Genomic DNA, 70551 nt, shown 5'->3' on the forward strand with positions numbered 1-70551 from the left:
TGGCTATCTGGAATAGCTTAAGCAACATGAGCACATGGTTAAATAATGTAGCATATCCCTGCAAATACATCTTACTGAGGCTATTTCTTAACCTACATTTACACAGAGCTGGTTACACCAATTCAGAAATGTGCTGTTTCTATCACAACATGGGAAGGAGAACCTGCAACATGATACAGTGAATTTCTGTGTCATGGATTTGATCTTGGTGTTATCAGTAAGTAACTGACCCATATTACTAATAATATTGACCCTGGGATAAAGTAATGGCAACCATTTAAACAATGACATCTGCATGAAAATTAACAAATTCAGTTGACCACCTGTCAAAAACAAAGAAAGACAAATAAATTATTTTTAATCTGTCTAAAACTTGTTTACAACTAAAAATTAAATTGGTATTTATTAGACAAAAAAAATTAACAAACAACACAACAAAAACAACCTAATTTCCCTTTTTTACACCCAAATTTGAGAAGTCAGAAATTAATCAAGCATAACATTTAACCAGTAAAATTAATTTTCCATTCGGGAATTCAAGCAAATGACATTTAGATGACATCTTTAGATGAAATAGGAATTTATTTGGCATCTTAATCAAAAAATAATATTGTGCTTAACTGTTTTTTCAGCTTTTTTTTTTGTAAGAAATTACATTTGAAAATTCACAGAAAACAACAATAATTATATTTTAGCATAGCAATCAGATTTTGATTAAAGAGCGTGTGCATGGACTGGTAGATTAACTTTAACAGAAACACAAAAAACTAATTTAGCAATTACCAATATTGTTTATTTAGTGTTAATTTACAGTAGCTGTGGGATAAGACTTACATTGGTTGGTAAAATTGTTAAGCACTGCGTATATAGCAGCCTTTGATTTGTATCTAATGTAATGTACTCACACGCTTTTTCCCATTTTACTGACCACTTAAAGATGGGAGATGATGAATTTATTTTCATTTTCATATTCCTTTTCCAGATGTTAACTTGTCATACTTTAGTAATACATGAACAACAGATATAGTTACATGTTTTGATATAATATATAACATCCGTTTGTTTTAAGTGTTTTTCTTCTGCGTTGTCTGGAATATAACATGTTATGTTGATAATGCACAATGAAAGGTGCCGCACAGTTAAGTGGCATGATTCATTATTGAAAAATCTCATAAACAGTTTAAAGCGGTTTTCTTATCAGCTTTTGACATTTTCCATTAAACGGTTTTCAAAATTAACTGAACATTTGTATGTTTCTTAGTTTTAGACTAGTTGGGTTAATCTAGTTTTTTCTCCCTCTCATTTGGTCAACTAAGAAATGAATTGCCAGGAACATCCTTACTGTGCAGATGTTTTAGGCAGTGCTAATAAGAATGGTTAATGTTACCAACACCAGTTTTGGCTGAGGTTTGTTTTTCTTCTTGTCATTGAGAAACTGATATTGCGAACCTGAGCCACCCCTAGGCAGAGGTGGGAAATAACAAAGTACAAATACTCCATTACAGTGCTTAAGTAGAAATTTCAGGTATTTAAGTATTAATTTTTCTGAAAACTTTTAACTTTTACTTACATTCTCAAAATGGGCTTGTTACTTTTGCTTTTAAGGCATTTGAGGGAAGTTATTCTTTCGTCACTGTGGGCCATTTAACATCAAACCAATTTGACCGTAGACAGTAACGCAGGAAAGGCAGTCCTGTTCGCCTATTAATCACCACATGATGTCACATGAAAATAGATGAAAGAGCCAAAACAGTGTGCCATAGTCAGAGGTTAAAGTGGGCCAGTGTTTTTATTTTATTTTATTTTTTTTCCCCCACAACATTGGAATGGCTGCAGGTCGTGGTTGCAATACTTCAGCATTTAGCTAGCCCTACACAAGTGGACCACATCAGTCCAGCTCTGAGGTCTTTACACTGGCTGCCTGTCCGTCAGAGGATAGACTTTAAAGTTCTGATGCTGGTCTATAAAGCTCTGAATGGTTTAGGACCAAAATACATCAGTGACCTCCTGACCCAGTATGAACCTTCCAGATCCCTCAGGTCATCTGGATCCGGTCTTTTATCAGTTCCCAGAGTCAGAACCAGACACGGAGAAGCTGCATTCGGCTTTTATGCCCCTTATATCTGGAACAAACTCCCAGAAAGCCTCAGATCAGCTGAAACACTCAGTTTATTTAAATCCAGTTTGAAGACTCACCTATTCTCAGCTGCATTTGAATAAAGCACCAAATCCACACTTTTAAGCTTAAATTTCAAAACTTACATTTAACTACTGATTTTATCTGTTTTGATTTTATATACTGTTTTGTTTGTTTGTTAATTAGTTAGTTTGTTTGCTTGTTTTAATCAATTTTAAATCATGCTTTTTATTTGTTTTGTTTCTAATGTCTCTGTAAAGCACTTTGAATCACCTTGTTGTTGAATTGTGCTATACAAATAAACTTGCCTTGCCTTGCCTTGCCTACACAAGATGAGCGAGCATATAGTGAGTAATATTTTTTAACTTATCGATTGTTTCTGCCTTTTTGCTACAAGCCACATTTTAACTACATTCCCACTGTGCTTTACTCTAAATACTTCACATCACTCCTCACATCCGTGGCCATTTCATCAGTTCAATTCAATTCACCTGTCTTCGACCTGTAGAAGGAAGCCAGAGGAGGCCCACTTAAGGACAGGGGAAACATGTAAACTCCACATGGAAAGGCCACAGCCAGTGTTTGAACTGTTGCTATGATGCCACAGCATTATCCACTTCACCACCATGCCACACTTTATACAGGATGATGTTTATTTGAAAACCAGAGGAACACTTACCAGTCGTATCTGCTTTTAGTTTGCATATCCTTGCGATGATATGTAAGAAATTTAGAAAAATCAATAGATCTGCCAGTTGGATTTAATCTCCCTGACCTCCCCTTCGCTTTTCTACATAAACGTCCCCTTACTTAGAAGAAAAAATATTGGAGACCATTTAAGAAAAAGTTCTAATAATCAAAAGCACTTGACGAAGAAGAAGAATCCTCATGATCCTCTACTTGCCCATTTTAAGGTTTGGTAGAAAAGACTTGATATCTATTAATCTAACTGCTGTATTCACAGATGTTGCCTATAAATCCAGAGTAAGACACCAAAGGAGAGTGAACAATTTTTCATTTTTTCTAATCTGGCAAGGGGAAAAAACAGATTGAGTATGAAAACCTTCCAGCTGCTCAGCTATGAACAGGTTTACTGCTGTCTAAAAGCAGAAGATGCACTTGAGTCATAGGGGTCTTTTCCCATTTGCCCAATGGGAAGCTCGCAGGCAGAAAAAAATCACACCTTAATTTGGTAAACAACTCAATACTTCATAACTGTCAAGATCTTCCCACCTGGTAGTAACAGTGCTGTTTTGTGCTTGTAAATTCAAAATTTCTTTAAAAAGAAAAAAACTTATCAAACTTGGCATTCAATACATGCAGGATTTGGCTCTCCATGCATTTTAAACACATATTTTTTATTATTTTGGGGGGATGTTTTTCGCTGTAAAATGAATTTTTTAAAAGTCAGCACAACTAAACTGAACCCAGCGGATCACCTTTGTGTATGAGATGTAAAGTGACAGCCAAATTTCCCTTTAAAATGTGTTAATGCTTGGGAAATTCTTAATTTGTTAAAGCATCTGATGTAAAAACCAAGACAAGTACTCTAAGCTCCTGAACAAAATGGGTCTATCATAAACCTACTAAAAGAGAGTATAGGGAAACAGCTTTTTTCTTCCCAATGAAAAGACCCAGTGCTTTGTTAAAAGGAGATCATAAAAGCTCAAAGGCACCATGGAGAATTTTAAAAAGCTTTAAGGACTATTTCCTTATCACTGCCAAGAATTTACAGAATTTAATACATTTGTTTTATTCTTACCTGAAATACAATAAACCCTGCACTTGCCCACCCGTGGTTAGTATTATAATTTTACCTCATGGGGAAAAAAAACTGAATGAATGAACTTTCTCTCTAAACAGAATTCAAAGAAGCCATTACAGCTGTGGTCACGCCTGCACTCAACCCCGGTGCTTTGAATTGAGTGTAGTAGAGAACACTAAAACCAAGTAGAGGCAGTAAAATCCTCTAAAGATTTGCTCTGTCAATAAACAAAGAGCGTATTTGGTCTTCTAAACACTGCACTGAAATCCACACTCTAGAACTTTTTTATCAGCTGCAAATATTGAGTGATGCCTGTCTAGAAAAATGTACGAAGAAACACACCCAATTATTACAACTTCACTGTCCTAAATTACGTGCTTGACCCTTTACTACACAATTCCAAACCTCATTTAGCTTTTATTACTACATTGGCTTGTGTCAGCGAATTATCAGTTTTTTTAGTTAAAACATGCCTAACAGAGTCTGACAAGAAATGATCATAATGAATAAATTAACTGAATTCTGTCAACTCAGAAGCAACAAAAGAATGAAAATGTTGCTGTAATGCTTAAAGAAATGAAAACAAAACAAAAAACACCTGGCAGAACATCTCACAACTAATCAGGTTAATTAGCAACATGATTGGATGTAAAAAGAGAAGAGACGGAGAGGGAAGTAAAGATAGGGAGCGGTTCATCGCTCTGTGAAAATGCAAATTGGGTTTTTCTTAATGAAAAATAGAATTTTAGAATTTCAACATCTACTTATCATTACTCATAATTATATAACAACTGACAAGTCCAGTGTTCTTTGAGTCTGCCATCCAGTCTGCTTTTACAAACATTTGTGGAAGAAGGGGTCTTATTTACTGGCATTAATACAAAGTTGAAGCATAGGAACCACAGCAATCAGTGTGAGACAATGTACATTTACAGTGCACGGTCACTTAGTGCTGAGGTGCATAGTTCATAAAGGTCGCTGGCGCTCTGCTGACTCAGTTACTGAAGAGTTCCAAAACTCCTCTTACATTAACATCAGCACAGAAGCTGCGCACCAGGAGCTTCATGGCACGTGTTTCCTGTAGATCTTCTGTGTTGGTGGCCCAGTACTTATATTCTATTGTCCTTATATTGCATTTCACATCATGCTACGCCCACTGAAAAAAATTATAACTGAAAGTATTCTTAGCTACATGCGGTATTCATGTCATTGTATTTGTGGAAAAACATCTGTTTTATTGTTCTTTTCCTACATGAAGTTATGTTGCTGTTTTTGGTAGGAAGTAAAAATGAGATGTTAAAGTAAATGAAAACCCAGTCTCACTATTATGATAGGACCATCAGGTATCCATCTACAAGATTTACTGAGCAAAGCAGTTCCTGTTCATCTGCAGTGTTTTTCACTATAGTCAAACTGAAATTCATTGAGTTGGCAAATTCAGCTCTCGAATCTGTTTACTCATCACGTGGCATTTTGAACTGCGTTTTTTACAGGTCTGATTAAATGAGCTTGAGAATATATTAACTGGAACACAGAGGAACTCAGAGGTGTTAAAAAACCTCTGAGTTGCATGTGATACAAAAAAACATCAATCACCAAAATGAAAAAAACAACTCAAACTGTTATGTCAGCTGTTAGGATACAGTTTGGTCAAAACTGCAGTAAATAACTTTTTTGTTAACTTTCCAGCTCCCCTACAGTGGTTCAAACTCATTTCCTTACAAGTGTCACTCATTTTGACGAGGCCTCCACTGGAACTGAAGAAGCAGATAGGCAATAGAAGCATAATTTAAAAGAGCTGCTATATTTGAGATAGTCATGTCTGCTGTATGGCACTAGGGAAGCCATTAAAAGGGGTCTAATGACTTTATTATTCAGTATTTATTTATTTATTTGTAAAAATTGCTTTATGGAGAAAAGACATTTTTACATATTGGAATGAAAGTTGAGCTTTTCTGTGATAAGAGCTTAATTTTACACATTTTTGGCAGGCGTACACAGCTCAGTACACGCATAAGGCAGGTGTTTTATCAACTAAAACGGATCCCAAACAATAATCAGGCAAAGTGAACTGAAGCCGCTGTTCAGCAATCAATAACCACAACTATAATACTGAGCAACAAAGCAGAACAAGTGGCTGCAGATGCTGCAGACAGCACAGTAGCACGCTGCACAGTTATTAGAGGAGAGCATCATACAGCCAAGCTAACTTTCACTCCAGCTCAGCAATGCAATATACATTATCGGAAAAAAATTACTTACTTTTGTCTGAGAATCCTGCACGCATATTACCAAAAGGAGTCCAGGCTGATCTAAGTGGGCTCCTGTTCATCAGATTTCATATAACCCACCTTCTTTAGAGTATCATTATTTTAAATTGTCCATTATTGTCCATAATGCTTTTCAGCATCGTGAGCACTTGCTTGTGCTTGTAATTTTTTTTCCTGAGAACTATAACTATATAGGTTTGACTCCTAAAGCCTGAAAATTGAATCCATTGGATGAGCAAACATGCAGGGACAAAGCTCGTGTGCGACATCTACCTGCTCCAAAGTTGGTTCTAATGCTCTTATCCTGCTTATAGCTTATTGTAACATGTGTTAAGTTTTTTTTTCCTTCAATAAAAAAAAAAGTTTAAAAAAAAATAACAAACTAAAATGTTGTTAATGCCTCTTTTTTTTTTTTAGCTGCACTATTTATGCCTCTCCTGGCTTCTGCTTGAGATATTTCTGGCACTTAATGGCACAGAGCATTGAGCATCTGTTTTTCACAATGATAATTAGCAAGCTCCAATTCAAAATTTCAAAACCCCAGTAGGGGTTTGACAACAGTTAGGTTACCACTGCGTTGAACACATTTCCAGACATCTCAAATGGTCCCCTGTGGACTTTGTACAAAAACTCCCTGTGATGCATCTTATTTCTAACCAAAGAAAGATGGCAGCCGGAAGTGCCATATCAAGGCTCAGTGACCACATGTCTTGATCTGTCATTTATCAAAATCTGTCTCATTTTCGGGCCCATTTAGCAGTTAATGTGTCAAGTTCTTGTTTGATTAGCTTATGTCTAATTATTGGTCACAAGTCATATTTGCTACATGATTACAGTGAACAAATTCTAACTGTAAAGCCAGGCACAGTTCATCCTCTGCTCTTATAAATGCAACAGACAGAAGTGATGCATGTGGGTGAAATGGAAATATTTTTGAAGCCCTTTTTTTCTCCTTTATAATATGTGGCTGATATGTAAGCTAGATCTCTTGTGATAAATAAAACCATATTGCAGCTACAGGCAGAAGGTCAAATAGTACTCAATTAAGCAAGAAAGTAGATGAACTGAATGAATACATTAACAAAGAGTAATGATGCCTGAACTGTACATAGCTGCTTTTCTTATTCTAGTACTCTATGCAATGATATTAAGAGCAGAGCATGCCAGAACTCAAGTAAATTTGATTTAGTAATACTTTACCAATAGTATTGTAATACTTACAACAGATGTCTAACATACAGTGTATTTAGAGTTATGCTGGACATCAACCAAATGCAGGACAATTAAAGTCTCAATAGCCAATGAAGACGTACAACAGGTGACACACCCCACTGCATTTAAAGCAGTAAAAATGGAAATATAAAAGTTATGGAGCACAGGGAACAGGACAGAGAAACAAGAGCCAAACGGACAAACAAAGTCAAAAGGTGGGGGGAGGGGTTGCAACAAGTAAAACCAAAACTAGAGGAACCATGACAGAGACAGCACCAGCAAATCAAACAGGGACCAGAACAAAACAAATATAAAAGACAGTGACAAATGACTTATTCTTACAATGCATAATTAACGTAAACTTACTTAGAAATGTTATAGAAAATGAAGAAAGGTTCTTTAATAACTTTAGCACAGTAGTGTGGTGTTTATTAGTTTGAATGATTAGCATAAGGCCATATACTTTAGGTTTCTGTCCTCCACAAATGTATTTTCCTGTAAATTAATCTTGTCTGTTCACTGACAGTACATTAACAGGCTGGATATCACTGGGTCCAAAAGGAGCCCGATGTGAGAAATGACTTTGAAAAAAATAAAATAACAACCAGCTATGAGGTCTACACATTTCTTTTATCGCTTGAACTTTTTCTACTGGTCATTGCAGCCACTGTGCGACAGCATAATTAGTCACAGAGCAGGTGTTATGCAATGCAATGTATCATTTATGCAATTATAATTTTTTCTCTACGTTCTATCAATGATGCATGGGCCTTTTCACAGTGATTGTGAAGGCTTATTGTAATTAACCATCTTCTGAGAACAAACAATGCTTATCTATAATTATATTTGCCTTATCTTTGTGTCAATTACAGTTTGTACAAACACATTATGATACACATTACAACTATATTTTGATGCTAAATTAAATAATATGTTAATTTACAAGCTGTTGATTAAAACTTCGGAACGTCCTTAGAACATGCCAGGGTGTTAGTTATGAGCTTCACAGGTTGGAGGCTGGGATGTAGACTGTCAGGTGTCACTTACCCTGCAATCTCATCAATCTGGGTAGTATCTCTCTGGGCTTAGTCGTAGAATGCCCTACACCCCTATTATTCCATCAACAATCTGACAGCGCAAAGGAGAATAAAAATGGCAAGAGACTGAGCAGTAAGAACACAAACAGCTCTAAATTAGAATATTGATGTTTTTCTGCAGCAAAGGCCTCACAAGAGTTCCAATACACGCATGAGAGAAGCAGGAGTGCATTTGGATTTTAAATAAGTAGGAAAGAAAATAATGTGCTGTCAAAGGTTTGCTTCCAGGGAAACAAACATCAAATGTACGCATGTCACTGTGTGACAATGTACCTCCTGAGGGGGAATTGCAAGACTTTTAAGAACTGACACTTTAATAACTCACAAATTACTTACTTGGTTTTGACAAGACGCACTATCTTTGAAAAGGTGGTGCGCCTCAAAATAGACAGGAATGTACTGATTCATGTTCAAGGTTGAGATTCAGCTGGATTCGTTTACTGACCAAAAATAACTCTCGCAACCGCGGTGTTTCTCAGTCACAGAAAGATATTCTTCCTCCCTGGGTGGATAAGGAGGATCATGTCTAGCTGTTTGCATCTTGCAAGAATTCCAAATCAGTTTGATACGCCCTCCCCTGAATTAATGGCGCAGATCACGCCGCATCTCATGGTAGTTGAGTTTTAAATCTATGGGTTTACATACTGCACGCTAAAACAAACACATCAAAAACAACCCCTGGAACCTAAGGTTGCTACAGGTTTTTAGCTGAATAAGCCAAGTCTGTGCCATATCAAGCTCTTTTTTGAGCTTTTGTTAGATTATGACAGGCAGATTATTTGGGAAAGTAATTGTCCCCAGGTGTTATGAACATCCCAAGCTTATTCTCCACCCTCGTGATTTTCAACTGTAGAGATTAGGCTCAGAGGAAAACGGGTCCAAACAGGCACAAACACACTAAGTATGTGTAGCCAATGAGCTTTCTGATTTGCTTGAGCATCCCATCCCTCTGGGCCTCATGATCCAGGGAAAGAAAAGTCCTCTTTTTACCCCAGGACCTGTAATACCTGCATGATGAGTGCCACCGTGCTGCCAGCTGAAAAAAAAAAAAAAACTAACTCAATCCCTCCATCTCAATGCGCCACACACAAATCACACGGTACTGAGGAGCCAGGGGAGAACACACTGAAGCTCTTTACAGCCACCTGCTGTGCTTGCAGTAATACAGCATTTTGAACTAACTGAAATTATCTTTGGTATTTTTTTTTTTTCTTTAATAGCAATTATAAAATAAAATGGCAACTCTTTATTTTGCAGGTCTGTAATTTCCTAATAATCTCTACATAGAATTATTGCATTTATTGGGTAAATAAAGAGCTTGCTTAGCTGTATTTAAAGACAATTAAATGGTATCGCATTGACAACTTACATATTCAAACAATGCATGCTGAATTGTATGCTTGCTTGTAAACAAATTTTTAAAAATTTAGCATCTTTAGCTGATCTGCTCTGCTGGAAACTCATTGTAAATGCTGACTGAAAGGGTGCCAGCATAAGTAATAATTAGCAAGCTGTTAAAAACTGCTTTCCAGGAATGCATATATGAATTTGGTTACAGTTCTTTATAGCTACGCAAATCTATGGGAATATGTTGCACAGATACAAAAAAAGCCCATCTTATTACTGGATTATTTCTGCCATGAATACCTGATTGCAGAGTCTTGCATACTGGTGGAAGATGCACAAACCTCGAGCTGTTCAGGGACTCAAATTGCTGGTGTAGCCCACACTTGTGTATGCATGACAGGTCAAATGTCTTCCATCACTCATTTTATTGTTGAGTTTTTATGGTGACTTAATTAAGTACACAAAGGTCAAAGGCTCTGACTTTGCATTTTGAATGCAGACTTTAATGATGCATTGGAACTGCTGCTTAAATAATAGCAGCCTCATTATTGGATGAGTGCTTGTCATGGATGATTTACATTCTGCATGTCAAATGAGCCATCTCAGGGAGAAAACAACATCACAGTGGCTCAGAGGACGAACTAGGTCCCATCTCCATGGTTTCCCATTAACACTGGGATGGTTGGCTTTTGTGACTACCATTACTTAGTGCACACAACAATTAGCAGTGGGGGTGTCTCTTCTGTGTATTCATTAATACAAAATGCTGTTCACACATAGGAGTGAATGACTCCCCTGCAGGGGTAAGAATTTGGAATTACTCTCAAAATAAGTCATAAATATGTCACTGACCACGTAAGTCTGACCTGCGTGAAATGCTTCAGTCTTTCTGCGTTGCTTTGGTAATTGGAAGTTTAAACACGCAAATGTGTAAACACTTCATTTGCGAGATTTGCGGTGCTCATATGCAAACTCAGGACAGAATTATACATAAATGTGTTTATTTTAGTCAGGTAATATTAATAAAACAGATAGTACGGATTGTGTATGTTCAACTCAACACACATAAAGCAAGATTTTACAGTCTGATGAGAAGACAGGACATTTTTGGTGATTTGTTTTTATGTTTAAACTTCAGTGTTTCTGAGCATTCAACACAGATGCATCACATAGCATTGTATTTTATTTATTACACTATAGCCTTTACGACCCTACTCTTCCCCAGCATGTAGATTTACACACTGTAAGCTTTTCCCTTTTTCAGCACCTTAAGAGTTTTAGTTTAGGACTGATTTCTCTTTGCAGAGCTTTTAGAGCGTACTGATTTTTGTCATGGTAACTGACTTCACGTCAGCCCAGAAAAAAGCTCAAATTCATTCCATCTCCCATCATTCTCCCTGTTAATTAAGATTCACCAGTGCTACTTCATTATGGTAATTTTGTCATTGAACTGCTGGAATGGAAGATTAGTGTGGAGACACCCTACCTCTTTCAAATACACCCAGCAGGAAGTATAGCAACAAGATCAATTTTCTCCCTTCACATCACAATTAGATGCATAGGGAAAAAATGTATAAAACAGATTCAACTTCTGAACTTATGGAAATGCACAAAAGTCAGAGTTTGGGCAAAATAAGTTACATAAACCGCAGGGCTTTATAATTACATTCTGATCACAATGCGGCTGACAGGTTCATGCGAGCCACATGTAATCCTGACTAAACTAATGAAGACTGCCAGCAATGACTGCAGCAATTTAACTGTAAGGGAAACCAACAGCTTAGGATTGAAGCTGAAAGGTTTAGAATCTGAGTATAAGACTTGCACACTTAAAATAAACTTGGGGGAAAAAAAAAATATATATATATATATATATATATATATATATATATATATATATATATATATATATATATATATATATATTACACTGTGCTAAAGAAAGGTATAAAAGAAAATGGAGTGTTTTACTTCACTCCCTGGAAGAAGGACATTTTCAAATTAGTTTCACCGCGTCCAGTGTCTCCACTAGAAGCACCGGGAGCTACACCCACCAGTGAAAGCATACTTGTACATAACTGCAGCAAAGACAGGACTGATACCACGGGATGTTAGTTAGTCTTTAATTGCAGTTAAAAGTAAAAATTAAACTAAAAACTAATGTGAGCACATTATCAAATCCAGTGAGTGACAAGCCTTTGCATCTTTAATAGGACCACGTAGCATATGCACCTAACTGTCATCCCTTATGATCAGCCCTGGGCTATGTAGGCAATTATGATTAATACCACAGACTTCAGCACCTCACTTACAAGAAAGAAACCTTGTCAGTGCGTGTTTCACCTTCTCAGCACGTGACTGATGAACAACTTGATTATAATCATCTCCTTTCACTCTAGGACTCTTCCCCCCTCCCCCCCATCGTTAGATAATTAAGCTGATTTAGTCACACTTGAAAACACAGATGATATGTGAGGATAGCCGTGAACAACACACATCTAAATAAGTCTGTTTAATTTGAGGATAAAGAACTGAGTGTGCAAGAACAGTGAGATTACATATTGCCTCATCAGTGTTGTTTAGTACAATTTGTTAAGACCTGTACAGCAGGAATATAATAAATAAGTACAGTGTGGTGTAGGTTAATACAGCCAAACGGAGTGAAGAATAAGACTCACTTCTCAGTTCAGTTTAGTGAGACTTGCATTAAAAATGTATTTGGAAGTTTCTCTAAGTCAGTGTTTTGTTGTTTTTCATTCCCACCAGGTATCCATTCGCCGTACACGTACTCTTTGTTTATAGTGGTATTCTTTCAGGTGCTTTTTTAAAGCATTTGGAATGGGAAGCATATTAATGCCATCATAGGTGGTGCAGCTGCTAATGACCGCTCGACAGATGTGCTGCAAGCTGAAGGGCTGTGTGCGGTGGATGGGGTTGGACAGGAGGGGCTCGAAGAACATGCAGGAGTTGGGATCCTTGTAGTGCTCTAGCAGTCCTGTAACTGTGGGCGCGTGGAAGACACTGGGGTCATGAACATCAAAGCTAAAGTTGTGATTCCACTGTTCAATACGTGCATGTAGTGAGCGGCCATAGCGGCGGAAGCTAACTGAAAAGAGGTAGTCTTCCTGGGCAGAGTCCCGCAGTAGAAAGGTGCCTTCAGGCTTTCCCTCCAGCAATGTCTCTGCCTCGTAGCGGTCCATGACTCCCCAGTAACATGGGAGGTTTGTGATCTGCAGCAGGTCTGGAACTAAACAGTGAATGTAATCAATCTGAGTGTGAATGCGGTAGCTATCGTGAGATTTGTGATGCTCAGTCTGAGGAAGAATTTCTCCAGAGGTCATGCTGGTCGCAGTTATGTCCGGGTCAACCAACGCGTCGGAGACAGCGTCGCAGGTGTGGACGGAGGCTGATGCAGAGGCTGAGGCTGCAACTTCATCCAGAGTGTCCAAACAGCTCTGTAAGAGGAGTTGGTGTTGCTGCTGTCTTTGGAGAAGAAGCTGCTGTTGCTGATGGACGGAGGTTCTGTCAGTCTCAGCTAAGTCATTCATACCATGAGCCAGCTTTGGGCCGTGCTTGTAGAGAGGGTTAATTTGGGCTGTAACCTCAAATGTGTGGATCTCTGCATTGGGAGGTGGCTCAACCCCTTGTTCAATGCTGATGCGCCTGCGCTCTCGTAATCGGTCATCCACATCCTCCACTGCAGCTGCCATGGCTGAAGTTGGGGCAGTGCACACTACTGTAGAATCTAGCAGGGGAGGCTGGGTAATGGGGGCCGTGTGTTGTTTAATGAGATACCATTTCTGAGCCAGCTCTGATCCTACAGGGAAAGGGCAGTCATCCAACATCAACTCACTGAGATGGATCTTGCGCCTCGAGGAGCCACAGGCACTTGATGATGAAAGAGCCTGCGGCGATGGAGCTGGTGCCGCTGCAGTGTGTGTCTTTATTGGGAAACACTGCCCCATTGCATCTTGGATTTTTTGCCTGAGAGTGCGACTGCTGCTTGACCCTCTCCCCTCACCTTCACTAGATGTGGGTAACTCTGCAGCAGAGCCAGTCGCTCCCAGAGTTGGTCTTGCTGTTACTCGTTCCTGTCCTAGTAATGAGGCAGCTACTTCAAAGCCCTGCCATCTCCAACTATCCCTCAGAAGAGAAGGGGAAGATTGGTCTCTGGTCTCCAGTTCACTCAACAGCTCACCATACTCAAAGCCATCACTGACAGGTCGCTCAGCCGCAGCGTCGTGGGAGGAAAGGCCTTTTTTCTTCCCCTTTCCACCTTTCCTTCCACCGCCTGCATCTCGTCTCTCCTCTGACCGGCTCTGTCTCACCTTGGGACGAGCCCCCCTCTCTCGATCTTTTCCTCGGTTCCCTGACTCCTTTGGTAATGACATGACGGAATATGTGGAGACAGTTTCACCAATCCAGGAAATTTCCAAGGAACAGCTAATTACAGTTATATTTCAGCAAATGATTTCCATCCACATCCTGACATGTCACTCTCACCATCCATGTATAGTGGCCATACAGACTTTACAATGCCTGAAAAACAAAAAAGAAAACTCTGTTCAAAGCTCAGCTTCAACCTTATGGAATATTTATAGATAACATAATGTCAAAATTCTGGTGGCGCACACTTTGTTGCCAGTTTATTTCAAATGCTCATATAAAACTGATGCAATCCAACACAATAGCACTTCTCAGAATTTCACTGTGTTGAAATCTAAGGTTTATTTTTGTTTAAATTGTTTTAGAAAGGTGTTGACCCTAGAGCCGAGACTGACATTTTCATTATTGATTAATCTACAGTTCTTTTTTTTTTCTTTTCTTTTTTTAACTCAGACTTGAATCTTAGGTAGAGAAAAGAGGAGGAAAAAACTATACAGGCCAAATGTTGGTTTATGGTATTGTTAGACTGCACAAGAGAGTCTTTTTAACATTAAGAAATCTTGAGTTTCTATGACATCAGATGAGTACACAGAGTTGTCCGTACTGGGAGTAGAATACATATTACAAAACTTTATTACAAAAGAATATACAAATAACACATAACAACACATGATTTAGGAACTAAAGGAGAAGTACTAACAACAAATTTTGAAGAGCTAAACTGCTTTCTAAGTTTTGTGACCTCTGATTTTTCTGTAAAAATGTTATGTCCAGAGTGAATTTTAGCATATCACAGCTTTCAGCAGAACTGATATCAGAGATCATCTAAATAGAGCCAATGAATCGGTTGGCTGATAATGGTCTGTTGTCGAACAAGCGCAGTCCCTTTGCAGAACATAGTGGAGAAAGAGATGCCTGAAGGTAAACTAGAAATTATGTTGTTATGCAGTTTGTACAGCAACACAAGGCAAAATCCATTGCATTGTTTCCAATAACAGAGTTGCGGCAATTCTTAAGACTTTGAGTGGTCAACAAGGTGAAAAATATCACACAAACCTAAAGTTATTTAATTATTTATTTGTTGCTCACAGCTTCGAGCAAAATTCAAAGTGGGTCCCTTTCTTGCTAGAAATCCAAAGGTAATAATAATATACTTTTTTTTTTTTTTTTTTTTTTAAATTACAGGGCTTGCGATATTAAGATTGTTTTGACATCTGAAGTGGGGCAGAAAAAGTTCACGTTTGTTGGCCAAGGTTGGCAATGCTTTCCAGGGGCTTTGTGAATGTACTTCTGTGGCTGTCCCGCTATGTACAGCATAGACAAGATAAATTAAACAAAGAATGACAAATAAATCATTTTAATAATATTAGTGATTATTTCGGATTGTAATTCATGCTTTCATTTTTACACCCATGTTTAGATTTTCTTATGTTTAATTCAATTAGGCTCCAGCTGTTGCCCCCATGTCTTATGTCCTGTCTTGTTAGAGGAGCTGGCTTTTAGAAACATTTAGATATTAAATTTCACATGAAGGTTGACAAATGGTAAAAACACCCACTTTTTCTTCCCTGCATTAGGCTTCCTTTTATTTGATTAGGTGTCTTGTAAAGCACTTCCTTGAAAAGCACTCTGACACAACTTCTGAAAATGTTTTATGAACAAAGCTTTATACCATTCTTAAACAGCAATAAACTTTTTTTAACGTTAGTGTCTCGGCAACTTATAGAAATGTTAAAACTGTTTCAGTTTTAACAAACCGACCAGGGGCAGCAGTATTATCTGGGATCGAGCTCTGTCCTCACAAATCACACCACCCGCTATTATCGAGACACCGGGGATGATCGACTTAAAAGTAAAGATTTACGAACTTGTAACTCTACAACTGAGCCGACCTCAATCGTCGTTAAATATGTAAATTTACCAGCCAAATTAAGTACTTAATCATTTATGCAGCGTGAAATACACTAAGCAAGAACTAACAAGCTAACATTGTTAGCCGACAGCTGTTCAGTGTTGATACATGCTAAGCACAGCTAGCCATCCGCTAACTCTACTTTTCTGCGGTAGGAAGGTCTTTGCCTTGCCTACAGACATTTACATCGGGCTTATACGGCCACAACACACATGTTGAACATACCTAAGAAGTTGTAATCAAGTTTCCAGACCAAACAGACGTTGTTTCTTCTTATTTAAACTAAAGCCGTTATTAACAGCGAGATGACTAGCTCGCATTAGCTTGATGAACTGCGAGAACCGTGCAACCCGGAAGTAAAAACGTACTCTGCGGTATCAATGCGGCCACTCTTTCAACACAAGAGCATCTTAAAAGCGACTCACGAGTTTCCCGAAGCCTCATATAAAAAATAAAAATAAAAACAGACACAAACACAGACCACAAGTTAATTTGCAAAAGAACTGAACCTCTTTATTTGGACTGTCAATGATCCGACGGATGTTGCATTTCAGACCATTCACATATGAGTGACAGTAAAAAAGTAGAGTGTAAGCATGTGATGCAAAAAGGTTCATAAAACATTAGAAAAAGTTGGGGGAGAGTTTTAGAATTAAATATAACTGGTACAAGATAGATATATGCAGCTGGTGGGCTACATTAATTCAATAATAAAGCCATGCTGGGACATGAACATGGTCTCAGGACCACTTGGTAGACGTCTCCATGCGACACAGGCTCTGTACCTCCGTAGTGGGTGCGTGGCATGTTAAAATACACCAGCCTGAAACTAATACATGCACTTTTCAACTAATATCACGCATCTTGGAATGTAAACATGGAGTAAACATATTCCTTGGCCAGTTATTAGTGTTCAGTTTACTCATAATCACATCATGATTATGTGGCTCAGAAAAGCATTGTCACCCCCCTGCTGCATCATCTTTATAAACACACACGCACACACACGCACACACACTCTTGTAGAAATCTGCCGCACTGTACCTCTGTGTCTATTTGAAGTAACAAGTAGGCTGTCCAAAGCAACAGAGGCCATGAGAAGGATAATCTGAGCCATCTGCAACAACATAGTTGGTATACAGGATAGTGAAGAGTTAAAAATAAAAGAAAGAAGTCTTAAAGCCACCATTGCTAACTCACTAAAGTCCTTTGCGGGCATGAGTGTGATGCTTTTAACAAGTCAGATAATCCCAAGAGCCTGCTCTGAAGAAATCTATGACTAGAATGCTTCTCATGACCATTATTAAAACAAAAGCTGAGGATGCTGGAGCGAGAATTTCAGGCACCACATAAACAGTTTATGAAAACATGACAGCTAAACAGTTTAATCACAAGGTTTGAGAAACAATTCTTTCTCACCACCACATGACAAAAAAAAAAAAAAAAAAAAAAAAAGAGCCGTTAAGTGCCTCATATAGTTATACCTTTGAAAACAAACAAACAAACAAACAAACAAACAAACAAAAAACCCACTACTGCAACTCATATGGAGTCCACGGATTGGGGGGTAGAAGACTTGCTTTTGGGATCTACCCAGCCTGCTCAGGTGTGAGAAGGCTTCAGTTCTTTAATGTGTTAGATTGTGAGACAATGGATTATGCATGACATCACAGAACATGAATCTGGCATCATCCCAGAGAGATGTAAACAGTGACATTTAGGCGATATAAACATACAACATTAGTTGCAAGATTTCTGTTCTCCGGTGACACTGGGCACCATCAACCACCATGCCCTCTATCTACAACAGTGCGGTATTAGTGTGGCAAAACATGCGATTATAGAAAATAAGCATAAGTTATCAATATCAAGGGAGAGTAAAAAATACAATTGAAAAAAAAGATATCTGTAAATAACCATCTTTACTAGACAGACCTCCTATTTTTGATGAAATAATAATTTGAATGGTTATCCCTGTCTTATGTTGCAACCAAAAGTGATCCAAAAGTTAAGACCATATTACACGTACATGCACCTCCGGCTCTGCCACATTCACAGACAGAGGCTGTATAAGACAGTTTTTGATTCAACACTGATACCACATGATAATGTTAGGGTTCTGAGACTGAAACACACTGAGACACAAACAGAAAAAAGATGGACATCGTCAAGCACCTTGAAAAGTATGATTCATCAAATCATCACATTGGCCATTTGAGGAAGAGGGCACTGCGAGGGTGAGGCGCTGTGCTCCATAGCATTTATTATGAGATCAAGCTTCATTTTCCAAAGCCAATTATAAGGGGGCCAGAGGGTTGAGATGGGTTTCATTTAGTTTTCTCGCCTGGCATTAGACTGTAAATTGAAAACACTCTGCGCTCCTTGCTTTTATCAATTCAATATCAAATCAGCTCTCACACAGTACAAACCTCACAGCCCTTACTCACCCCTCTGGGGATTCCTCGGCACAAAATGAGATTCATCATCATTTATGTAGCAGGGCATAAAATAACAGAGACAAATTGCAGCTGGCATAAATTCTTTAAACCGCTGTTCTTTTTTTAAAAAATAGTATACCATTTCACTATAAATGTCTTTCTCAAATTGACAGTCACACAACCCTTCTCTTTGGCTTGGTAGAAGTTTAGAGGAGGAGAGTCACTTCTATTTTGACTACATGTTCAGGGGAAAAACAACCAAGAGAAAGGATAAACCTGTGGTTGAATTACAAGCTGTTCTTCAAGCCTTTTGGTCATCTCTCTCCTTCCTTTGACACAAAAACATGCTCGTTAGAGACGACAAAAAGAACCAAGGAAAGCTGACCAAGTTTCAACCAACAAAAGCCCCAGCTATCACAGGTTAAAGAATGATTACGGTGGCTAGAAAGCATACTGGTGTCTGTATATCAGCACCTGACTACAAGGGGAACCTCAGTAAGTGTGTAATTGAGCCAAATACCATTTAGTGCCTAATATCAAAGTTCATTTATTAAAAGTGCCTTAACTCTGGCTGGAAATCTTCAGAATCTACACATTATATGGTGCAGAGGCTGTTGCTGTCAGTGTGTTTTGGATAGAAAGCCTTATTCCAAGGCAGAAGGAAAAGAAGAGTAACTCATAGGGCGGAACCCCTTTATGAAAGCACCAATCTACTGTTTTTCTCTCACAACGGCAAACTGAGCCTCTGCAGATCATGCCACAGTCCTGCAGGTGACACGGAGCAGTTTGCACAGTTAACCTTTTTTTTCTCTGTCCTGCAATATAATAATCATCTGTATTCCATTTTTAATAAACTTAGTTGTATATAATAACGTACAAAAATATTAGAGAACATATACACAGTTTTTTTGTCATTTTGTAGTGACTGCTTTGCCTGGTTTTCTGAAGCATACGTTTATCTTTGTGCTGGGTGATGAGGAACTGAATAGGCCTCAAATGAAGTGTATTTTTCCTTTCTTCTTTTCATATTGTTGAAGTCCGGTCTGTTCCATCTGAGGGGTAGAACAGAGACACGTTAAGGTACATTACATTTATAATCACAATGTGATAAGCATGGCATCGCTGAAGGGGCATGTCACTGTCCTGCTGCTAAACTTACTGTTAGATACATATATTAGTAACATTAAGAAAATTAAAAACACTAAATCCTATGAAATTTAAATTGGCTTCTGTCTTGCAGTATCACTGATTTAACACATACTATCCAGTATACAGACAATCTGCAGATTTCTATTAAGATTTATGCTGCTTCTGGCCCTCAGGCCCTTTATGCATCCTTGTTTTAAGATATACAAAGCCAAAACAGAACATAACTTTAGCCGCATCAGTTAAAGGAATGAAAATATAAAACTTTCCAAAATTCATCCATCTCATAAATTATTTACAACCACAATACTGGACAATTATACAGAGCTACTGATGTTGAAACACAGGTGCAACCTCCAGAGCTTAAAAATTAAGCCAACATAGAAGTGGCAGTGCAGTTCCTCTAATTGCTACTCGAGTTTCTCTTCCAAATAGAGCACTGCACAGAGCCCCCGTGTTAAAATGTCAAACAGAATTAATAACCATAAAACAATCTGGCTTTGATCCCACTCTAAATGGGGTGAATTCTTTTGTAACTCATCCACTTGAATAACTGAGTCAGGGGTGTGGCCACTCTGACAGACAGGTGTCCTGCCATAGGCAGCTGGAGCTGATCAAGTCTGCTAGGCCTCATCCACTACTGTTCACTGTGTCTATGCTGTTGGAGCCTTTTCAGTGGATTATCTGACTAATGTTATGGCTTCTTTTATTTCAGTTTTGGTGAGTGAAATTCTAGTTTTTTATTAGTCTTACTTGGCACTAATTACCTCAAATGTGTGTCTGAGTTGCACCCATACAGTTTATAGATGCAACATTCTAATCAAGCCTGCTAGCATTAGCTGATAAAGTAAAATTTGACCCTGTGAAGCATGTAAGGTAGCTTGTGACTGAAAAAACAATAGTAAAAACTTCTCTGGGTATATCCATTTTTTACACTGTCTTTCATTTAAAGGGCTCTTTTTCTCCCATTTGACTAGTTCTTGGGTCAGCAACCTTCAATATCAAAAGATCTATTTAAGCTCTTCCTACCAAACAATAAAAGAAAAAAAAGCTGCAGATTAAGAAGGATTACATCTTTTTTTGTTTTATTTTGTTTTTTAAAGCTTGCAGGAGTGACAGTTAAGGGGATCGTGGGCTGTCCACCCCTGCTCTTCTGCTCTAGCTGAAAGCTGTGTACACGTTTGCCAACCAGTGTCCCATTTAAAGTTGCTGACACTTACCCCCTAAGGCATGCTCTGTCATACTGAGGCACAGTGATTCCAGCGTAGGGTTGATCTCCAGGTCAGCACCTGGAACTTGGCATTCTGAGGAAATGAATAAAACTATTAGTACACAGGAATGTTAGGAAATGACATACTGTCACTACACTAAATTTAGAAAACAAACAAACAAAAAAAAACATTTATATATAAAATCTGCATTAACGCAGATTAATCTGCCTGACTCACATTTAGATTACATTATTGAAACACAATGTGCACATGTGGCTACTGTGTGCAAAAGAATAATCATCACAATGTTGCTAATGCTCAGCTCACCTTGGTGCTGTAATCTAAAATTGAAGTGAGTAACACTAATAAAGGGAGTAGTTCTGTTTTCTAAACAAACAACACAAGGCATATCTACAGATAGTCAGTTTCAACCGAATTAAACACTATGAACATTACGAAAAATGGAGGTAACTGGCACAAGAATTTGTATAAATGGTGTAAAAGTCTAAGGTTTAACATCATTTTACTGTATTTTTAAAAGTGTTTAATGAAATGTAATTTATACTTACAAACAGTTGGGGGGGTTTTAACTCAAGAGTGAGATATAGGTCTGCCTTTGCAATCCTCTTTTCTTTCTTACATCAGTTAGCATTTCACTTACTTAAAAAAGCAGACTGTGACTGCAAAGCTTTAGATGTATTCTGATGTAAGTTCTGATGTAAATTTCAATCGGTTTCAAGAGAATAAAGACATGATCGATAGTACAATACTGGTCTGAGAAGCAGAAGTAAAACGGAGCTTGAAAGTTGAACTTCCACAAAGGCATTTAGGTGTTTGGCTGACAGTGATGTCTAGACAGCTTTATAAGGAATCCTCTGGGATACTCAAAGAACATATTATGCTACAATAGTTTTGTTTTGCCTCTGTACTGAGGAACAAAACTTCCAAAAGAATAAAAAGGTTTATATCTGAGAGTCCTACCATCATGCTGTATAATTCTGGCTGCTGTCACACAACCTTTTTACTTGCATACATGTTTTAACACCTTATTTTGCTTTGACTGGTTATGCTAAAGCTAGAAATGAAAAATAAGGTGTATGATGTATGGATGCAGGCATGTTGTTACACTAAATGAAGTGTAGGAAGAGCGTGCAACAAAAACAACATGCCATAAGAGTAAAGTCAGAGGCAGATCACTGTAGATGCCACTATATTGAAAATACAGATTTAAGCATTGAATCACAAACATAACAAGGTCAGCAGTTCAGGAACACTTCTGTTCATAAGCAGTAAGCTGCCTGAAGTGCAGTAAATTAGGAAACATGGTCTGTTGTGCAGGACCAAGCTTTAGTTTGCAATTAAATATTTCCAACATTTATTCAATCGATCGTTTAAAAAATGCAACACAATCTTAAAGCAGATTCAGATTTGGACTCAGTCAATTAGAAATGCTGTATTTTTCAGGTTTTTGTTTCTTTGCGTTATTAAGCATACAAGAATATGAAACTGCGTGAGTGTAGACACTGAAACTATAACCATACTGAGTTCATGTCTGTGGAACTATACATTTCTGGCTTTCACACACTCCTTTATGGAAATATCCGAAGCTGACTCTGCTAAAACACGACAGATCCATTACAGGTAAATTTGCAATGCTCACGTCTGGCATCTGGCACACAAAACAAGGCAACCAAAAGGTTATGTATACTATACAAGGCGACAGATTGTTTTCTGCAACATGCTGCTAAGCCGTCTTGTTAGTTTGTCCTTGGCACAGAGGGAGAGACACTCTCCATTCTGGCATCTGACCAATTCATAGCTTTTTTTTTTGCTTTTTTTTTTTCCGCAGAGGTTGTGTAGCTTGTTCTACTTGCAAAACTCAGACTGAGACCCAGAGCTTTCAAATATTCCAATAGCCATTTCCAGTTAGGCATTTAAAAAAATACTTTCAGAACATGTAGGTAAAACTAGGTGTTATAAAGTGTAAACAGGAATCCCAAGATGTCAAGAAGGTTGTGTTTACATGTTGGCACAGAATGTGGTACATTAAACAAGCACTGTGACAGTTTGTGGGTTAGTGTATATATATATATACCTTGCTGCTGGAACATGAGCATGGTTTGTGGGGAAGTGTGGACAGGGAGCGAGTGGGTCCGCTGTACAGAGCTGCGACTCTGACTTGGCATGCTGTTACTGCCTCCAGGGTTGGCAAACCACAGGCTCTATATATTGGAAAACACAAGTTCTCCTTACACAAACATCACTTATCCAGGAAAACTGGCCAAGTTTCTTAAACCTTCAGCTAGGTTCTCAAATAAAAACACTCAAATTATATAAAACTATGAAACCAGTTTTACTGTCAAATCTGTACTGATTAAACCTCTTTTTGGGAGGAGTTTTTTTGCTTTCAGAACAAAGATGTATTATGACTGTTTTAACGTGCTTCATACTGGCCAATACCTTCACACAAAACTATTCAAATTTACCTACACAGAGTTCATATTAATTGAACTTTGTTCCACTATTTTTTTTCTGGGTCATTTCTACACCACTTAGCTCACTATTTGTCACCAGTGGGGTTTACAGTTTGAGAACAACTGGTTTTAAGTCATTAAATCTTTTAATATTTGATTTTTTCGTAGGCCATCTAATCTGTATAGAAGTTAAAATTAGTAATGCATGTTACAACTTGATGTCATAATATAATTATAACATTTAAAATACTGACTTGTCTACCCTGTCCTGTCAGCGCAGGACTAGTGAGAGTGTGTCGTGGAGAAGCTCCCCCAATACCAGCTGGGAGACACATGCGTCCAGCTGGAAGTCCACGAGGGGTCATCTGGAACTGCCTTTGGCCGCGCCGCCCTACACCTCCACTTACAGAACCTGCTGTGGGGAGGGAGTTGGACCCATAGGTCCAGCTGGAGTAGCAAAACAAACACCAGAGAAACATGCCTTAGAAATTATAAGGATTGTTGAACTATTACAGCCATTTCTTAAGAAATGACAGCAGCAATTTCAATTAGGAAAAGAGGAAACTAAAAAGAAGGGAAAGAAAATCAAGCTAACAGATAACAGAGACGAATCCAGAATCACAATAAACTGATGTGACAGCTCTTCTGCTAAAGAGGAAGATCAAAGGTAAAAGAAGGCCAGCACTCTCACCCTTTCTGACGGTACCCAGGCATGTCCAGCATAGCTTTCCGAGGGAACAGGCGGAGCAGTTTGAGGACCTGCTGCTTCCAGGAGACCAGCCTTTTCTTGTGAGTTTCTGTAAAAGCCTGTCAAAACAAGACAGCAAAAAGGAGTGAAATAATGAACGAAGTATTAGCAGGATTTCTGGAAATGCATTTGGAATCTGTATTTATTTTTCAGTTCGAGAAATAAACGGGCAAGATTTTTTAAAAAGACCTTTTTAAAGGCATATTTGTGTTTTAAGGTTGTCACAAGTTCCATTTACAACTGCATCCATACATATATGAGCAAACAGAGAAAAAGCTTCATCTTCAGTTTCTTACCTCATGTGTCAGACACTTCTCAATTAGCTGAAGGTAACAGCTGATATTTTCTTCATCTGGCCTTGACACCAGCAACTGGGTGCAAACTGAAGGGGGAAAAAAGCCACAGTACCCTTCAGTGTGAGTGATACCTGCTGATCTCTGTTAATGGGGGTTGGTGAAAATGGATTATTCTAAGTATTTTTGTTTTATACAATATCCTGACCTGGGTATGAAATCTAAATTCATAGCTTTTATAAGAAAGTTGTAAGAGAGATTCCAATAAGGACTTGGCCACCAATCTAATTAGCAACCTTCATCTAATCCGTAAAACCTCTACTGTATTCTTACCTTTACCCATAACACGAGTGAACTGTCCAGCAATGTCACCATCTGAGATGGGTGCACCTGAAGAATCTCCATCACAGGGAGGTGGATTGTTGGATTGGAAGCCCTCTGGGGCCGGCTCTTTATCCGTTCCTGTTTTTGTAGAATCTGAAGGTGAGGTGGTGGTGTCTGAAGCAGTCTGTGCTGCAGTGGGTGGACTGTAGGCCTTAATAGGTGTGATGATGATCTGCTGCAGCTCCTGGAGGGCATTACGTAGGTTTCCCCCTTCCAAAATATCCTGACAAGAGATGACGACATCATTGTCATATGATAGCTTAAGTTTTACGGGTGCTGTCGTGAGCGGAAAGATTGATTTCCAAGTTGGAAATCCAGATTTAGACTGTAGCCAAGCAAACGTTTGCTCCACTGAAATGTCTTACAGGAAGACACTGAATTCCTACCAGCCCTCCTCCATGTTTCTATGCCAACAAGCAGACTGGGAATTTCCCAATGGAGCTAAATCACATGACTGTCACCAAGTACATACTCAAGTGCAATTTTGATCAGCGCAATTGAAAATTCATCAAGACAAAGCACCACTGCTATTTTTTTTTTAGCTTGAGAAAAATATTATCCAATTTGAATTACCTTTTCTAAAGACTTGAGCACACTCTGCCTCTCTCGCAGTTTTTGGATACTCAAGGCAATCTTATGTCGTGCTCCTTTAGTGACGTTCTAAAAGGGAGAGAGAGAAAATAGCAAGATGGCATAAGAAGCAGGAAAGTCATTTCTTGAGGGAACACTGGGAAATTTATACAGTTACTAAATAACAGACCTAATCACCATCTGTTTCATTAAAGCCAAGGGGCAGAGGCAAAATCGCACCATTTGTATGTGCGACTGGGTCGATATAACTGTAGGGTGCGTTGTTTAATTTCATGCCTCATTGAGAGCTGATGTATCATCAGGTTTGAGGACAATAATGTTCACAATTGATAAGGAGTGTAGAATAATCAAAGCCTGGCGCCAGCGTATGCAAAAAGGAGGCTTAAAAACCTGTGACTCCAGGTGCTGCTCTGTGAGAATCATCATCTCCTCATAGGTCATCTGGGAGAAAAGTGATGCATATTTATGAAGGCGGAGACTCTTCAACCATGCAGGAACATCTAGAACAAAAAGGGGGGGAAAAAGTTACAAAAAAAGTCACATTATATTTTGGCTTAAAATCACCCCAGCTGTTGGCTGTGCATGGCTTTTACCAGAGCTTGGAGTGCTCTTGGACTGGTTAGGTAAAGAACTCTGACCTTTCATGCCACTACCATCCTCCTGGAAGGTGTTGCGAACAGAGCCTTGTTCTTCTGTCTGCTCACTGCCTGAAGAAGCTACGCTGCTCTGGGGCGAAAGGGGTGCGTGATCTGTCGGAATAAAGTTCTGCCGGCCCACTGCGTCATCCTGGCTAACCCACTCAGACCCACAAGCCTGGGGACTGGAAGAAATAACGGACATGGACTTCTTCTGAGGGCTGGGCTGCATCTGCCCACAAAGGCCTGGAAAGGGAAACATTTCAGATATGAACAACAACAAAAAAAAAAACTATTTGTAAAACATAGTCGATATGCTTATGACTGATAACTCATGCTTTTACTAAACCACTTCTTCTTTATGTTTTCCCAAAAGATGAAAAATGAGAGTTGAATGACAAATATTACCTGTATTATTGCTGTTAATAGGTGAGGACATCCCGCCTGGGAATGACATGTGTCCGTTCTGGCCTGCTGAAGGTGTGCTGGATGAAGGAGACTTGTCGTGCCAAACAAGGCCGGGGTCCAGAGACTCTGCAGAACTGGGCCACTCATCTGAGCCTTGGCGTGGGTGGTAGGGGCTGGATGGAGCACGTGGTGTATACCCACTGGAAAGGTGCTCCTCCAGGTGGTTCAGCCACATGGCGAGAGATGTGCGGTCATCCAGTGTGGTGGCAGGGTGGATGAGGGCATAAGATAGCAGCTGCCTGCTTTCTTCCACAAACAGGCTACTCTCAATAGTGTGACTCAAAACCTTCTGCAGCAGCTTCATGTACTCACATTTGGCCTCACTATTACGTGGTTGCAGCAGAGGCAGATGGGACAACAGCAAGGAGACCACTTTCTCTTTTGGTTCCTGGTGCCATTGGCTGACAATTGCTAACGACAAATAGATTTTTACATGTGATTAACATTTTATTATTTAATATATGCTGTCTTTCATTTTAGAAAAACAATTAATATGGCTGTAATTATAAAGTAATTAATAATAAAGAACACTTAAGCTCTCAGCTACCTGCATTGTTGGCCTCAGCTTCAAGGATGTGGATGTCAGTGCAGTCTGCCAGCCAGTGTTCAAGGCAGATGTGTAGAAAGCGAGCCTGGGTGCGGGATGCCCTTTTCAGGAGGGACAGCAGCGCCACTGTCTGTTCACACTCATTCCAGCCTTTGAACCAATCTGTGAGGATACCTACCTGGTCTCGGAACATCATGGCGCGTCTCCTTGGTAAGGAGAAAAAGAATGTGCCAACAGGGAGCGGGCTACAGGAAAGGCTGCTCGCTCAGACACAGATGGGTTGAGTCCAGCCCCGCACAGCGGGGTTGTATTTTCAACAGTCCTGGGATTCCCCTCAGACTGGACCGAGGGACCCTCACATGGTTCAGATGCAGGAGAAACTTCAGCGAGGGATGTGGCGTGGATTTTTCACAGGATGTCTTTAGGCTGAAAGTGAGTGTCAACTGTAGTGGCTAATCACACAAACAGGAAAATATTTTTTTCATTCCGGCATGTTCTGGATCATCTGCACCCTATTACAAAACAAACACAGAAAGCAAACCACATTGCATACTTAAACTAGACATTCGGTGAACTGTCACATTAATTCTAAAATCGTATACAAGGAAAAACTTCTTAAATGTAACATCACTGCAAGGGAGCAGCCAGAAGTAGCTTATGTTAAAATAAGGCAGTTGAGTAATCTATTGCCTCAACCTTGCAAACAAGGTAACAGTAATGACTCTGTTAGATCATGCCAATGGATCATCAACCTCAGGGAGAGGAAAAAATAACTGACAATGAGGGTCTAATCTTATATCATGATCATTAATCAGAGATTATGGCACAAAGTGCAAATAAAACAGACTACTGCTATATCATAGGCATTATAAAGACCTCTCCCAGGTCTATGCTTCTTAAGTCACAGCATCATTATACAGGCGAGCCATTCACAAAAGATGTGTCAACACAGTTATCAATAAGAGACCGGGTCAGTAAAACGTAGAGCAAAAAAAGTCCGCTATTCAAAGAACATAAGTGAATAATACCTCTTTTTTACAGAAACTAATACTGCTTTCTCTTACAGAGAAAATGAATCTCAGACATGTCATCACTAACGAGCAAGGGTAACTTCAGTTACATGTCAAAACTGCTAACTCCCAGCACTGCAAACGCTATCACCTGTAACAGTATGAGCTATAATGTTAATTTTATGAACAAAGCTGGGTGCTCGGCTGAAAGTTCCGGTTCTCACCTTGCTGTGAGGGTTTCTTAGACTAAAACAGACGAATATTACACCCGGCAACTAAGCATTAAATAGCGGTTAGCTGAGTTAGCTCGGTTGGCCTAGTCTGTGATGAGGGATCGAGATTTGTATTGTTTTTCGTTGACGCTGTTGCTGCCCCTTTTCTCCGCCTCGTACTTCAGTCTTAGCGGTAAAAACGAGAATGTTAAAACGCTATTCTGATCCGCCAGAGGTTTTAGCCAGATATCAAGATTAAGTTACTCAAGTGACGATTTAAACTGAAGAGACTCAAAAGATTTGTTGTTTACCTTTGTCAGTTGTCACTGGTTAGCGGGCTAGGCTAGTAGTAATGCATAGCTAGCTCGACGGTAGCGTTAGCTTCTTAGCTAGCAAGTTTTGCTAAAAGATGCAGCAACGTTAGCTTAGCTGAGAAGCGTAGCTTTCGGTCCCATGCGTGGTACTCCTTAAAGAGGTTCCTGTACAGTGGTGAGCCTCTGTGGCTTTAAACATACTATGTTAAAGAATTTATGTACAAAAATGTTAGTTACAATACAGAAATAAGGAGTGTACGCCTGGAGAAATCTACTTCGATTTTAAGTTGACGTAAGACGTGGGCACAACGTCATACGTCTACACGACGCACGCAATATTAATGTCCGCCCACAATCTTATAAATATGAAGAAGACCCTGGCTGAGGTGGATTATCTATCTGATAGATATATACATTTTCTTACGTTTTCTCTGCGAGGGAAACGTTGCTTATCCCATAACGTCCTGAACAGGTCTCTAGTTGATCACAGAGACAGACAACCTCACACCACACTCGCCCACACCACCCACTCCCCACATTTGTACCAGTTATTAAAGACAGACGAAAAGGTACTTTTTGATGACATAACTTGTGTTTTTATTAATTCAACTTAGTTTTATTCTATATTTAGCTTCTTGTCGTCCAAATCCCACTTGCTGTGGCTCTATGTCCCACCAGTGGGGCCACCACCAGAGTTTAAGAACCATTAAATTAACCTTACGTGCTTGTTCGATGAGCCTTTCTAAGCTCCTGTATTGCACTTATGTGTGTGGTCGCTGAAATCAGTTTTCTCATCAACATAAATGTCAATACCAAATGATTCCCAGCAGAACACTGCATTATTAACAAAATGACTAATGCTATTCTTTCACTTGCCACTGTTTCTAATGTCGTGGCTGAGTAGTGTATGCTATTCTGTCATCTTCTCTCACTGTACTTATACAGATAAAGCCAATGTGAATTTTATTGTTATATCACCTGTATGCAAAGAGACAAAATTGTGAAGCTCAGGTTCCACAGTGTGTACATATACATAGTGCAAAAAAGACCACACATTGTGCTTCGACATAGAGAACAGTCGAAATACAAAATACAAAAATGCCAAAAAGTAGGCAATATTCTGGCAAAATTAAACTAAACTATAAATGTAATATTCAAAGATAACATATGATCATGCTTGAATTAACCCACCATCCTGAGTGTATGGACAGTACTGTGTAAGACATAAATGGCAGGTGCTATACAGTTAAAAATGTGCAATAGACAAGAAACAGCAACTTAACTTAAATATAAAATACAGTAGATATAGACTCCATTATCACATCTGTCCAGTGTCATTTCACTGATGCCTCACAACAGTGTAAAACTTTCTTTCATCTCTTTATCAGAATCATTTTCCATTCTATTTTTTATGTGCTGTCATTGAACCGTTTTTAAAGAAAGCAAACTTTCATCCTTCTGTTCTTACATATTTATAAGGTGTTTTTTTATTTAAAGTTTTTTCCACAAGCTTTTAGCTTTTATTTTTCCTCCTCAGTTTAACCAGTGACTATCTTTTTAGCAGTCCACAGAGAAGACTTTGAGGTCTTTAAGACATGTCAGAGTTTCACGAGGTTCGACAGATCTTTAGATGATGATCCTTTAGATCATCTTAAAAAATGTTTTCAGTTCAATTAAGCTTTATTTATATAGTACCAAATTAGAATAATACAGGCCTTAGAACACCTTATATTACAAGGTAGAAAACCCCCTTCACTATTCTGGGGAAAACCCAACAATCATACAAACCCCTATGAGCAAGCATTTTGCATGGGAGGGAAAGAAACACTCCCTTTTAACTGGTAGAAACTAACCGAATCAGGCTCAGGGAGGAACAGCTATCTGCCACAAGTGGTTGGGAGGTGAGGGGAAAGAGAAAAGAAGAAAGAGAAGAGAAAAGCAAACCAGAGCATAAGGAGATAGGACAGAACATAGACTATAGAAGACAAAATTTTAATGACATGCTGCAGTAATATATAAACACATAATGAGGGAAAAGTGGTGGGTGAAGAAGAAGTGCTCAACACACCACAGTGTATCACAGGAAGTCCTGCAGCAGTAAAAGGCATGGTTCAAGTTCAATTGTACCCGCCCCAACTAATTTATGAGCTTTATCACAAAGGAAAGTTCTGAGTTTAATCTTAAAACTAGAGAGGGTGTATGTCTCCTAAATCCAAGTTGGTAGCTGATCCTGCAATAGAGGGGCTTTCTAACTAAAGGCTCTGCGGCACATTCTACTTTTAAATACCCTAGGAACCACAAGAAAGCCTACAGTCTGAAAAAAGTGAAGTGCTCTGTTATAATTGGAATATAGTTGGTATTTAGGAGAAGATGATTATGGGACATCCAGGTCTTTATGTTTTTAAGACAGGCTTGTAGTTTAACTAATTGGGTCTTCGGTCTTCATGAATAAATATAATGACCTATCATCTTCATATTAATGAAAGTGTATGCGATCTTTTCTTTTTTGGCAATTCTTTCAGTGTGTGCGTGTATGTATGGTGCATATGGTGTCTCTTATTTTTTTGTGTAACCCTTTGTTTCATGTACAGCATGTTTGTCAACTTTGTTGTTTTTAAATGTGCTTTATGAATAAATTTGGACTGCATTTGGAAGGAAAGGGTGTTTAATGTAAAACTAAGGGTCTTATCAAGGATTCTGCAGTTGATTGTTGCATTCTTATCTTTTAGAAAGAAGTTTGTTGGTCACCATAAACACAGTGGCCCAGAGACCTAGCTATTGCTGTGATATTGATGCTAAATATTAGAAGATGTTGCATCTTCCACTTTATAGATCAGAATAAAAATTGTTATTTTTCAGTCCCACAAACGGCATGAATAGCGATAAGAGTTCTCTTGGCTCTTTCTTTTTTTTTTTTTTTTTTTACAAATATAAAGAGATACAGGAGTTTCACTTTATTTGGGTTTGGGTTGTCCAGTTCTCCAGTCTTTCTTCCTTGAAATAAAAAAGCAACCCCAGAATAAAACCAGTAACCTCATACTCAGACGTGGAAGGAGTCCTCCACACGTGCATCCTAATACTGCAATTTATTCTCTTTGATATAAATGAAAAGTCACTCTTCCACCTTCAGCTAGTTTAGAACATAGCAGAAAGCCTTTTCAATGGTTTTAGTAGACTTTATCACATCACCATAATCATGGCATCTCTCCACAGGCTTCCTGTATATTTTAGAATTGATTTCAAATGTTACTAACCGCTGTTAAATTAATGCTGGCCCTAGTTACATAGCGGAAACGTTGACCATATTGCTCAGTTCATACGCTTACATCCTAGGATGTGACCCTTCTGCATATGGTAGCTTTTACTGTCTGGGTATTGTCTATCAGTTGTCTTGCTTATTGTTAACGTTACTTTGCTGTTACGATTTCATTGGCATTTATTATTCCTTACTTCCTTTCCATTATTTTATTAATACCAATTTTGAATCATGAAGAACACAATTGGTACTTATCAGTACAGATAAAAAGGGTCACTGCACCTAATTATTTTTATTTAAAACTAAATGGTCTAGGAAACAGCAAAGTGTGTTTGGCCAGAGGTGCAACATGCCTACAATTTCCACCAGTAGAGAGCAGCATGGCAATAAATTTCTTTCCTATCAGATACACAATTAATTTACACTTCTAATTTGACAATATTCCTGGGCACCGGGGTAGGTTGCTGTGTAAGTGTAATGCAATTTATTCATAAAGAAAGGAAACTGATTTCTTTCAGGCTGCAGATTCTTAAATGCATGGCAGTCGTGCAGAGTGTGAGATCTGACTTAAGCCTTTTAGTTTCAGGCGTGGTGGGAAAAGGCCCTATAAGGCAACACAAAGCATGTGTAAGTGACCAGTGCCTTACAAATTCCAATACTGACCAAAAAATCCAGTATCAACTCTAATATTACAATGTGCTGTCACTTGTGATTTATAGGTTACCCTTCCATAATGTAACCAGAATGTAAAAAAGTAAGAATTTTTTAAAATAAATTATTCTTCCCACACTTTTGACTGCTTAAACATAATAGCTTTCTTTTTTTATTATTATTATGACTTAAATGGTATAAATAAAATACTTCAACTCCTAAACAACATTCTGTTTTGCTATTGTTTAAGGATATGAAGACGTTTTCTACATCTGCAAGTTTCACTTTGATATTCACGTTCACATTATAAAGGGAAGTGAAAGCCGCAGATACTAAGTGACAGTAAAAGACAACACAAAATGATTAACCTGATCATCTTCAGGTTTAAATGGCCTAAAATTATTCAATTTCAACTCCATCTTCTTCTGCTACGGTAAAATGTGTGAGTTTAGTGTGTAAATGTTTTCCATAATTTATCCCCTATGCAATAAAAGACTGAGATACGTTGCTCCGCTTCACCACTGCTGTCATGTTTTCCTGCTGAAAGGAGGAAGCATGACTGAGAGGCGATCTAGCATTGTGTCTGCCCTCCCCTGCCATCTTTAACAGTTTGAAAGTAACTGTCAGTCTATCGCAAACAGTTTAAGCAAGGCGGTGTTACCCTCAGGACTTAAAAGCAGAGAAGGATCCTTTGAGAATGGTAGGTGAAACTGATGCAATTTCTTGAAAGACTTAGCTTTTCAATTGAAGTTCACTGCATTCGATGAACCGTAATACTACGTATTTGTCTGTGCGCATAAAGATATTTGTTCTACTTAACCATTGCGACCATCCCCCTTGCTCTATAAAACAGGAAACTACAATCTTGCATATTGCTGCAACACATTTCCTGCCCTCAAAATGTCAAAGAGTGTCATGGATGTTTAATATACCCATGCAAGGTGGATAGAGCCCTTTACAGATCTAGTAGATGTCCTTCACCCCGTTTTTTTTGTTTCTATTTTTGGTCTGTAGACCAGCCCACTTAACTATTTATCACAGCACTATCTGGAGATATTGAACATTTAATAGAGTGACACAATTTAACTAATGTTTTCATGGCCTGTTTTTACAGTCAAGCTCTTTAGTTGTGTGTGAAGTGGATGAAAGTCTGAAAGATAAACTGAAAAAGTTTCGATTTCGAAAAGAGACCAGCAATGCTGCCATACTAAGTAAGTAACGTTTATCCGTTCCTTACACACGTACTTCACATTTGTAAAACCATTATCAAACATTTTCATCGCATATGAATATCTGCAGACCAACTAATATAAAATAAAATCAAAGCACAAAAGATTTCTCTTTGAAATTTCTTAGTGAAAATAGACATGGCGAAACAGCTCGTTATTCTTGAGGAGGAATATGACGTAAGTCAATTTTTTCTTTCTCTCTTTATTTACTCTCTGTTTGTTTTGATTTAAAAAGTCACTCGCACTCTGTCTTGTCTTCTAGGACATCTCAATGGATGACTTAAGAAATGAACTTCCAGAGCGGCAGCCCAGATATCCTTACATCATATCATGAAAAGCAAAATTATTAATTTAAAAAAAATAGTCTTTTTGCAAAATCAAGTGATCTTCTGTTGGCTGCTCCCCTTCTGGGTCACCGGAGTTGATCATCTGCCTCCATCTCATTCTATCCTATTATCCTCTTCTGTCACACCAACCCTCTGCATGTCCTTTTTCACAACAGCCATGAATCTCCTCTGCGGTCCTCTTTTCCTCCTGCCTGATTGCTCCATATTCAAAATTCTATGTCAGATGTAGCCACTATGCCCCTTCTGCACACGTCCAGTCTCAGGGTTGCCGCTATAATTTTGTCTCAACCTGAGCTGTCCCTCTGATGTCTTCATCTCTAATCCTGTCAATCCAATTAAAGAATATTAACATATTCAGCTTTGCCACCTCCAGCTTTGCCTCCTGTCTTTTTGCCAGTGTCACGGTCTCCAAACCATACATCATAGGAGGTCTCATTGCCATCTTGTAAACCCTTATCAGTCATAAATTATCCCCGATACTTTTTTCCACCCACTCTACCCTGGCTGCACTCTTCTTCACCTCTCTTGTGCACTGGATTGGTTGACCCCAGGTATTTAAACTCATCCACCTTTGCTGCCACTACTTTTCCAGCATCACCTTTACATGTCTCCTTCTTATTCACACATATGTATTCTGTCTTGCTTTTACTGACTTTCATTCCTCTTCTCTCCAATTCATACCTCCACCTCTTCAGACTCCTTTCTGCTTGTTCCCGTGCAGATTCTACTGATACTGTTATATAAACAGAAAAGTTCCTTGACAGAAACGTACATTCATTGTCTACAGCTACAAATATGTCCATGATGATGGCAGAGTGTCTTACCCGCTGTGTTTCATATTCTCCAGTCCTGTGGGTAAGCAGTTACAGTATTTCTAGATTCTTAAAGCATTGTAGCAACAATGGCAAAGTAAACTAATCTAAAATACACTTTTAAATGTTTTTATGGTGATGAAGGTTGAATTAGAATTCTAAAGATATGTTTGGGCGAGTATTAAAATTACCCCCCAAAAAAAATGTCACTTTCATTTTAATAGGGTGCAAGCCAGAGCAGCAGATGATGTATGCAGGAAGCAAGAATCGACTGGTCCAAACTGCAGAGCTCACAAAGGTAATTATCACAAAATTATGAGTTTATAATATACAGTGGTATGTTGAGTAAATACACTAGTATTTAATGTAACAATGTATAATATTTCTACTTTTTATTCAGAGAAATTGAAAATCTGTAAATTTGTAGATTTTAATTGAAAGTCTCAGATTTACTTTTCTCTGAAATCTACTCAGTTGTTTTTAGTTATGTAGTTGACAGACATACTTTTGTTTACTGCCAATTTAGCAGGTTATTCATATTTTAATGTAATGTTTTCTTATAAACATGTCTTTTCTTACATGTTAATTCTCCTGTGTATGAGCTATTGCTCATTTTATAATTTCTTTGCTTTACTCTCTAAGGTGTTTGAAACAAGAAACCCCGATGACTTGACAGAAGAATGGCTGAAGAGCCACCTGTCATTTTTTCGCTGAATGTACATCTTCTGCATCTCCAAAGGTTCCTTTATGAGGCTGTCAGTTTAATGTCCATCTGGTGTGTATGGAATTGTTAATAAACATTTTAACCCAAACAGCTCAGTTCTGCATTTAAATCAGTCATTTTAGGGGTTTTTTTTTTTCCAGATGAACAAATACAATACTATAAGATCAGCTGTACTAATTACAGCACAGGTTAAATTCATGAAAATACTCAAGAGGTTCCCAAATCGGAAAAAGACGCAGAAAAAGAACAAACTCTGGTCAGAGGTTTTTTTTTTTTACAAAATGTCGTCTACAATTTATTACCTGCTTTGAGAGCCCACATGCTTTACACTATTCCCACTCCAAAGGCATTTCAAGAGTGGAAAACTTCTTTTTTTTTTTAACATGATCCTGTAATGACCATCTGGCAAACAATATAGAGGAATGGCGTACAAATAGCAACTAGAGTTAAATCTACAAATAAAAACTGGATTAAACAGAGTTATATCCAGGTGAAAGGTTACCAGCATTTCATAAACAATTTGTAATCAGCAAGAAATTTCAACCCCACATCAGGCCAATATTATACTCAATGACAGTGTAAGAGCGCCAATGTTTGGAGCTCAATATATAGATAAGACAGGTCACCGGCTCACTGGTCTTATTCACTGTCGCTGGCGTCACTGGAATCTGAGCCTCTGTCACTCCCACTCCCACTCTGAGCCCGAGTCTCTGAATGGTCGCTGCTGCGGTCGCTGCCTGCAGGAGAGGCGCTGCGACTCCGGCTGCCTCTTCTGTTCCCTCCTTCATCCTCACTGTCGCTGCCCTCCTCCCCGCTGCTCCTGGCCGAATTCTTTGGCTCATTGTCGTCGCTGTCGTCATCACTGCCAAAGATCTCTTCCTCATCTCGCATTTCTCTGGTCCTCTCCTCGCCGCTCTCGCTACCACTGCCGCTTGCCTTCCGCCTCCTCTTCCCTCTGTCTTCATCCTCGTCCTCATCTTCTCCCCTTTGTTCCTGTTCTTCATCGTCTCTCTCAGATTCACTGCCAGAGTTTTCTGCCTCGCTGCCACTGCCCTTCTTCTCATCACCTGGAGAAAATAGCAGTGCATTGATTTAGCATAGTTACTGACAATCGCTCAAACTCATTTTACATCGAGGGCACATACGGACAAATGAGACTGCACTTTAAAGACATTTCACTACACATTTAATCCCCAAAATATTAATTAGATTTAGATAATAAAGCGCAATAAGTGCTCAGGTAAAAAAAAAAAAGCACTATATAAGAATAGTTCCATTTCCCCAGATATAAGCTAAAGAAGTGCAATTTCAACAGCACATGACAGTTTTCCTACATCATAAATATGTAAAATTACAGAAAATGCTCTGGTAGCTCACCGCCCAGACTGTCACGTATTTCTAAAACAAAGTTTATGTTGCTTAATCCGACAAAAAAAAAAAACATAAAATAAAATCAGAGTCTTTCCCCAGACAATTCTGGGTAGAGGGTAGAAAAGTCAGTAAAAATTATATGTCAACAACTAACCAGAATCTTGCGTCTCTTTGTCCATATCTTCTTCCTCATCTTCTGGCTCATGGTTCTCCAACTGAGCTTTACGTGCCTCCTGAAAAATCACAGTGAAGGCAGTCAGTTATAAATACACAGTAACAGAGGAATGACAAAAATCAAAGTATACAGCCATTCCTAGAAAGCATTTGTAATCTAGTGTAGTCTGTCGAGTGACATGGAAAACGCTGGAAGCAGGGTGCTAAATATATAATAATGCAAACCATCATTGACCCCGTTAGTTTTTTTTGCTTAAAGCAATAAAAGACACCTCCCATACCGGCACTTCTTTTGTATAGCAACTACTTTGTTTATCAAATGTGTTGCAGCAGAACTACTTCTATTAGATCAATCATACAGTTCTAAACTTCTAAATAGTTTTCTTTGTCTTTAAAGACATTGTATCAATCCCAATCTTCTTCCAAGAAAAAAAAAAAAAAAAAAAAAAAAAAAAAAAAAAAAAAATTCAGTAACAACAACATACGTTTCTAGCTTCATCAGCAAACTATAGAATGGAAAGCTAAACTCCTGATTGAAAGCTCTGAAAAACAATGAAATGCACTCACCTGAGCTTCAAGCTCCTTCTCATTCATGTCTCTGTGCTTACACACCAGCACAGCGTTTGTTGTAGACTGTGCTCCAGCCTTGGCTCTTCTCTTGCTCAAGCGCACCCTACAGGCCAGAATAACAGTTGTAAAAGGTCTTGGCCAGCCAGTTATTTGTCATGACGGTTTGTGCAACAACATCAATACCACCAATACCAAAACTTGTGCAACAAACCAACATGTACAATGTTGAAGTAGTTAAAAATATTTTCCATCCAAGTGTCAACATATACAAATCATTTCTAAGGTGTCACCTTGTCTCCAGCTCATTGTAGTAAACACCGTCTCCATCTCTGAAGATAAAGAAGTAGTTCTCTTCATAGCCTTTGCTGGCTTTGTTCTTAACGTTCCAGTTGTATTCCCTTGCTATCTTGTAATCATAGCTGAAACATACCATACAGAATTCCATTATACTTGTGTACAGTACACTTTCACCAAACACACTCAAAAAAAAATAAAATAAAGTAAAATAAATAACACCCAATTAATGTTTATTTAATGCAGTAAATTCCACAGATTCCCATACATGTTTGCGATGCATTATTTTACTTACAGATCCTCAGGCATGTAATCGATCCCCTCTTCAAAGTCTCTCTTGCGCTTTCGGAGCGTTTCCTCATTGGGCAGGAAGTAGGCCACAAACTGATTTCCTTCCTCATCCATCATACCTCTATATTTCACAAACAACAAGTGACATTTAACAAAAACAAAAAAAACAAACAACAAAAAAAACAAAAGCGGTTGAAGAGGAGAACAGAGAAAACACATCTGATCATACCTGATCATGGCCTGAGACATCATTTCCACAGCTGCTGGTCCAGACATGTCTTTAGGTGCAGGATCAGAGTCAAATATGACTTGAGCACATGGATTGATCCACATCTGGGGCAAAGAGAAAATGTATTTATTATTTTTAACTACCAGCGCAACAAAAGTGGATTTCTTTTGTTGTTGTTGCATGCATGTTTCAATCATTAAGGTTCCATAGGTTAATACAAATAAATTCAGTTAAGGACTTAGCTCACCTTAAAGTCAGGGAACACAGGTAGTACCTCCACAGGAGTAACTCTGGGTTTGCTGTAATGCTGTGTAATCTGGAGATAAAGAACAACTCCATTTTAGCTAGTTTGTAGCTTACCAACACAAACACGTATCAAAATAAAAGAACTCAGTTGACAAACAGAACAATTTTTATTTTTTATTTATTTATTTTTTTAAATTGCCAGAACAAGAGTCGCACATCCAATACAAGGTTTAAATTGAACTCATTTCTTTTACATATTATATCATTTTGTTGGTGTAAGAAGAGAAGGATTTGAGCTAGGGCTGCTCAATTAATCGAATTTTAATCTAAATTACAATCTGGGCTTTCAATGATCATTAAAAATGACTGAGCCGATTATTAGCACCTCCCTCGTGCTTTACTCTCGCGTTGCTCTGTGTGGCAAATCAAGCGCACCTCTCTGAGTTTCGAACACTCGTCACAACAATTAAGAGGACCCGAGGGAAGCTCGGAAAGCTCGAAAAGGTAAGCAGAAGTTATTTGGAGAGGAGAGGATAATGGCTGCTGAAGAAAGAATGCAGTTGGTTGAAAAGAGAGGTAAAACGACTTCAGTGGTGTGGAAACATTATGGGTTCACATAGTGTGTCAACTTTGCTACGGTGTCGTAGCTGCACCACAGAGCAACACTACAAATTTATTCAATCGTTTGAAGACCGCTCACAAAGTGACATACGATCAAACAATGAAGGAGCACAGAGAAAAACTCTCGACAACACCTGCTTCATCCTCACAGACCTGCATTCACAATACCCTGTACAACGCGACTAAATATCCCACCAGCTCCCAGAGATCTAAGGAGATAACAAACGTGGTAATGTTTTTCCTCGCCAAAGACCACTGCTCAGTGATAATCAACACTTTTCAGTTATTTTTTGTATTGCAAAATTTGCACTGTTATCAGTATTTGCACACTATTTTATATTATTTTTTGACAATCTTTAAAGCCAATATTCAGTACATTGTTAAATAAATATCGTCAAATAATCGAGATCTCAATTTCAGTGAAAATAATCGTGATTATTATTTTTGCCATAATCAAGCAGCATATTAATATGCTCACTCACAGATTTCTGTGCATCCTCAAACGTCTTCTCAATCGCAGAAATCTGACTGTCTCGGTCCTTGTAGATCTCTTCTTCTGTAAACTGCTGTTTGACAGACACTCCAATCCTAAACGCAAAAACAAAAACGTCTCGATTACATGAACACCTAGAACATGCATCTGTACATGTGTGGGTCTTGTTAATGTTGGTTTATGTTGGTTTATAATGGAGCACTGTAACAAAAAAATAATTTCCCCCAGGGATCAATAAAGTATTCTGATTCTGATGTGTGAAATGTAAAGGTGGAGTTCACCGATCCAACTTACTTGACTTCCACTTTCTCATTGGAAACACCGTATCGGTTAAACTCTGTGGAAATGTATTCCGTTTTCCTCATCCATGGGACAACTTTGGCATGCTGCTGCGACCTTATAGGGAAGGGGAAAATTGCTCAAAATAAAAATATTGCTGAATGCATAACACAAAGCAGCCTATTTAGTAGTCATACCTCTTTGAACTGGATGGAGCCTGGATGTCCTCCTCCAACAGTTTTTCATCAGCGGGATCCAACAGAACTGAAAATGTGAAAGATTAACTTAGTCTGTGCAGACATTTAAATAATTCAGAATGTAAATTAAGAACAGGATCAACCTTGATGGAGACTTACTGTTGGGGTCTATGCGGTACGTGTCTGGGTTGATAAGATCAATGGTGACCCCAAGGTCTGGTTCAGTCAGGAGTTCATGCTTGTGCTGCTTCTCAAGAGAAGTGGCTTTATACTGTACAAACCTGCCAATAAAGAAAACCACAGGTTATATATGGGTGTGTGTTTAAACATGTTTACTTGATGGGAAGTGAATACTTGTATTCACTCCATTCGGTGGAGTGAAAAATGAATACCTGTGCTGATCAAATGGATAAGTGATGAATTTAGGATCAAAGGGTATGTCAGGCAAGGTGTTGCAGTATTTCACTCTGCAGACAACTCCAGACCTGTCAAGAGCACCAAAGTAAAGAATACACCAATGGTAAGCCAGCAATCTTCACATACAGAAGCAGTTTCTGTACCTGACAGAAACTAAGTACATACAAATATGTTTTTAAATCTACTGACCTCTCTGGGACGGTTCTGTGAGAGGATGGCCTGCTGGAAGAAAAAAAAAAACAAAACAAAACAAAAAAACAAACAAACAAACAACAACAGCCATTGGTTAGTAGTAAAGAGTGCACAATGCACAATCCCTTTACTACACAATTTAATTTTATATTAAGAATCCAAATGTCTTCAACTTGGAAAACAGAGAACCTCTCCTTTTGGGCAAAAATAGGGCATTCCTTATGTTGTCTATACATACTTTTCACTGTGGTCTGAAATGTACAGCTTAAACAAATTACAAGCTAACTCTCATTTTATTTGTTTTATTGTATTTTGCAAGATTACAAACGAACGACCAAAAATTCAAAACAAATATTGGCAATGGCAACACTGGAAGGGGTATTTGTGCGTTATCATGTTTAAAAGGAACAAAAGCTACCCTACACATATGGCAAACTTAAAACCACTATTTTTTAGTACTTAATAACTAATCTTTCAGGCGCCTTTTTTCCGCCACATTGTTGTTAGCATTCTTGTAGCCAACATAAAGTCAGCTTTTGAGTTGCCTGAACTTTACATTAGTGCTGCTAAAAAATAATAATAATAAATTGTTGACCGGCACAAACTACTGACACTAAGCTTATGGAAATCCCTACGCTGATTTCTGTAAGCTTCTCGTAAATTAGCCGAACGTTAAGCTTGATTGTTTGTTTGCTAACACTTCCGACTAATGCTACACACATCACAAAAGCACCCTGGGACCCGCTGACCACTTGTTTCTGCATTACACTTAATTCCGTGTCGTAAACTGACACAAAACGTGCAGAAACCACTCAGGTAAGCGAACTTGTAAAGGCACTGTTGAACGTACCTGTGGCCGTCTTCTCGTTGAGATTGTGTCTGAATCGTTGGAGCCATGTTTATGAAAAAACGCTTAAAATTAAAAACAAAACCGTTTGTTTGCACAAATAACCAGCACAAATACGTCCGAAGTCAACAAAAACAATTAACTCCTATCGAGTTCATGGCCTGAGTGCATTTTCATCTTTTATTAGCAGGATGGGATGATGACCCGGTAGTGTATCCACATCTCCAGTTCTTAAGTGGACTTTCTTTATTGTGAGCGCCTCCTAGTGTTCTGGAATTTGAAGTACTTGAACAACCCGTTGTCCTTTTTTTAAATTTTATTTCACAGGAAAAGGGGACATTGGCGATTTTTGAAACAGAGTATTTGGTATGACCACCTTTATTCTTCAACACAACCTAAACTCTGTTAGGCAAGCTTTCCTATAAGTAGTTTTCAGAAATCTGCTTCAGGTTTCTAAGGACATTCAAAGCTCTTTGAATACTGACTGGCTTTTTTTCTGTTCTTTGTTGAAATGATCCAGCACTGCTTGAATAGCATCAAGGTGTATGCTCTGGGGAAGCCAGTCCATGACTAATATTTATTTATTTTTTAAATCTATGTATGCTTTTACTGCAATGTGTTTGGGATCATTGACATGAAAAATTAAGCCTCTGCTGGATGGTATTGCATGGTGGATCAAAATCTGATACTGTAATGATGTCGGTAAGGCACACTACTGACTTAGACTCCATGTTTTACAGCTGATGTAGACATTGACTGTTGTGCCTTTTCTGACTTCCTCCATACACACAGTGATGATTTGGATAAATTACTATATAAGACTTGTTGCCACTGATGTTTCATCCAGTTCTCCTGGAATTTGGCATACCTCAGCCTTTTCTCCCAGTTTACCTTGCTTAATAGATTCAAACAGGTGTAACAGAGACCCCTCCTATGAGACCATTTCTGATGAGGTTGAAGTGAGCATCGACGGTAGATGGATCAACTGCAGCTCCTGTATCAGGTCTTTGCTGGATTCCAACTTCTTAAGCACATGGCTTTCTCTCTCACACACACAGCTCATCTGCTGTAGGTCTCCTACTTCTTGTCCTCACCTTGACCCAATATAAGCTTTCATTTAATAGATCTTTGGGAATCACCTTGTTGGTGCAAAAACAGAACAAAAAACCCAACACTAGTTTTTTTCCAAACTTATCTTTGGCATTTTTCATATATTTGACTAAAGAAATACATTTTCCAATAAAATTGAAATACCCTCAAAAAAAGCTCTTCAGAAAGCTTGTAGAACTATTGTTTAAGACCAGTTTAAAAGTGACAACATTTGGCTCTCCGGGAGAAAAATTTATTGAAACGAAAAAACACCAAATATGCTGTTTGTTTCAGGGGGAAACCATTTAATCAACAGACACTTAAAGATAACACAAAAATGGCTGGCAGACAAATAATCTCACAGGCTAGCTGAGACTAATATGTTTGAAAAGTGGACTTTTCCTTTTATGTACTGGATATATCTATATATATTATAAAAAAAAAAAAAAAAAAAAAGAAAAAAGAAGTTGCTTTATACACTTGCTACCATTCCCCCGATACATTCCTTGATCCCCTTTTACAAATGAATACATTTCCCTTGCCATCTTCTGACCTGGTATAAGATTTATTTTATAAGAGTGGTAAATACAGTTGATCAAAATCAGATCAAGGCTGAAATTTGTAATACTAGATACCTCCTTCAAGCTCAAATAATGCTTTACTGTAGGTGAAACGCTTAGTGTTAAGTGTATAAAAATATTTGATCAAATTATTAATTACCTATTCTACACTCATCACATGTGTTCCATCAAATCCAACATTCAAAAGTAGCTCATTGTTAAAAGCTGTAGCATCAAACATACAAACACCTGATAATTGATTGGAACAAATAATAAAAAGAAAAAAGATAATATAAAAAAAAATTAATAATAATCTGGTAACAGATTTACAGTCATCAGCTTTCTGAAACCATGAATATAAGCTGTAAAAAGCAACAAATGTAGTTGCATAGAATCACATGATCAAAACACTATCTCAACATTATAAAAAAAAAAAAAAAAAAAAAAGTTTAAAATGAAATGGTAGACCAAAAAAAATAAAAAAAATAGCATACTCTTTTCTGAATCAACAGTTCCTTTACATTCATTCTGTTTCACCAAAATTTGAGAGTAAAAATCATAAATGTTGCACACCCCCCTCTGCATCTCAGCTTGGCCCTTCACTCATGCTGTACCTCTCTACCATCTGTTATTGAAAGTGGACTGTGCACAAGGGTGCGCCAGGCAGGACAAAAAAGAAAAAAAAAAAAAAAAAAAAAAAAAAAAAAAGGCTCCTGCCTTTTATTATATTCTTCAGTCACATTACTTCAACAGCTCTCCATTCAGAGTCTTTAGTGGACTTCTTGTTTTCTTTTCTCCATCTCAGGTTTGCGTCTCTGTCTGGGCATCAGCGCTGTGGAAAGGGACAAGAGATCAGATTTGCATACAGGTATAAACAAACAGCTCATATTTAAAAAAAACTCCACACACCACAAACAAAAACCCACAACACACTGAATCAAGACATAATTCATACCGGCTTAACATGTAGATCATCTGTCCAGGATCATCTGCAAACATCCTGCAATGACAAGCGAATGGCTTTAAAATATTTTTCCATCTACTAGTTCAAGGTAAAGGTCAAATTTATTTATATAGCACATTTCAAACAGCCGATGCTGCACAAAGTGCTTAACAATATAAAAATGGTATTAAAAAGCAACAATGTAATACAATAATAACAACAATAAAAACAATAATAGGACAGTAAAATAATTAAAACAATAACTAAACTAATTCAAATAAGACCAAAATGCTTGGGTCATAGTGTGTTAAAAGCCAGGGCATAGAAATGTGTCTTTAGTAAAGATTTAAATTGCTCAAGTGTTTGTGCAGATCTAATATTTAAGGGGAGACTATTCCGAAGTCTGGGACCTGCCACAGAGAAGGATCTATCACCACGGGATTTGAGGTTAGTCCGTGGGATGGACAGCATTAGTTTTGAGCTAGACCTCGTGGTTTTTCCTGGAGCATAGGCAGAGAGGAGCTCAGACAGGTAAGGAGTTCAAAACAGGGCCTGAGGGTTAAGATCAAATAACAGCCATAGTTTAAAATGGTGACATCTTTACTTTCAATCCTTGTGAGTCTACAGTCTCTCTTTTTTCCCACAAACTTTGTCCAAGTTAGTTCAAAGACATTTCAGTGAGCAAAACATCATGAGTCATGTGAAGTCAAACTTGTTTATAATTATGGGTGACAGTACAAATCAATCTGACTTAGTAACAACACACTGACACATACTTAACTGCCCTTGAAAAACTCAAATTTGAAAGAGCATTGAATTTGCTCAGCACAACTGTGCCATCTTGCACACATCTAACTGTTCCCAGATTGGTCTGTTATCGGTGTGTGTTGAATCAAAACATATGCAGCAGAAGAAACTAGCTGGGTTTTATTTGCATAGAAAACTGGGGAATTTCTGAACAAGTGTTTGTTCCAAAGCAATGCATTCAACGTAGTCCTGATAGGTTAGTTGCTCTTGACACGAAGCTCTCATTGTCAGAGACAACTTTTTAAATAAATTAATAGCAGAAGTTGTCTATGGATCCTAGCTAATAAGGAGACAAGAGGATGGCGCAGCCTTAAACCAATTCAATGGGCAAAGCAGTAGAATAAATCAGGTACTTAGATGAAGAATGACTACATTTAATTCAGATATTGTGAGATATGTAGATACAACTTAAATCACTCAAGAAATAAAAATATTTAAAAGACACCATAGAACAATCTCTTACCCATCCCCCCAGTGGTAAAATGCACGGTCTTGGAAGAACATGGACAGGAACAACCACAGGCTTATCAACTCCAGCCAGAAGATAACAAACAGGAGCCATAGCGATGTGAGCAGGATTTCACACAACATCCTGGAGCTCTGTGAGGACGACACATGAGTCATAAATAAGTGATGTCTTCAGTTTTATGAAGGTAGTGGGCACCATGTTGTTGCTAAATAACAATCAAATTATGTCTGTAGCACATACAACATGCAGTCCAAAAGTCTTGATCCTCTCCTCAAGGTATTAGATTTTCTACTCAGGCTTTTTGGTAACTTTTTAAAGTTGTCTTGAGCAATAGTTCCTCCGCCTTTCTGAAGGTCTTTCCATGTTTTCGTTTGGACAGTGGCTGCTTTTTCACCAGTTTTTAAATTTGGTCATTGTACCTGACCATTTTCATAGGAATGTTTCTCTGTTAACCACTTAAGGCTGACCAAGAAATAATTCAAGCACCCAAGTTACAGGATTAATTAGTGTTTTATCAACGCACAAGTGACACCTTGGCAAAGAAGTGATTTTAAACTGTATCTTTAGGCACTTTGTTATTAGTAGCGTGCAACTAAATACACAATTTGCTTCCATTTCTGTAGTTGATTCTATGGAAAATGCCAAACAATACAATTTGAAGGTCTTTCAACTTTTTCCTCTGGAAACTGGTTGCTTTTCAACCAGTTTCTGTGAATGTATAGGAGAGGGGGGGGGGGGGGGGGAACAAAACAAAAACACAGAGTCATGATTGGCCTTTCCAGAGCTCAGGCCTCAACATTACTGAAGCAGGGGCACCTCCACAATTTTTTCATAAGGGTGGCCAAATGTGGGCCACTAAAATATTTGGGGCGGCACACCAAAAACAGATAAAGTTGAGGAACATACAAAGTGAGACAATACAAATGACACACAAAAGTAAAAAAATGTATATGCAGGAATAAAGGACAATTTATCTTTTTCAACTCATTCTAGGGCGTCTTCCTACCTCGTGCTCACCTTTATTTTATTTATTTCATTACCAGCATAGGACAGTCTTGCCAGTGGAAGAGGGCCACTGGGGGTCCAGCAAATAATAATAATAATATTGACCTTCAGGTTCATTAATATTGTATAGCCTGTGTGTTTTGCCCTATACATTTAATTTCCGTGCATGTTTCACGTTTAATTAATTGGTTGTGGAAAAGATTTGAGTCAATGTTTGAGAGTCATTGACAACAACAAGAACAGAAACTCATTAACTGATAAATACCTGGTGCCGCTAATCTTTCATCTTTTAGAAAACATACGTTTAAAAAAAATCATTAATTATGAACAATGAAATGAAAGCTAGTTTTGCCAAACTCATCGACATTGACCGCACAAAACCTGTGCAGTCATATTTTATTTAATGTCCACGATTATCGTTCAGCGTGACAAAGACACAGTGAGAGTAGCTAGCTAGCGTGGCATCTAATGTCAAGCTATAAACAGTCCCGCTAGCCATCTACCTAGACACTTTCGAGCATTGAGAGTGCATGGGTGCTTGAGCTAACCATTGTATTTGACTTTTCCCTTAACGATAACGTTAGAGTAATGAGCTGTTTGCGCGAGTTTCGGTGCAGAAATCGAGTTATGTTAGCTACAAGAGAGGAGAAAACTAGAGCCACTGGCTTTTAGCTAACGTTTCATTTGCCGCACACACACACATACTGTTAACAAGAAAGCGGTATCTAAATAGGGGAATTCGTGTTTTAGGCCTCTTACCTTACTCAAGGAAAAGACTCTTGAGACAGCATTCCTTCTTTTCTAGGCTAAGGAAACATTTACCATACTTTTGTTTACAATGCTCGTCACATTACGCGTCAAGCGCAGTTCCGCTTTCAGAACCAATTACAACATCGGTTCATTTATATTGCGAAGCCGTGGTCCGCGGTCGCTGATAGGTCCTGTCAGGCCTCCAAATTAAACTACGTACCGTATTTTTCTCACAATACATATTCTATTCTGGATAATGTAATTCAATTATAAAATTATCAATACCAGTAGCTTCTATATGTAGAAACAATGTTTTGTTAATTTGGGGGGAAAACGACATATTCTGCTGTACTGTAATTTTCGGTTTATATTTTTCATACATAAAACAGAATCATAAAATATTCCCGAAATTATTTTCTTCTACCAATTTAAAATGTACTTTAATTAAATTTAAAGGTTTTGCCAATTAATTTAACAATAGATTAAAAACAAAAACAACAACTGACCAGCCACTTTATTAGTTACACCTGTTCAACTGCTCAAGGTAAATTTCTAATCAACCAATCACACAGTAACTACTCAGACGTGTTAACTTGGTCAAGCTTGCCTAAAGGTCAAACCGAGGATCAGAACAAGAAAGGAAGGTGATTTTGAACACTGTGAGGTGGCAGACAGGCTGGTCTGTTTCAGAAATTGATGGTCTCCTGGGATTTTGCCACACAACCATGTCTAGGGTTCACAAAGAACGGTCTAGGAAAGAGTTCATATTCAGTGAGGGACAAAATTTGGTACAAACAACATGACATTGTGTATCCATCCTGCCTTGTATCATATGTTGGTGCAGGTGGTGTAATAATGTCAGAAACGTTTTCTTGTCACACTTTGGAACAATGAGTATTATTGGTGACCATGTCCATCTCTTTATAGCAAGTGAATCCATTTTCTAATAGCTTCTGCTAGCAAGATAATGTTCCATGTCAAAAATCTAGATCAATGACCATGACAAAGGGATTACTGTACTCATATGACCTCCAGCCAAACACGATCAGGGCACCTTTGCAATGTGACGGAACAGGAGACTTGCAATACGGATGTGTGTAGTCGACAAATCAGAGGCAACATTATGATGCTATCAAGACCAAAATCTCTGAGGAATGTTTCCAGCACCTTGTTGAATCTTTGGTTCAATTAAGGCAGTCAATAGGGTTCCAACCTGCGTACTTTTAAACAGTTTCTGTTCATGGACTCAGCCTTATTCATTTCCACTTAATCATGGCGTTTTTTTAAAAATAAATAAATGTGTTTAATGTGATCATTGAAGCAAAATACATTAAAAAAAATACACAACCACAAAGTAAGCCATACTAAAATTACTTTATTACAGCTGATTTCTGTTCAATATCCCTCTGCCCACACAATAGTAAATACAATACAAACAATATAGTAAATTTGATCCTATTTTTTTAATTCTGCTCAATATTTGTACACAATTTAAATCCACTTTTTGTACTTTACCATATCTTATGTAGTATCTTCATAATCTCTCTGACATTCAATAACAAGTTCCACCATCTATACATTTTATTATAGGTTATAAGTTGTAGTGGTAATGTGGCAAACAATACTGACATCTTCAAAGAAATGCAATATCTTTTTCAGAATTTGCCTGTCACCCCATCATCTTTTCAAGCCTTTTTACTTTGGCCACTACACCAGAACCTTGTTGTTTTGTTTCATACATTACATGTGGTCAGCCCAATGATAGGTTACAACCATGGAGATGAAACAAATGCAGTGGTATCTGGGCTTGGCAACTAAGGTATGGCACAGTGTTGGACCATAAAAAGGATCGCTATTTTCTGTCGCTGATTCTCATTCAGTATCCTACATGCTTTCAGTCAGTAGGAGAAATATCTGAAAGTTAAAGTCAAACAAATAAAACAAAACAAAATCTAATCCAGGCTGGTGGAGAAGTCTTTCGACTGATAACAAAATCCAGGTTCCCTCACACAAAACTATGACACAAAAGTGAACAAAATGTGTCCGCATAAACAAAGTTGGCATCTATGTGAGGTCTGATTGACCTAACATTCAAACTCTTGGCCGTGGCCTATGAATATAGTAACAATCCAATAAAGATAAATACATTCTCATCTTCTTTACAACATGAATAACTCAAAAGAAAAAAAAAAAAAAAAAAAAAAAAAAAAGATGACTACAACCTGTTTTGTTACAGTAGCTGGAACTAATCAGTTGGCATAACAGAAAAAAAAAAGTTTCGGGTTCAAACCATATGTAACTTGATACAATGCATACTTTCTAGGCAGAATATATACATAATGAAAGTTAAAATCCCACCTAGAAAGAAAAATATCCCAGCATTTTTGTGTGTCCTCAAATATGATAGGAATAGAGCAACAAACAACATTCAGAAAGAGCCAGCCAGAAAGGGCGGCTCTGAATCAGAGTGGAATGGAGACAAATGGTCGAATGTGTGCAGCGACAGAGAACTAACTCCGCAGTGGTAATACTCAGAGATGGTGACTAAACGAGTGGTATTTAAAGATGATAGTAAAGGCAATTTGTCAGTGTACACAAACCAAGCGTAACATTGAGATATGTCCACACAACTTAACACCTAAACTCTGAGCGTGAAAGGTTTACACACGTCACTGTAGTCTGTCAGTTTTTAGAAATCATTTTCTTAAAATGTGGGTTTACATTTAAAATTCCTGTAATTAAAAAAAACCAAAAACAAAAAACCATACACACGCATACACACACATAAATTCCAGCTTTGTGAGGAGGAGCAGTCACTTTTGCCAACTCCAGAGAATTATCTTTAAAGTGTTTTATATTCTCAGTGTCAAAATGCCAAGTCTCGCTTGAACGGAGAGGCTGTTAAAAGGTAAAATGGGAACATACTTCTCCAGCAATAGTTCATTAACTACAAACTGAAGAGAGAGAAAGAATGCAGACATGAATATAATTCAGAGAGGAAAGGAAGTGCTTTTTGCCACATGTATTTCGCACTTTGCTTGTGTTTTTTTTTTTTTTTTTTAAACTGTGCACTGACTAAGTTTTACATGCTACAACGTCAAAATGCAAGCATGTGCTCGATTCAGTCACCCAGGTTTTGGGGTTCAATGACTTGGTGTAACATTATTAACTTAGCACCTCTTAAATTATTAGTGTTGCTTACTTGGGCCCAGTGTTTTCATATTTAGTTGTGCCAAGCCTGCTGTTATGGTCATGACAATTAACTCTAACTTCCTGCCCGCCATAATAAACTCTCCAGTTTACTCACTTCAGTTCATAGAAACTCTAGCCAAAACATACGCACACACACACAAAAAAGCACCATCCTCACATATTCTCTTCACTCGGAATTTAATATAAACACAACTGAGAGCAACAACAGCCATAGCTTCACTGACTGGCAATCTCCTTAGTTACCATTGTATTGGGTGTAGTTGTACTCTGTACTTGGGAAATTGCTCTAAAGAAAAAAAGAAAATGGATCACAGCACATCTAAGTCTGACTCCTAAACTTAACAATATGCGTACCAATGATCACTCACCAGGTGCTTTGCGAAAAGAAGTCAACTATTAAATCTCACACACATTTAGTTGTATAAAGTGCTTTGAACAAGGCAGCAGTTTTAAAAGGCACTAATAAAAATAAACAGATGTCTATTAGGATTCTTTATGAAGGCCAATAAGTCACAATTCCTTCTGAGAACATGTACAGTGACATTCTCTGTAACGCAGGGGTTTCCCCCTCAAGTACCATGTGAAGGCATGAGAACTGGTTGCAGATATGCACCAGCAATGTTCTGTTTCTCGACATACATAGGACTTAAACTGTACTGAATATGAGAATCTGAGGAAAATGTCTGAAAACCTGCTAAAATAGGCTAAACAAAAGAAGCTAACACTGATAAGAAATGGAAGAAGGAAATTTAAACTATAAAGATCTGAGACTAATTTCAGTTATCATAGGTTAAAAAGGCACTGTAGGATAGTTGTAGCATATGTGTGAAACAGTTAAGACTAGATTATTTGGCTCTGAATCTGTAATGTTTCGTTTTGGTAGAGGAAATAAAACTAACTAAGATAAGAGGAATCGAAGTCATCATGACGACCATTACAGCAGGCTGGCATCACAAGCATCTTCACTCACTCTGCTGCGTTCGTAACCACCATCAAACAATTGCCCAGTGTATTACTGAATACGAATGGGGAGAGTGAAGAAGGGAGGTCCTGAATAAAATCAGTTCTGTGATTGTTTGATACATTTAAAAAAAGGACAAAATTAACACATGTCAAAGGCTTTTAACAGTGTTTCATGTGCAAAATGAGAGCAATGGCTGTGAGTAGCACAAACTTATGTTTTTTTTTGTTTCTTTATTTTATTCTTTTAAATCCTCCTTAGGAGAGAACTGTAACTAAACACAAATGAAAGTAACATATTGACACTCAAACTGCTTATGTAACATAAATTTTAAGGATCTGTATGTGTGCCGATAAACTGCCGTGAGGGCGGGCTGTGCTTTTTTCCAGCCCTTTTGACCTGAGCAACATTTATTTCATCACACATCCACATCTGTACATGGGAGAAATGGTAAATGGTGGGGTAGTGTCTGAGAGAGACGGAGCAATAGAGCTCTGCCTTGATGTGTTTTTAGATTCCCCGCACTTGGATTCTTGACTCCATGGCTGATGAGGGATCTATGTGTAGGAGAGGTGGGACCCGTTAGATATTTGAGAGGTCACACTGGTGCTCCTGCTCATTCCCTGCTCACTGTGCCCTCCCGAGGGTGTCCTTCCCATCCCCTGGGGGCTGTTCTGAATACCACTAGTGCGTGCGCCCAGAACTCCAGCTGATGGGTGGCCCCATGGTGTCGAATCCCCTCCTCCCTGTATGCCCTGTCCCCAGCCATGCTGCATAGATGCCCCTCCTGGACTGGAGTGATATCGATGGTAACTGCCTTGGTGACTGAACCCTGCACCTGAGCTGCTGCTGCCCCAGTGTGCACCTTGAGAGCTTCCAGATGGGTGCTGCTGCTGATGTTGACACCAACTTACTTGAGCACCGGGAAAGTTATTGCCCATGGCCTCTGGAGAGATGTTTGATAGCACCATGTTGCTAAAGCCTAGGCGCATACTCTCAGAGTCAAAAGCCTCAACTTCTCTGGCTTGGTGTTCCAGCACGCTCTGGATTCGCGCTGAGCATTCATTCTGCAAGGACTGCATTTCTTCCTCAATCTATAGCAGAAAAGGAGGGAAAAAAATGAAATTCATATTAAACTGTTCGCAATATTGTTATGGCTTACAAACATGGCAACTAAAGTAATGTTCAGGACTCTTAAAATCCCAGGACGCTCTCTACTATACCATAGTTTCCCCCCCTTTTTTAACCTGCTTAAAGGTAAATAGTAAACATGTACACAGTGGACATTATTGTTTTCCCTTTCTCTCATTTTAATCATGTTGCAGCTCGTATGGCAGGACAAATTAACTCTTTATCATTACAACGATGAGAAGGCCACTGACCTCATGTAAATCCCATCACCACTTCACCCACATTGCATGTAAAACAAACTGGATTAACTGAAGGTAGGAGCATTTTGCCCCTTTACATCCAAACTCTGAGACTCAATAGCTTAAGAAAATATAAACGTAAATCTTAACATGAACATAATTTATGGCGGAGAACCTTTGTTTCCAGCAGGGCCCTTCGGAGTGACACCCTCTGCTCCAGATCTTTCTTTTCACGCTCATGCTGGGCATCTGTCTGCATCTTGATCTTGCTCTGGTAGGCGTTGAGAAGCTCCAGCTCTTGCTGTAGCTGCATTCGTAGGGATTGGTACTGAGCCTCCTGAGTCTCATCCAGACGAAGCTAAGACCAGCGAGAAGATCACATTCAGGGTCCAAGCAGTAAAACATATACTCAACTATTACTGATGTGGCCATGTGGCCATATCCATTACAGGTAAGAGACTAACGGTTTTACAGTTTTACCAGACTCACCGCCTGAGTAGAAAGCATTTCATTGATAGAGTGGTCATACTGCTCGGCCAAAATGGCAAGTTTGCGGTGCTGCTCTTGCTTCAGCCGTTTAAGGACAGCTTTGTGCTCCGACTTTGGTGTCGTCTCCAGCAGATGGTTCCTCAGTGCTTTATACTGCCTAGTCTGGATCTTGCAAGTGTCCTGGAACTGCTTCTTGATCTGTAGCTCTTTGGACTAGATTGTAGAGAAAGGAGTAAATACTATATGCACTATACTTCCCAACTATTATCTACAGATAATAGCTAGCATGCTTAGAAGTGAGGAAGTACAACCAGAAAACAAAGCACTACATTAAAGTAATTCTGGGTTACGGTCTATTCAGTTTGTTGTTGTTTTTTTTCCATTAAAACAGTAAAATATCAAGAGGTATAAAGCTGGGCACTCCTAATTCTGAGGCTGACATTTTATTCCTAAATCTGTGCATCTTTTTTTCCAGCTAGTCCTGACCCAAGCATGATGAAGTATAATTCAAATAATGCCTAGACAAGCACTTTTACTAAAATCAGTGTCTGAATATTTAATATACACCCATGCTCAGAAACTTCTCCTGACCTTGAGACTTTTGGGTTGCTGGCGAACCTCCATAGCATGTTTGCGTCTAAGTTCTCTCTCCCTTCGCTTGTTGTACTCCTGCTGATTGGTAAGCTCCGTCTGGTGCTGTAGTCGGGTCAGCTCAGCCCTCGTCTTTTGGATGTTGTTTAGCTGGCGGAACTCCAACTCTTGCATGGACTCGTGGTGCCGGAGAAGCATAGCATGTTCCAAGTCCTTCTGGGTTTGACGCTTACTTAGCTCCTAATGATGTCCAAATGGAGATAAATAACATTGACAAGATAAGATTACTTCCAGAACAACAGACCATTTTTAGTTTGTGGATTACTTAATATTTGTAACATACTGTTCAACAGTATAGTGGTAGAGAAAGGTACAGACCTCTCGCAATAGATCCTTTTCGATTCTGTGGCGAGTAGTCAAAATCCTCCTTTTGAACCTGCGGCACTCTAGCTCCAGATACTGCCTCTGTCTGCGCTGTAAATTGGCCTCTTCTTCTGCTTGATAGTTTTGGAAGTTCTCCTTCTGTTTGGACAACCACTCCTGCTTTTCTTTCTTGGGAGTTGACTGGTTTTCATTCAATTCCTAAAGTAATAACAGACTGAAGGTCACTACCAGCACTTAATTTATACTGATTAATGTTTACTAACTGCTAGTTTAAAAAGAAAAAATAAATCTGTATGTATTTCTGTGTCTGTAACATCAATCTGCCTGCCTCTTTAAGTTGCTCCTTGCGAAGTTTGTATTCCCGTTTCTGGTTTTCAAGAAAGCTGTTGAGCTCTTTTTTCTGTTGACTCTGGATGTGTTGCTGGAACTTCTTTTCATCATTGCTAAAGGTTTTTGCCTGATAAAGAAACAAATATAATCAGTTTTTTCTATGCACAATAACAGTGAGTGAATGATAACACTGACAACACACTTAATGAACACTTAGAAGCTGAAAGCATACATCTTTCTCCATTGACGCTTGGTGTTTCTTGATCAGTTTCTCCATCTCTTGGGCGAAGCTATTCCTCTGATTCTCCAGCTCCTTGTCCAGACGGAGTCTGTTCTCGTCCATTTCAGTCTTCAGCTTGTTTTCCAGAGCCATCAGCTGTTTTTGATGCTGTCGCCTCATGCGCTTGTAGCCTAATATCTGCTCTCTTAATTCAGAATCTTGCTCATGCTCCTTAATCTGGCGAGTGAGCTAGCAAACACAAGACAAAATACTTATCTTTAGACATGAAGTTTATAAGGCACACAAGTATTGTGAATAGATTTAATTGCAAGCTTGTTCAAAACACTTCTGATGATTACATGAAAAAATATATTGCTTGCCTTAAGGTAAACGCTTCTAATAATCACGAGGACACTGGGTGAAAATATTTTTGCCTTTTTACAATCACAGAAACACCCAGCAGGTATATGCATGGTTATCTGAGATATTAAACAGTTCGTTAGCAATGATGTACAAATGAAATGACAGCATCATTACCACTGAAGCTGTGCGTATTGTGGCAAAGTGTTCACGGTTTCTTCTTGGCCGTGGCGTGTGTGGAGGAGGGGACTGCTGCTCAGTTGGCTGGTTGTGAGTCTGTAAATCTTGGTTACACGTCTCTTCTCCCTAAAAGGTGCACAACAACACAGACATTGCAGGCTATTTAGAACCAATCTAAGCAATACTCCAGTGAGAATAATACTAATAACACTTTACTCAATTGAAAAGTGAAAGACAAATGAAAGAAAGATGTCTTACTTGTTTGACATGTATGACAGAGCTGTTGGACATTACTGTGTGGTCCCCTTCGATGTCTGCCTCACTTTTGTCATCGCCTGCATCTGTTAAACTATTAACAGAGCTGCTCTGCGAACTGGCACTGATTGACATACTGGGGATGGATTGGTTGCTCCCTACACTGTTCACTGTACCGGTCCTACTCACACTTGGTTCTGGCTCCTAAAAGTAAAATAAAGTAGAAAGTAACAAGATTACAACACATCTTGTGTCAGAGGACACAATACTATGAAAGGCAGAGAGGCAAGCAAGGAGGGGTTAACACAATTTCAAACAGACCTCCTCTTCATCTTGTGTTGTTGGGCCATTGTGGACTTCCTGAAACAAGATCTTCTTCATCTTGCGATACTGCAGATTGTCTAGCTCCCGTACTGCATCCTTTGTCCGGCTTATCAAGTCTATTAAAACCGATTCAGGTCGCTCACGCTGGACAAATGCATGCTGGACGAGCAACAGAAAAGCCATTTTGCGTTAAATTCATGAATTCGTCTATAAGGATTCATCACAATAACAAATCGGTCACAATAATTTTTGGCTGATTACCTTTAAAAGCTCCTCAGAGTTTGGCCTATCCTGGGGTAATTTCTGAAGGCAAGAATCTACAAAGTTTCGGAAATAATCCGTCCTACAGTTGGGAGATCATATATGAACAAAGTTTAGAATGTAGAAGAACAACATAAATAATAAATAGACATTATTTAATTTGAAAAACAAAATATGGATCCAATTCTAAACTCACCATTCACTCGACTGCAGTGTGGGGCTGTCATTCTGTGCTATATGGTATAAGGCACTCATTGCATTCATGTTAAAGAGTGGCGGCTTCCTCTCAGCTATGAACCAAGAAACAGGTTACATTAAGAAATGCATACAAGGAAAGTGAGGGTGAAAGAAGAAAAAGCCACATCAGTAATTGAATGAACCTAATGGTGTGAGAAACACTGCTGCTGACTGTGAGCAGTTAACTGAAGTATAAAAGCAGATGTGCGAATTCTAACAATGCAACAGCAAAGGAGCTAGGACATACCTAATTCAATGCAGGTTATACCCATAGACCAAATATCCACCTTTCCATCATATTCACCTTCATCCATGGCTAAAATTACTTCTGGGGCCATCCTGAAAAAAATAACAAAAAACAAAGAAGGCATCACATTCACAATGCTAACTTGTAAATGATGGTTTAATATACTATATTAAAAATATACAGGTGGTTTGATAAACACAAACAACAACAACAAAAAACCCCACTTGGCTACAGTTCATATTCCAGTGGAAGGCAGGGATGTGAAGCTGCAAATGGGCACCTGACAGCCGTCGCTACGTGACGGATCTGAATCTCAACAAGTAAAAATTGAGTTGGCCTCAACTCTGTTCAGGCAATGCACTTTATCCATGACGCTGTGAAAATATCGCTGGCCATGATTGGTCACTGGTAACTTGGCTGCTCGCAGTGTGAAAGTAGCAATAACATTAGTCTGGCAGCATTTCTTTCCATATTTAGTGAAAAGAATGGGGATTTAGAAGGTTTTTTCACATATAGATGTTAATTATGTTTAATATGTGACAATGTTCTTGTAAACAGATTGCCCATCTGTTAAGAAGGAGACAGGGTATATACAGACATAAATTATTATAGTAAGATGTTTTGAATTTTACCAATATGGAGTCCCAACGAAGGAGTTCGCAGGACAGGCGATGGAAGCAGAGCCAAAATCTGCTAGTTTTACCTGCCCTGGCTCTGTCAGCAAGATGTTTCCTGCCTTGATATCTCTGTCAAACACATGAGAGGAAATGGTTATAGCAAGACGTAGAAGACACAGTGCATGAGGGCTAAAGCAATCTGTGCACAGCATGCTCCTAAAAAAATTTGAAACACTCACCGGTGAATCATAGTTTGGGAGTGAAGATAAGCCAAACCTTGAAGAGCACCATGTGTAATTGCAGCTATTTCAACTTCCTGCAGAGGTTTCTTGTGAACTGAAGAAGATGTATAATAAGTGATGTAAATCAAGAAAAAAGGTGATGGGGATAAAAATGGCAAATACAGGAATGTAATTTCTTCCAAGGTTTTCCACTCACCTTCTAACAAATCGGAAGCAGAGCCAAGGCAATACTCCATTACCAGCTGTAAGGAAATCAGAAGTGCTTTGTGTGAATTTATATTTGGCCTTTAAATAATTAATAAATATTAGTCTTACATCAAGATCATCATCATTAACACAATGTTGTAGAACCTCACCCATGCAGTGTGCTCTCGTAGGTAGCATCCTTTGTACTCTATGGTGTTTGGGTGTTGTATTCGTTGCAGGAATTTCACTTCTTTGATTATGTCTTGCCATTTCTGGGACAACAGTAAAACAACAAAAGGACTGTTACAGCAAGAACAAGTTTATTCACGAATAAACAGTTTATTAACCTAATATAGAACATTTGAGGTCATCATACCTCACTGGATTGCTTCCCACTATATGACATCTTCTTGATGGCCACCACATCATTTGTCTGCACGTCCCGTGCCTGAATAATAAACACATTACATAAAACTGATTGTCAAGATTTTTGTGATTTAAGCTACGACGAGATAAATAAGGCAATATAATAAAGGTCCTACTTCCATATAGCTTAATTAACTTTGCATTATGAAACTGTAAAGATTAAATTATATCTATGTGCTTTGAAAAATCAACATTAAAAAGCCCCATTGTGATATCATGATACCTGAGCCAATCTGTATTAAGTCACATGCACAACAGCTACAAGCAGACATGTTGGGGCAACATGGGAACAACATTATGGTAATCAGTTCTCTCTAAGCTGACTAACAGAAGCAAAGTTTAGGCGTAATATCTGTATTAAAACCTTCTAAATCCATTACACGCATCTAATTGATTTGTGGGTATGTCTGTATGCATGTGTTGTTAAATACTCACAAAATATACAGCACCAAAGCTGCCATGTCCAATTTCATGAAGATCCGTAAAGAGCTTTTCTGGGTCCTCCTTGAAGAAGAGTTCAGCAATTTCGGGGTCCTTGAGGTTCCCCGCCCGACTGTTATTGGGCATAATTAGGGGTTGGGGGCAATGCCGCTGCCGCCAGGAACTATCTGGGTCTGCGACAGCGACGTGAAAGCCCCCACTGATGACTCATCTGCAGGACAGTGGTTTCATATGCGTTCAGAACTGAAAGTACAAGAAAAAAAACAAGAGTAAACACACTAGCAGAGATGTACACATGCATTGCTATTCTAAATTAGAAAGCTACAGCAACACTGTATGGACTGTGAAGCACAGCACACTACAAGAAAAGGAAAGCTGGATATTGTGAAGTAAGATTCACTTAAATGCTGAATTACTAATAATACTTCTTAACACTGATTATATCATATTAGAAGGCTATATAAGTGAGAAAGCTCTTAGTTGTTCGGATGAGCAACAGACATGCCTAATAATGTGGGCATGAGAAGGCTAAACAAAGCATGAACTTAACCATGATGTCAGAAATCCTGAGGTAGCAAGAGATAAGTCTCCTGTTTCCATAGTAACCACAGCAATGAAATCAGGCCAACAAAACTGGCCTCACACCTTCAGTGACTGGTGTGTACACAAAAAGATGTGAGGAGGATACAAAGACGTGCCTGAGAGCTGCCCATCTCCAGCCTGAACGTGGAAGAGAAATTGAGCACCTTCACAGTGTTAATGACTGAAGGAAAACTCAGCATTCCAGTGACGGGATGACTGGTTAAACCTGCAGGTACATGGAAAACATTCTCAAACGCAGCAAACAGCGTACATGCATCTTCCTAAAAGTGATCAAAGGGTTTGTTCAGCAAAGAAAAAAAGGTTATTCAAAGGTTATATTTATTAGTTTATTAAAAGTATTGTTTGAAACCACTTATTCAAAGTGGTGTCATACCACAGTAACGGCTTAGTTTTCCTTTGCCCTGACTTTGGAATATCCACAACAGAAACACTCATTAGAATTAAAATAAATTACTTGTTTGTGATTCACACCATGTGGGAAAATGACATCTGAAAAGCAGCGTGCCTTTTCATAAGTGGTGTCTTACTGGAAGCAGTCAAGTGCGCCGCCTTCTCGTGAATGTAAACAAATTAAACAAATAAATAAATAGATCGAAATAACCAAAAAATAATCACAGTAGGGTGTGTGGATTAACATAATATATCAAAAGCTCAATATAATTTCACTGGGGTTATGGGGGTTAACATGTTTAGCTCTTCATGATGTCAGCAAAGCAAATACCAAAATTATGAAAAAAAAAACCCCAACAACAGTCATTTTGTTAGTTTGTTTTTTTCAGTACATCACAATAACTGCTCCATCGTGTAGTAACACATTCACCTTATACGCAATAGATACCCGGTTTGAGACTGAGTGGAGACACTAAACTTAGTTTAAGGAGTCACAAGCTAGTATAAGCCTAGTGCCAAGCAAAGATAAATGGAGAGGTTGTGTCAGGAAGGGAATGTAGTGTAAAATCTGTGCCAAAACAAACATACCGATCCATCTTCTGTGGCGACCCTTAGGAAATAATGGAGCAGCCAAAAGTCACTGGCAGAGTATGTATTGACTCTTCTGGAAGTGATGGGGGCAAAAACGCCTACAAGTGTTCCAGTCTATCTTTACATGATGAAGGAGGAGGAGGAGGATGCCCATGAGCCCAGGAAAAACTACACATGGAAGATGGCTACGACTATAGCGGCCACTATAGCGCAGGCTCTACTCATTGATATAAAAGGCAGTATGAGTAGCGTGTGGAACTACTTTGTGTTATTATCCTGAAATACACTAACCTTTTCTTTTTGGAGACACCTGGCACTGCCATTGTGAAATCACTCATGCACCTAAATGTTTGCAGTGGCTAACTATCAATAAAATGTTAACATTTTAAAATAATGTTTTAAACCACCATGACAGTGATTTAAAATGACTTTGTGCGATTAAAGGTATTTTATGTCCAAGTACATCAAATTGGGTATTGAGACTCATGCAATTCTACTGATATTGATATCAACTACTAAATTTCAGGTTATCATGATGTCTCTGCCTTTTAAAAATACAGAAATTAATAAAAGATTATTACTAAGCCCGCAACACCACACTCAATACTTTACTTCCCATTATTACTTTGAAACAGCTTCACTACTGTAATACTAATGTAGACTGTAAAAGATCACCGAGAAAAGTTTACTGAGTCCATTCGGCTCAGATGATCAGTTGCAAACAGATGCAGGGCTGACGCTAGAGTCACAAGACTTCTTTCCCAGCCTGGGAGAAACAGCCCCCAGTTCCAAGCAGACATCTTTTGTCTCACAACAACACTGAGCAACTCACTATACTACACAGTTGTAGCCACAGCTCTGAAATAAACCCCCATTACCATGTGGGACTGTGGCTCTTTATTGCCATTGTTCTTCACTACATTGTTTCTCATGAATGAGCTTTGTTGTCATATCTCATGATAGCATTTTCGACTTGTGAACATGTGAGCACAAAAAGTGAATGATGATAACTGATACTTTCATTAAAAAAGAAGAAGAAAACAAACAACAAGATCAACAACAATATAAATACCCTGGTGTTCCAACTTGCACAAATGCATGCACAAGAATGCAGCAGGACAGGACAACAGAGCTGGAGGGCTGGAATTCTCAATGTATGCCCTCACTGCGCTGCATTTCTCAGCATTTCCTGTTCGTGCAGCTATAGGGAGGTAGGAATGGGCCTTGCTGAGCATTTTCACTAGTGATTATCTGTCTATCTTGGTATTGCAGCAATGGCACGCCTTCTTAAATGCGCCGCAATTTAAGAAAGTAAAACATTTTTTCTTTCCATGTCCTAGACGTAACTTAAAAAAAACCACAGGTAGTTTTCATTACTTTGAAGAATCCATTAAACAAATGTAAACGTAATGGAGGTCATTTAAGACACCTCCGTTTGGCACGCCAATCTATGGCACAACATAGCACAGGGTTTACGTCTGTTTCACCCAAAAACAAACAGAAACGGCACTGTAACATTGTAGCCAGTGTATCTTTATGCCTTCAAGTATATTAAGTTAGTTGGTAACTAGGCACCAGTTACCCAAGAGGAATGAGGGCGATAGATCTGAAAACCTTTAAAATATCCAACGTTTGCCCAAACTAAGATTGGTGAGGCAAACAGCAGCGCAGCATTACCTGCTGCGTTTTTACCTGTCTCCTCCTCCTAGAGTTTCAAAACAACCGGAATTTCACAGATTATTTGGTTGGGTTTCATAAAAAGTTAACACTTTCCCACAGCGGTTTTAAGCGTCATGTTAAAAAAAAAAATCAAATCAAAAAGACGGAAATATAAAAAGACAGCAGCTTGGGAGTGTGATGTCATCTACACACACCAAACTTAACGTTAGCCAAGTTACGTGTCATATGGCGAAACAGCCCAAGCATAATTGGCGTCGTGTTTACGACGTGAACAGCTGAACATAAACATGGATAATGTGGAATTAAGCGACCTGTAAGAACTCGCTTATCAGAAAAAGCTAAATTAGCAGGCTAACGTTTGTTATGTTTGCTAAGTTAGCTTAGCCAGTTAGCTGAAACTCACCCTCTTTTGACAGGCCAGGCTTCAGCGCTGTGGAGAATGTCGCTAATTCAAAACAGTTTGGGATTTGAAAAGTATCCCCTCCGTTTCATCGCCAGTGAGGCAACTTCGTGCGCCAAATCCTTGTGGTTCTTCACGCTGTCAGTCGATTATAACGCGCACATTTGTGAATTGTTACAGGTTAAAATCCCCACCCTTCAAGTAACTGGGGTGCCAGAGCAGTCAGATCCCACTCCCAGACAGGTCCAAAGATGGCTGCCGAGCGATCCGCTGCCGCCTCCCTTCGTGGAAATGCGTCGGGGGAAATGTGAGGGAAGTTCAAACACCTCCAGAACCGCATTAAACAAGCCGCGATAATGTCCGCCTTATCGTTGGGGGAAAAAAACCTCGGGATTTAACCTCTCACACTGGCAGACTAACCGTAGCCGTTAAGACGTGTGTATGTGCCAGGCTGTCCGTGCTCCTCAGTGCAAACAGCAGTTCCGCCCTGCCTGTTGAATTTGCTGTAAACTCTCCCTGACCCATGTACATCCAGAGGCGGAGACACTGGAACATCATTAACGAACACTGGACCTGCGATCACGTTCATATTTTTATCGAAGTTACTTTTAATAATTTCACTTTTGACATTTCTGGCATAAGATGTGAGTAAGGGGGGACTTTATAAATTTAATATGTATTTTAAATGAAAGGACTTGGTTATCGATGATGAGGAAATACAAGAACATTATAGAACTGAGACAGAGAGCCCAAAGGTGGACAGTAGCTGTATTTCACAGTAGTACTGTATATTCATGAGGCAGTAAACATCTTTGGCTTATTACACATTTGCCTAACAAGGGAAAGCTGTTTGGATTCCGTGAGGAGACACAACTCTCTTGGGAGTTGCGTCAGGAAGGGCATCCGGCGTTAAACTCCGACAACTCAAATATGCAAAGCAGCTACCCGCTGTGGCGACCCCTTGTGAGTAAGGGAAGCATTGTATGCAGTTTACTGTATATTAAATTCATCTATTTGTTCATCCATTCAGAAGTGGAATACTTCTTTCCTAATAGGGGCACCATTGTTAACTGTCTGTAAGCAACAACTCATTGCTCCACATCACTTTTTGTTGCTTTTGTTTTGTTTTCTTAAATAATAAGAACATGAAAACTAACAGAAAAATACAATAAATGAATGGATACACAAAGCCACCCAGGGGGAATGTTAATACAGACATGTAAGATAGGTTGTAGCAGTTTATCTATCACAAACGCAAGTTAACAGAAAACAAGTGATCTCAAGGTAATTTCGGTAGATTGTACAATGCAACAGAGGGTCTGTATCTAACAGCAATCACATAATCACACTGTGGCCATGAGCAGCCACATGACTACAGTGGGGAGGAAAAACTCCCTTTTAACAGGAAGAGACATTTGGCAGAACCAAGCTCAAGGAGGAGCAGCCACATGCTACAACTGGAGTTAATGACATGCATTTGACATGTAAATGTATTGGGTGTGACAAGAAGGAAATAGAGAAGGAATGCTCATTGTATCATAGGAAATCCCCTGCAAGCCTGAGGCTATAGCACAATAGCTAAGGGACATGATCCAGCCCAGCTTTCTTAAAAAGGAAAGATTCATATGCTCATTTCTAATCCTTGCCACTCCATCCTGTTCACTCTCGTTAAAAATCTTAATATCTTCAGCTCTGCCACTTCCAGCTTGGCCTCCTGTCTTTTTGTTAGTCCCACTCTCTCCAGACCATACATCATAGCAGATCTCAATACCATCTTGTAAACTTTCCCTCTTTTGCTGCCATCCTTCTGTCACAAATCACCCCTGACACTGCCTGCACTCACTTTTTCACCACTCTTTGTGGACCATCTGTTGCTTTTGGTGGTTGATCCCAGATATTTAAATTTATCCACCTTCATAACATCTATTTCTTGCACTTTCACTGTTACACCTGTCTCCCCCTCATTCCTCATTCCACATGTACTCTGTCTTGCTTCTACTTTTCACTCCACTTCTCTTCAGAGCATACCTCCACCTCTTAGGCTTTCTTTCTCTTCCTCACTACTCTCACAAGAGATCACAACATCATCTGTAAACACTGCAGTCCACAGAAACTCCTGCCTGACCTCATATATCAACCTGTCCATCACCACTGCACACAAGAAGGTGCTCAGAGCCTGATGTAATCCCACGCTGCACTCATTTGAAGCTCTGCAGTGGTGAGGTGTGGTACTGCACATCTCACCACTGGCTGAGTCTGATCTAGTGACAGTCATTGCACTGGCCTTATACATGTCATGCATTAGCCTCACATATTTCTCACTCTTTACTCCCTCATACAGTACCGCAGTCCCCCTCTTGGAACCCTATCATATGCTTTCTTCCATCCACCGAGGCACAGAGCAGCTCCTTTTGACCTCCTTTACACCTCTTCATCAACACTATCAAAGCAAGTTCAAATAATGCTTATCCAAGCTTTTATTTTGAAGAAAAGCTTTCCGGAAGACACGTCCCTATCGTGACGTTGCTGCAAGTGCGGAAGTAAATTAGCTGACATACCCACATGGTGGAAATGGCTGCTGATGGGGAAAAACAACAGGGCCACAGACCCGGCATATACAAACAAAAAAATAAAGGACACAAACATGGCAAGCACCGGACGAAAGGAGAAATTGAAAGGGAAAACAAAGGCAAGTCGCGTCCAGCTGCACAGTGTTAAACCTGGGGCTTACATGTGTGTTGTTAGCATGTAGCGGTTGCTTCTGCAAGTACACGTGTTGGGCTTTAAGTTCTCAATCCTTTCAGTACAGTATCTTATATCGTAGCACTTTTCTTTTAAAGGTATTTAGTGAAAGTCTGTATTCGCTTGCGAGCCTCGTTTGGTGTTTAACTGGAGTTTGCCAATGAGCTTCAGCCATTTAAACGTGGTCCGGGGGTCTTCCAGATATCCAGTTACTGGAAAATCAGAGGACTCTGTATTACACCGAGAAAGTTTATCATTAAAAACATTTTTGTTCTATTTAAATTCAAGCTCACATTCCGACTTGTACACGTTTTACACGTGATTTGAATGATCGTCAGATAGTAACACTACATGTCAAGCAGTACAGCAATGATAGTTTATGCTATAATTTAATGTTCATTTCATTTCATTCAGCGTAAAGCAGTACACAAACACATTTGGACACCTTGTAGCTTAAACAAATATATTCAGGCAAAAGTCTTATATCTGTAAACAAACCTAAATTTTGTGGATTAGTGAATTTGTCGGCATTTTACATTTATTGGAATGTCTGAGATACAAAGTAACGTGGACACTTTAATAAAAAAATATTTGAGCACACGTGATTAACATACAGCCAGATGACGCAATCGTGCCCTAAAGAGTACACACAATAACCCCCACTGCTCAATAAAAGCCAGGAATGTTGATTTAAATGACTGAAGTGTCTGCACTGCAGTTAAACTGGATTCCAACAGAGGGCGCTCCACTAATGTGTGAGAATAAATGTTTTTCTTCTATAAGCTAAAATACCTTATGTATTATGGCTGATGGATAATCATCCAGCCGGCTTGTGCTGTTATTCAACATCATATATGCTGTCAGACCTTAGCAGTGATGTGTCATTCATCAATATATCAGGTATAAATAAACCCCAGTCTCAAACTGGAAAAATATATTCACATATAAGGCAGTGTGGTAGTTAAAAACAACAAAGGAATGTTCGTCTCATTGTTGTTCATTGATGCTTGTATGTATTGCAGTGGTATCAAAGTTGGTTAGTAAAAATAGTTTAACATAAACAGAACAACATAATGAAAAATTATTTCAGTTTATTGATATTTATGATTATTATGAGTATGGATTTGTTCATAATTTGTCTTCAATATGAAATTCATTATTATTCATTCACTGATGCACATGTGTACTAATACTAAATGGTAAATGTCAGTCATTGTACAGTCTGTATTGTAATATGTTTTATCAGTTACATCTGCAGTAATGCATATTTGACAGATGGCAATTGGCTTTAAAAGCTAAACAAGAATTTAAGTGGACTGTCTAATGTAAGTAATCATTTTATTGGATTATCAGAGTATAGCACTACAGTCTTGTCTGCAGACTTTAGCCAGCGGGGACAACAGCAATTTTCTGGGGGCTCCTGGTGAAACCAGCATATCAGTTTCAACTACAAGTGGGATACAAATGAAAACCAGAAAACTCTTGGAACAAAAATGACTGTTTCTTGTCTATAGAGTCTGCTTTATCTCTTTTTATATAAGGTTTGACACATAGCTGTAAAAAAGAAAATGTTCTAACAAAGTATAGTGCCATTTCTACTCAATTGACTATGAAAAAAATCAGTACTGTGCATATAAAATTTAGTCCAGTTGTCTAATGTGTGGTCTTTTGCTTACTTTATTTATGTCAGCATGACCCTCTGGGGGCGGGGAAGCTTTGTCTGCTGCAACAGCTGCGCTATTGTGTTGACTTGAACTTCATTCTGCAGGTGTTTTTGATTGGTTGTCTTGCCAGCATATGTTTTAAAGCAGCAAAGATATTGTAAAAATCAAACGGCCGATGTTCACACACTGTTCTTGTATTTGCCGAGATTTACTGACATCTTAGACTTCAGCTGCTTTAACATTGTGCAGCAGAGTGGAGCATGATCCATATGTGTGTGTTAGAATAGAAGTTCTTTCTAAGCAGCAAGGTTGTGGGTTGTAGTAAGGCCTATATTAAAAGAATACTATACACATTGTATAAATGAATAAATAACTTGTGTTGCAATGTCTCACAGGCAGAGTGTCGGTGACAGTCCTTACCAAAAAACAGAGGAAGGAGCAAAAGAAGATGGACAGAAGGCACAAAGCCAACCAGCTGCGCAAGAATAAGAAAGACATGGTAATTTAAAATATCACATGATGGATCACTGTTCTTAAATTCTTAATGTAACGAATCTGGAGTTGCTTGAGTTTCTTTCTTTCTTCCCAGGTCCTGACAGAAAAGCGACGTCTTGGCAGCAGGGATGGTCCTCCTCATTTGGTTGTTGTGGTGTCCCTACATGCTCAAGCCGATGCTGGAGCCATCACTAAGCTGCTTCGTGGAGAAGGTGCTGGGGGCATTGTACATCATGACCGGTGCATCAGTGGTGTCAGTGACAGTTTTGGGCTGATTCTGCCTCGTTTTAAACAGAGGTTCACCTTTCTAAGTCAGAGTACCGGTAAGCATTAGAAAAGAGATTTCCTTTGGAAAAAAAAAAAGTGAGCCAGAAGCACAAGTAGTGTTGCTTCTGTGATATCTATTGATGTAATTTTAGTTTATCAAATGTAAAAGACATTACAATTTGAGAATTTTGTTCATAGAATAAGTAAACATCCCTGGTAATGCTGACACACTGTAGAATACCATAGAAGAATAAGAAGTTAAGTCAGATATGTTACTGTACTTTAGATAGGATTTTTTTTTTATCTATTTATATTTTGTGTTGTAAAATTGATGTTGTGTTCAGTAAATGACATTCTAAAACAAATATTTTAAAAATGTACTCGTTTTTTGTGTGTGTGTCTTTAACACTTCTGTAATCTCTTTTTATAGCTGACATGCACTCCCTACTGGATGTGACAAAGATTGCAGATAGCCTTGTATTTGTGTTGGATTCTACTGAAGGCTGGGACACCTATGGAGACTATTGTCTCTCTTGCGTCTTTGCTCAGGGTCTCCCCAGCTATGGTAATTATAAATCTTTCTTTCTTTTTTTTTTTTTTTTTAAATTTAATTGACTTTGTTTCTGATGTGCCTCTACTAAGCCCTTGTCTCTCTCCCATATTCAACCTACATAGCACTGGTGTGTCAGGGTGTGTCCGAGCTCCCTGTGAAGAAGAGGGTTGAGTCCAGAAGAGCTTTGTCAAAGATCACAGAGGCCCGTTTTCCTGATGCTCGTCTCTTCCCTCTGGACTCCGAACAAGATGCCACACTACTTCTCAGACACCTGGGGACTCAGAGACAGAGAAAGTTGGGTTTCCGCTCCAAACGGTCACATCTCATTGCTCAACATGTCACTTTTACACCCAACAACCCTGTTGATAGTACAAGTGGAGCCACTGGCCTGGGCACACTCTGTGTGTCCGGGTATGTCCGTGGCCGCCCTCTGCGGGTTGACAGACTGGTACACATCAGTGGTCATGGTGATTTTCAGCTCAGTCAGATTGATGCCCCAGTAGACCCTCTTCCTCTGAACTTAACAGTGTCCAGACCACTGAAGCCGAGCAAAGGAGGAGATGTTGACATGCAGGTAGTTGTTGCTGCTTTTTTTAATACTTTAACTTTGCAAATGTACATGCAGACCTGATAGCGTATACTTTATTAAACAATAAATTATATAAATGACTTCATTTATTGCTCTACTGCATCACCAAAATTAAAATTTTTGGGGGGGAATTTTACCTAGCTTTGGACTTTTTTGATAAGTTGTATTATGGATATTTGTTTCTCACTTGTGGACTCAGGCATGCATTTTCCACACTATACAAAGCATAGCTCCAAACTTGAAGCATGGAAACCTGTTTAAGTTAGGTAATCCATTACAACTGTCAGCATCTGTTTTTATCAATGCAATAATACCTTTGCATAACAAGCATTTTCCCCACGCTGTTTTTAACTATTAAAACTAATTCAAAGTGAATATAATGAATGGTGGTCAGTTGGTTTAAATGCAAAGTGAGATTTTAACACCTTTAATTGTTTTGGAGTGTTAGTGCATCTAGTTCAGTTGCTATGGGTCACATTTACCTGCTCATTTGCGTTTCCCACAGGATGGAGGTGCAAATGAGGCCCCTGTGAGGGTGCTCATGAAAGCGGACCCATCCAACAGGGAGAGTCTGCAGGCAGAGGCTGAGGTGGATCCCATGGACGGAGAGCAGACATGGCCAACAGAATCAGAACTGCTGGAAGCTGAAGGTGAAGAAACAGAATTTATAGACAATGCTCTCAGAAAATGATGATGACTAAGATACAAAATGACAGATCTTGTGTTAGAACAGTCACACTTGATTCGAAGTTACAACTATATCACTTTATACTTTCAAGTAGTGGGAAACTGTCTGACTGATGTAAATATATATAACTTAATTGACAGTTTAATAGACACAGCAAGCCAGTTAAACAAAGACTTTGCTATAATGTTATTGATGTACGGTAAAAATTTGGATGGTTATACATAGCTGAAGTAATTCAGTCATTTCTAGTAAATAGAAATGAGTAATGTGCTTTTCTTGATGCAAGAGTATACAGTTTATTGTGCCAGGAAAACAGGATTCAAAGTTGTTTTTTGATGTTTCTCTCTTTAGAAGCCAGGAAGAAAAAACGTGTAATGAAGGTCCCTAAAGGAACATCAGACTATCAGGCCACGTGGATTGTTGATGAAGGTGAGGAGGAGAATGGCGACATGGATGAAGAAAGTAGTGACAACGATGATGATGATGACATGATGGATGAAGCCATGGATAAAGAGGATGGGGAGACTGACTCTCAGGTACACATTTAAAGTAATTTTGACATAAGTCTTTAATGACACAGTGAAGCAGAAGATAAATAAAATGCAAGTATCAGTTTAAATTTTCCTTTTTTAAAACTTTTCACAAAAAAGACAGGTATAAAGTTTATAATGATACGACAGCCTAGCCTTGTAAAATGCGATACACTGAAAAGTGGGCATTAATTGGAATGGACATAAATAGTATATTTTTTTTTTAAATAAAGCTCAGGTCAGGATATAATCTAAGCAGAGATGCTCAGACATCTCTTTGTTTAGCCAGCTCGTCTGTCTAGCCAGGTCTTGAGGTTTGTTAACGAGGCGTTCCCAAGCCAGCCAAGATGTAGTCTGTCCAGCTTGTCCTCAGTCTACCTTGGTCTCTTCCTGGGTTGGACATTCAACTCACCTAGGAAGCATGCAGGAGATATCCTAGGCTCATGCCCTCACCATGTCAGCTAGCTCTTTTCAATGCAGGGGAGAAGCAGCACGACTGTGAGTGACTCTGCTTTTCACCCTATCTTTAAGGCTGAGACCCCCTTTGGAGGAAACTAATTTCCCG

At 38.8% G+C, this 70551-nt stretch overlaps 6 protein-coding genes and 1 long non-coding RNA gene across 10 annotated transcripts in view; 3 read left to right on the forward strand and 4 right to left on the reverse strand.

Annotated features, from left to right (window-relative positions):
* Window positions 1–11937: 11937 nt before the first annotated feature.
* socs9 (suppressor of cytokine signaling 9) lies at window positions 11938–16512 on the reverse strand. Its single transcript, XM_040008677.1, has 2 exons — window positions 16352–16512; window positions 11938–14367 (listed from the first exon to the last, which is right to left on the reverse strand). Exon 2 carries the CDS (start codon window positions 14217–14219, stop codon window positions 12582–12584), a length of 1638 nt encoding a protein of 545 aa, XP_039864611.1. The 5' UTR covers window positions 14220–14367; window positions 16352–16512; the 3' UTR covers window positions 11938–12581.
* Window positions 16513–16613: 101 nt separating this feature from the next.
* On the reverse strand, window positions 16614–28906 carry LOC120719483 (protein Smaug homolog 2). Of its 2 annotated transcripts, none has more exons than XM_040008675.1 (13): window positions 28595–28906; window positions 27062–27573; window positions 26455–26925; window positions 26050–26292; window positions 25802–25911; window positions 25394–25480; window positions 24770–25043; window positions 24440–24525; window positions 24087–24202; window positions 23650–23842; window positions 23017–23143; window positions 20931–21014; window positions 16614–19616 (listed from the first exon to the last, which is right to left on the reverse strand). In XM_040008675.1, the coding sequence occupies exons 2-13, from the start codon at window positions 27255–27257 to the stop codon at window positions 19588–19590; spliced, it is 2016 nt and encodes a 671-aa protein (XP_039864609.1). In that variant the 5' UTR covers window positions 27258–27573; window positions 28595–28906; the 3' UTR covers window positions 16614–19587. The 2 variants fall into 2 exon arrangements, with proteins under 2 accessions (XP_039864609.1, XP_039864610.1); XM_040008676.1 differs by lacking the exon at window positions 28595–28906 and adding an exon at window positions 28296–28588.
* On the forward strand, window positions 20275–27056 carry LOC120719487. 2 transcript variants are annotated; one of them, XR_005692704.1, is made up of 3 exons: window positions 20275–20430; window positions 23671–24184; window positions 26476–27056. It is a non-coding gene; the product is annotated as an uncharacterized LOC120719487 (long non-coding RNA). The 2 variants fall into 2 exon arrangements; XR_005692705.1 differs by having other exon boundaries at window positions 23676–24184.
* Window positions 28907–33076: 4170 nt separating the features above from the next.
* Window positions 33077–35706, forward strand: gmfg (glia maturation factor, gamma). The gene is made up of 7 exons (XM_040008681.1): window positions 33077–33204; window positions 33619–33715; window positions 33861–33910; window positions 33996–34045; window positions 34853–34935; window positions 35117–35190; window positions 35535–35706. The coding sequence occupies exons 1-7, from the start codon at window positions 33202–33204 to the stop codon at window positions 35604–35606; spliced, it is 429 nt and encodes a 142-aa protein (XP_039864615.1). The 5' UTR covers window positions 33077–33201; the 3' UTR covers window positions 35607–35706.
* A 174-nt stretch (window positions 35707–35880) lies between these two features.
* Window positions 35881–42062, reverse strand: paf1 (PAF1 homolog, Paf1/RNA polymerase II complex component). Of its 2 annotated transcripts, none has more exons than XM_040008679.1 (14): window positions 41841–42062; window positions 40988–41017; window positions 40774–40866; window positions 40541–40662; window positions 40382–40448; window positions 40200–40301; window positions 39895–40000; window positions 38793–38861; window positions 38546–38649; window positions 38321–38437; window positions 38022–38150; window positions 37729–37834; window positions 37142–37220; window positions 35881–36683 (listed from the first exon to the last, which is right to left on the reverse strand). In XM_040008679.1, exons 1-14 carry the CDS (start codon window positions 41885–41887, stop codon window positions 36256–36258), a joined length of 1599 nt encoding a protein of 532 aa, XP_039864613.1. In that variant the 5' UTR covers window positions 41888–42062; the 3' UTR covers window positions 35881–36255. The 2 variants fall into 2 exon arrangements, with proteins under 2 accessions (XP_039864613.1, XP_039864612.1); XM_040008678.1 differs by having other exon boundaries at window positions 40988–41020.
* Window positions 42063–48819: 6757 nt separating this feature from the next.
* On the reverse strand, window positions 48820–62961 carry taok1a (TAO kinase 1a). Its single transcript, XM_040008738.1, has 20 exons — window positions 62462–62961; window positions 58789–59037; window positions 58304–58375; window positions 58098–58199; window positions 57938–57983; window positions 57739–57835; window positions 57515–57628; window positions 56883–56974; window positions 56595–56688; window positions 56399–56480; window positions 56135–56296; window positions 55817–56017; window positions 55556–55684; window positions 55031–55267; window positions 54797–54925; window positions 54463–54666; window positions 54085–54324; window positions 53494–53706; window positions 53180–53362; window positions 48820–52728 (listed from the first exon to the last, which is right to left on the reverse strand). The coding sequence occupies exons 2-20, from the start codon at window positions 58918–58920 to the stop codon at window positions 52192–52194; spliced, it is 3066 nt and encodes a 1021-aa protein (XP_039864672.1). The 5' UTR covers window positions 58921–59037; window positions 62462–62961; the 3' UTR covers window positions 48820–52191.
* A 2022-nt stretch (window positions 62962–64983) lies between these two features.
* tsr1 (TSR1 ribosome maturation factor) overlaps window positions 64984–70551 on the forward strand; it is an 11852-nt gene continuing 6284 nt past the window's right edge. Inside the window, exons 1-7 of the mRNA XM_040008739.1 lie at window positions 64984–65147; window positions 67260–67363; window positions 67454–67682; window positions 68057–68191; window positions 68302–68753; window positions 69274–69418; window positions 69808–69992. Coding sequence (XP_039864673.1) covers window positions 65021–65147; window positions 67260–67363; window positions 67454–67682; window positions 68057–68191; window positions 68302–68753; window positions 69274–69418; window positions 69808–69992 — 1377 coding nt within the window. The 5' untranslated portion in view covers window positions 64984–65020. The remainder of the gene's footprint in view (window positions 65148–67259; window positions 67364–67453; window positions 67683–68056; window positions 68192–68301; window positions 68754–69273; window positions 69419–69807; window positions 69993–70551) is intronic.

Source organism: Simochromis diagramma, unplaced genomic scaffold (genome assembly GCF_900408965.1).
Source record: "Simochromis diagramma unplaced genomic scaffold, fSimDia1.1 OVJJ01000344.1, whole genome shotgun sequence".
NCBI lineage: Eukaryota > Metazoa > Chordata > Actinopteri > Cichliformes > Cichlidae > Simochromis > Simochromis diagramma.

Bases quoted from the DNA above. Each gene is read 5' to 3' on its own strand.
- socs9 (XM_040008677.1), bottom strand. From the start codon at position 14,219: ATGTCATTACCAAAGGAGTCAGGGAACCGAGGAAAAGATCGAGAGAGG.
- LOC120719483 (XM_040008675.1), bottom strand. From the start codon at position 27,257: ATGATGTTCCGAGACCAGGTAGGTATCCTCACAGATTGGTTCAAAGGC. The intron at 24,203-24,439 runs GTAAGAAACTGA...TTGTTTTGACAG, and splicing joins AGAAGTGTCTGACACATGAG to GCTTTTACAGAAACTCACAA. The intron at 19,617-20,930 runs GTAAGTGTCAGC...TCTACCCCTCAG, and splicing joins GACAGAGCATGCCTTAGGGG to ATGGAACAGACCGGACTTCA.
- gmfg (XM_040008681.1), top strand. The intron at 34,046-34,852 runs ATATCCTTACAT...ACAGAAACGTAC, and splicing joins CTTCCAGAGCGGCAGCCCAG to ATTCATTGTCTACAGCTACA. The intron at 35,191-35,534 runs GTAATTATCACA...TTACTCTCTAAG, and splicing joins AAACTGCAGAGCTCACAAAG to GTGTTTGAAACAAGAAACCC.
- paf1 (XM_040008678.1), bottom strand. From the start codon at position 41,887: ATGGCTCCAACGATTCAGACACAATCTCAACGAGAAGACGGCCACAG. The intron at 41,021-41,840 runs GTACGTTCAACA...TTTTTCTTCCAG, and splicing joins CAACGAGAAGACGGCCACAG to CAGGCCATCCTCTCACAGAA. The intron at 38,862-39,894 runs GTGAGTGAGCAT...CTTTATCTCCAG, and splicing joins TTGAGGATGCACAGAAATCT to ATTACACAGCATTACAGCAA.
- taok1a (XM_040008738.1), bottom strand. From the start codon at position 58,920: ATGCCCAATAACAGTCGGGCGGGGAACCTCAAGGACCCCGAAATTGCT. The intron at 56,297-56,398 runs GTAATCAGCCAA...TTGCTCGTCCAG, and splicing joins ACTCTGAGGAGCTTTTAAAG to CATGCATTTGTCCAGCGTGA. The intron at 55,685-55,816 runs GTAAGACATCTT...TGCACCTTTTAG, and splicing joins CTGTCATACATGTCAAACAA to GGAGAAGAGACGTGTAACCA.